At 42.2% G+C, this 60,948-nt stretch overlaps 1 long non-coding RNA gene across 1 annotated transcript; it reads left to right on the forward strand.

Annotated features, from left to right (window-relative positions):
• The first annotated feature begins 15,133 nt into the window (after positions 1-15,133).
• On the forward strand, positions 15,134-60,557 carry LOC133378330 (uncharacterized). Its single transcript, XR_009760958.1, has 4 exons — positions 15,134-15,263; positions 17,735-17,797; positions 21,885-21,971; positions 60,497-60,557. It is a non-coding gene; the product is annotated as an uncharacterized LOC133378330 (long non-coding RNA).
• Positions 60,558-60,948: the final 391 nt, after the last annotated feature.

The following is a 60,948-nucleotide window of genomic DNA, read 5'->3' on the forward strand; positions in this document are numbered from 1 at the left end:
CAGTAAAATGATAGGCAATACTGTTTCCCGTACACATTTTATTTGCTATAGGAGATGCCATGGAAATGCCCTGGCAAATTACAATTTATCACAGCTTTATAGTACTGTTTCCCCCAGGGTATCCTTGAGATTTTATAGCATTTCACTACACATCCTAGCCATTTACAGTATTCATCAACAAAAGTGATAGCAAAATAGCCTTCTAATGTATGATTCACATGATTATTGCTGTTAAGACAATGTATCTTTCCCTGTATTTCTGATTAGCTGATTTCTTGAACACACATGAGGGAAATGCAATGGTCATAATACTGAGCGGAGAATAAAAATGAACAGCACACATGAAAGTTACTGAGCAATCTTTGCGAGTGCTAGAAAAAAAAAGAATTTTCTACTCAAATACTGCATTTATTCTGGAAGGTTCCCATTTATGTTTATATATGCCTAAATTGTTCTCCCACAATTTCTCAAGAATGAAACAATTCAAATAATTGGGACATGCGATGAAGTTCAAGAACAATAGGGCCTGCTAAAGACTAAAAGAGCCTTAGGAGGATGTGGGGTTACTGTTAGACTTGTAACGTGGCAGCATTTGCACAGAGGTGCTGTGAGGATTGGGTCCTGTGCATTGCAAGCATTCATAAGGATGCTGCAATATCATGATTACAGTAGCTGGAAAAGAACAGCTGAGATCCTGCAAAATACGACAGCTATATAGATAGCGCCCACATTAATATGCTAGTTTATCACAAATGGTGGCTTAACATGGGTCAAGAGCCCAGCAGCAGCCTGACACTTGCATGGTGGCTGCCATTAATATGAACTGGGCACATATCTTAGAGGCCCTTTAGACAAATAGTCATCCTGATGCAGGGGTGGAAAGATCTGTTAAGTTCAGTTCGCTCAGTTTCTCATTTTTCTAATCTTAAACTCAGTTATCCACATTTCTGCACCAATTTGTGATTTTTTAAAAAAAGAAAATTCTTATGAAAATTCTCCAGCATTTTAGTGTGAATTTCTCTTAATAAATGTGTTTTTGTTAGGAGTTTTGACTCATGTACACATTTTTGCAAGCCATCTCTCATCATATAACACATTTTGCTTGTTATTTCCCCTCATATTCATTTTTATGCACATGTTCCCCTACTATATGCATTTTTTAAACATTGGTTGGTGAACTGCATCACAAAAAAAATTAAATAAGTGTTAATTTTGAAGAATGGCTGTGTATTGGTTCTCATATTGTTTTGGAAAGTGCGAATTTGATAAATTCGGCATGAAATGAGAACTGAATCGACCTTCTCACTATCATGATGTAAAACCTTCTCTGGGTTGTATTATAGCAGATTGTAGGTGTGATAATGCTTTCCTGATTGGAAAATTACCTGCATATAGAAAATTGGATACTGGGGCAAAGCTGTACTAGAAACTTCCTTGACTTTTGCCTTTCTAAGTATGGGGAGCTTTGTTTACATGGAGAACATGTAACAGTCATGCGGTTCCTCCAGCTGCAAGTGGTATGGTCTAGAAACCGTTCTGTGTCATGTCCTGAGAAGAAGACTCAGCCTTCAGATCTGATGAGACCTCCCCTTAAAGAGAAGGGGAAGCAGGATCCTTTGGTGGCCTCTAACACAAATGGGTTTCCAGAGGTCACAATCAGATGCCGTTTCCCCAGAAGACACCCCATGCAAGAAGGTCCTTTCAGGACTTCCATCCCAGTTTCATGCTCCTTGCCTGACTGGGGGGGGGGGAGGACATTTGTAGTGAATTTGGAATGGGTGGTGGTGTAGTGAAATTACGGCAGAAGTCCTTGTCCCTGATCAACATGCATTCAATTTAAGTTCAGAACACAGCCTACATATGCTATTATTATATAAATTATGTAGAACCTATGTATGTGCCTACTCTCTGTTCAGTCTTCAACTGAATGCATGCTGATGGTGTATGGGGCCTGTCACAATAGTTCTACTCCTCCATCTATATGCATTCAATCACCCTGGCCTGAACCTTAGGAACAGGTTCTTTAAAAGCCCTTAGGAACAATTAGGTGGAGAAATTAGGTGCCACCCTGGACTCCTTCTGGGAGGAAGGGTGGGATATAAATAAATAAATAAATAAATAAATAAATAAATAAATTCAACTCAGTTTGCATTTAAAGCTGAATTTATCAAATGTGCACTTTCCAAAATGCTGTAGGAATCAAAACTCAGCCACCCTTAGAAATTCATGCTGATCTGAATTTTGCAATGTAGTTCTCAACCAACCAAAATTTATAAAAATGCATATATTAGGGAGAAATGTGCATAAAATAAATATATTAGTGAAAATAATGTACAAAAATGCATTACTTATCTTTAAGGAATCAAAAAGAGTTGATGGAGAAGATAGATTTTAAAATAGAAGAAAAGGTGAAATATTTAGGTATTATTATTATTATTATGACAAATAAAAATTCCAAGTTGTTTCATAACAATTATGAAAAATTATGGTCAGAGATTAAGAAAGATCTGTTAAGATGGGACAAATTACAGTTGTCATTAATGGGCAGAATATCTGTAATAAAAATGAATGTATTGCCGAGAATGATGTTTCTATTTCAAACAATACCTGTCATATCCTCTGATTTACCTTTTAAACAATGGCAAAAAGATATTTCTAAATTTGTTTGGCAGGGGAAAAAACCAAGAATTAAATTTAAATTACTACAAGATGCCAAAGAAAGAGGAGGACTGGGATTACCAAATTTGAGACTCTACTTTGCTGCTTGTTGCTTAGTCTAGATAAAAGAATGGATTGTATTGAGGTACAAAAGATTATTGGATTTGGAGGGTCATAACTTGAAGTGGGGATGGCATGGATATCTATGGTATGATAAAGTAAAAGTTAATGTGGATTTTAACAATCATTTTATAAGACGTCCTTTGTTGAAAATATGGAATAAATACAACACAAGGGTTTTTTTTGAAAATACCACTATGTGTTTCAAGTCAAGAAGCATTTTATAGAAGAGAAATGGCTGGAAAAGAGAAATGGTTAACTTACCAAGAATTATTAGAAAATGTGCATGGAGAATATATAATGAAAGAGAGAGAACAATTAATAAAGGAAGGATATAGTTCACAATGGTTTGCCTATTTACAATTGTTAGAAAGATACAAAATGGATAAAAAAATGTATGGGTTTGAAATAAATAAATGCAAAAATGTATAAATTTTTATTGAAAATGGATATGGAGGAAGAACAAGTAAAAGAGTGTATGGTCAAGTGGGCAAAAAATTTTGGTTATAATATACAAATGGATCAATGGGAAAATATGTGGAAAAAAGGTTTGAAATTTACATTATGTTATAATCTTAAAGAAAATTTTTATAAAATGATGTATCGTTGGTATATGACACCAGAAAAGTTGTCAAAAATGTATAGTAATGTTTCTAATGTATGTTGGAAATGTAAACAACAAGAAGGATCTTTTTACCATATGTGGTGGTCGTGTAAACAGGCAAAATTATTCTGGGCACAGATAGGTAGGATGATGCAAAAAAATTTGAAGATAAATATTCAGTCAAAGCCAGAATTTTTTTTTATTGGGCTTTATGGGTAAACAAAAAGAAAAGAAATATGGAAGAATAATATTATATATGATTACGGCAGCAAGATTATTATATGCACAAAAGTGGAAAATGGAATCAGTACCAACAATGGAAGAATGGCTATTGAAATTAATGGACTTAGTCGAGATGGACAAATTGACATGCCTTCTCAGAGAAAAAACGATAGATACATTTCTTAAGGAATGGAAGCCTCTTTTGGACTTTTTGTTGAAAGAAAAAAATGAAATGATGATAATGGGATTTGACGATTAATCAAGATAGACTATGGAAAAAAGTGAACTTTGTATGTTTTAGGGGTCAAGTTTGATATATATTATGTACCTATAGCTGATCTGTAACAAATCGGAAGTCAAGTTTTTTTTTCTTTTTATTTTTGTTGTATTGTTTTTGTTGTTTGATTTTGTTGTGTTTGTTTTATAAAAATTTGAATAATAAAAATTATTACAAAAAAAACACGAAATTCATGCTGATCTGAATTTTGCAATGTAGTTCTCAACCAACCAAAATTTATAAAAATGCATATATTAGGGGGAAATGTGCATAAAATAAATATATTAGTGAAAATAATGTACAAAAATGCATTACCAGGAGAAACTGTTTGCAATAATGTGTACATTAGTCAAAACTGCATACAAAAGAAATTTGCAATCAAGTACTGATGAATTTTCATGAGGACTTTTAAAAAAATAAAATCACAAATTGCTTCAGAAATGTGGAGAACTAAATATTAGATTGGAAAAATGAGAAACTGAGAGAACCAAAATGGACAGCTCTTTCCATCCCTAGGAACAATAGATGATGGGATGTTTATTTAAAGTGCTTCTTCAGTTAGAATTCTAATAGCGCAGCTGTGCACAGGATTGCAGCCACACAGTATTTTATCTTTCACTTACTACTTAATGTTATGATGGGATGAGAACTATTCTACTGCTTAACATAAATTGCTTGTTGCTCAGTGATAAAAAGTGTAGAAAAACAAAACAAAGCCCAAAGTCATTGTTGGAAAGTAAATGAAGGAAAAAAGATGACAAGAAAAATGTTAGCAGACCTGATTCACCTTGAAAGACATGGATAGGCACGGTTGAGCTATTTAAAAAAATGGAGAAAGTTATGAGCCTGGCAGTTCCATTATTATTGCTATTTATCATTTATATAGATCTTTTTAGCTGTGCAAAGTGTGTTGCAATCTTTATCTAATTTAATTCTCTAACAACCTTGCAAAGATTATGATTATCATCATCACCATCAACAACATTTTACTGAACTGAAGCTGTGACCACTTCATTCATTACTTTTCCTGACATGCAAATTTTATTGCATTCTATTAAGAATGCCACAAGTATGTTTCCACTATGACAAATAAATGAATTCGGAACGTGTTGCATCTATCAACTGCTTTGGGTTGATGTTAAGAGTAGCTCTGCCATCTGGATGCCAGAAAAGGGGAGCAGCATTTCTGCTCTCAGGTCAACCCGTTAGGTCTTTATTTGAAAGAGAAATATTGAGAGAGAGAGATCTATGGGTGCATGGGATGCTCATGCATTGGTGAGATTACAATGAGGCTAGGTGAAAGTTGTTACTTAGATTTGAACTAGTGATATTCTTGTTCATGCTCTTAACTGCTAAAAATATATTAGTCCAGGGGTTGCCAATGTTTATTGAAATAAAGCCAATTAAGTGCTTGATTGCATAATAAATGATCTGCAGAGATAATTGTGGGACCTAACTCATACCCAATCGGGCGAGGACACCCTGTCATGGGAAAGGGGGTGGCCCAAGCCCAATCCCCTTCTCCGGGCCCCATCCCCACAGGGTGGTTAGGGAGGCCTTCCTGCACCACCCCTCCCTCAGGGCCACACAACTCTGAGTGGGTGTTACAGGTTAGCTCCAAAGGTGAGCCTTATCCTGCCAACAGGCTGCACAACCTGGAAGGCAGGTCTCAGAACCCACCGATCACCTTAAAGGGTACGTAAGGGTGCTCACGAAACCCTACCCTGTGAAATGCCCACACATATCCGCCACAGAAGAGGACAAGTTTCAGCTTAGTCCCTCTTCTCCCACCTGCAACAAATAATTTCATGTAGGGCACTCTGCAGATCAGACAGAAACAGATCATTACCCAAGTCAGACATATGAACACCGCCTGGCTGGTAAAGATCAGTCCTGCCATACTTCACCTCCAGGTGACGTATTACCTCACCCTGCCAATCAGCAAGAGTGAGCCAGACCTCCCTATTTACTTTCTTGCTAGCCTTGTTCAGGCCCCTGGGGTCAATCCCACCCCTCCAAATCCTCCTGGGGAGGATATCAGACCAGACAATCATGGTCCCAGGCAACCTTCTCTGTATGGCCTCAAAGTCCAGGCAACCCTGAATGATAAGGGCTTTTCCCTTCAACATTCCCAGGTCATTGCCACCCAAATGAATAACCAAAACCTGCAGAGGGTGCTGCACCAACGAAGCATCAAAAAGCGTTGGCAGGAGGTGTTCCCACAGCATGCCATGTCTACCCAGCCACTTGACCGAAGCACAATGGCTGAGCCCAAACTGGGTTCTGTGCCTGGTCTGTGACACCCTCCTCTTGGCCCAGAACGCCATGCTGTGGCCACAAATGAGTACCTTGACTCTCTCCTGCACCCTCCAACCTGTAAAAACAGAAACAACATTTAATGATACGCTCATTAGCGCAACAGTCAATGTGGGCCCTTGATTGGCCTAATGTAAGCCCAGAAAGTACCCAATCGCCAGCACCCCACCACCTGAATCGCTGTGCTTCCAAATCACAAAGTGGCTGCCGTGGAAGCGGCACCTATCCTGAAAGAGTGTGTACCAAACAGCCTGGGATCTAGACCCAAACATGACAAGGTCCGACTGGTGCTGGACCATAACTGAAACTTAGTCAAAGGCTGCCCATCTTGATGACAAAATAGGAAGCCCCCAGCCTTACCCCTAAGGTGCAAAAATGAACCCAAGGGCTGGACTGGGCAGAGCCCACCAAAAGGAGAAGAAGCCAAAGTAATAACAGCTCCTCGCCCTCTCTGGTCAGTCTTTGACCTGCTTAGCCTAATCTGCAAACCCCTGCCATCCACCATCACATCATGTACCTCCACAGCCAGACTGGACCTGTCATTTCTCAAAGAGGTAAGCAACTTTCCCATGTGAAAAGCCCCCCAAAAAACTCTATAACAGCAACTGCATGAAATAAAACTGGAACTATATAAAGACCCCCAAAGCCCATAGAAACCCAACAAAATCTCTGGCATGATAGGGCTGTGAGTGTCAGGTGCAGGAGGATGGGCCCTAGTCCACCCTTCGAGCATCTTCCTTATCCAAAAATCCCCAGACAAATCAGGCACACCCCTAAGTTTGGCCAAAAATCCAATTCCTGCTAACTTACCCCTGATGGTCTTCACTCACAGTCTCTGACTGTGAAGAGCCATGCAAAATTCCACCAATCAAAACACAGGTATAGGCCAAAGGAGAGAATACCCCCTGCTCAAACAAAAACTATCAAATTCCCTGCTTGCTCTCAAATTGGAGTTTCTTGTGCTGGTGGTAAGGGACAACGTTATGGCTTTCTCAGCTTCAAACTGCCAAGTTCCCACAGTGCCACTGGCATTGGCTCTGGTCGAAGCCTGGCCAAAGGGGCCAACTCCCAAAAATGTGACATCTGACAGCGAGACAGGGCATCAGCCACACTACTGTCCAGACCAGGAATATGGCAAGCAAGAAACAGAATATTAAATTTAAAGCACTGAGTTACAAAAGCACGTACCAAAACCATCACTCTAGCATTCCTAGAAGTAAGAGAGTTGATAACGTGCACCGTGGACTGGTTATCATACCAAAAATGCACCACGGAATTAGCCAACTCAGCTGCCCATAGATGCACGGCAACTACTATAGGAAAAGTCTCCAAAAAAGTCAGATCCCTTGTGATGCCAGCCTCTGCTCATGCCACTGGCCATGCCTCTGCACAGCAGCTGCCCAAAAAATAACCCCAAAATCTATAGCCCCAGAGGCATTGGCGTGAACTTGCAACTCTGCCTCCAATAGCAAATCCCTACGCCAAAAAGAAACCCCATTAAACTGGTCCAAAAACTGTGACCAAACTAACAAATCATCCCTCATATCTCTGGTAATTCAAACCCGATGATGAAGCCTGCTGAGACCCCTCATCAGATCACAAATCCTGCACAAAAATGCTCTGGCAGGTGCTATGACCCTGCACACAACATTTAAATGATCTACCAGTTCCTGAAGCTCCCTGAGGGTAACCTTCCTAGCCTCCTTCATGCTATCAACCCTGTGTTTCAAATCCCCTAATTTGACTGCCAGTAAATGACAAGCCTGTGCCACTGAGTCAAGCTCAATACCCCAAAAAGTTGAGCACAGGTGAAGGGCCCTCAGTTTTCTCCCTGGCCAAAGGCACACCTAACTCCTCTGCCAACTGCCCAAATGCCCCCATCAGCTGGCTACTCTGCTGTGAACCAGCAGGACCAGCAAAAAGAAAATCGTCCAAATAATGCACTATTGCATCACAGCCGGCTCGCCTCCTGAGAACCCACTCAAGAAATGTACTAAAGCATTCAAAAGCTGAACATGAAATAGAACACCCCATGGGCAAAGCTCGATCTACATAAAACAAACCCTTAAATGAAAACCCCAGAAGATCAAAGTCCAAAGGGTGGACTGGCAGAAGGTGGAAAGCTGACTTAATATCACACTTAACCATGAGAGCACCTGGGCCAAAACACCGAACCATAACAACTGCGCTGTCAAAGGAAGCATAAAGTACCGAACACAAATGCTCGGGAATAGCATCATTCGCCGACTGCCCCCTCGGATAAGACAGATGATGAATGAGGCAATTTTGTCCAGGATCTTTCTTTGGAACAATGCTCAAAGGAGATACCCTTAAAGTGGGCATAGGAAGATAATCAAACAGACCCAAGATCTGTCCCTCATCTACCTCCTTATCTATTTTTCCCTACACCACTGACTTCATGCCAACTACTGACTTCAAATTCTCTGACATATAAGGCCTATACTCCCCCACAACTGGACTCTGAAAACCACAACTGAAACATTCCCCCAAATAAACTGCATCCGCCCTGTTAGGATACTGCCTGATCAAATGCAAGAGCCGCCAAATATTAATTGGGGTTGGACAGCTTTCCTGAAGGCTGACCTCCAGATCCGGGCTTTTTCCCCTTCCGAAAACCCTTAAACCCCCGAGCTCTGAAGCAGCTGGTAAAAGGATGGGAACCAGCACAGATGGAACACTCATGCCTAAATTTACACAGGTTCCTACTGCGAAAGCCCTTAACGCTAAACTCCCAACAGAGCAGGCGGGTTGAACCCCCTGCCCCGTGAACCCACGGGAAGGTGCCACAATGGCAGACTTACCAAGTAAATGCCCACTGTCCGCCCTGTCACCTTGCACAGGTCGAACTGCAGTCATAAACTGCAACCACAACTCTGGGTCCTTCCTGTCCCGCTGCCGATGAACATCCACTGCTGTTCTCATCCTAAAAGATGTATCATAGGCCAGGCATGCTGACCCCATGAATTCTGTGTGCGCCCTAAAAATTATATCTAGGTACTTCATCAATGCTGCCACCCTCATAGGCTGGCACTGGATCACTTTGCTGTTGTTATGTGCCTCCAAGTCGACTACGACTTATGGTGACCCTATGAATCAGCGACCTCCAATAGCATCTGTCATGAACCACCCTGTTCAGATCTTGTAAGTTCAACTGGATCACTACCCCCATGTAAATTAAAAATCCTGCCATCCAATTGCCCCAGGTCCTATCCACCTTTTTCTTTTTAATTTCTCTTGATCCGTTTCCTCCTGCTTATCCTTTTCCTTCTGTTCGGGCTCTCTGTATAACAAGGAAAATACGTATTCCCCCTTCCAAATATGCTCTTTTGTTGCCAACAACAAATGAGCCCCCAGGGGAGCAGACGTCTCCCCAAATGGCAAGGCACCAGACTGAACAGAAGCCAAAGGATCAGCAGTGATCTGAGCCACCCCCACAGCAGGAGCGCCCATAGATGCCCAAATCTGCCTGCAGGCCTCACTCACGGGCAGCTGCTGGACCGGAGAAGACATCCCCTTTCCATACCCAATAGGCACAGCCTCTGCATAAGGAAGACAAGGCCACCCCTGAGCCGCTCCCCAAGGCATGACCATCCCAGGCCACCCAGGCATTCCCCACACATTACCTGAAGGAGTGGACTCATCAGAACCCGGATGAGCTGAAGCCGTCTCCACCGCAGGACTCCCTGGGACCACCAACTCCACCTCAGGCGCCAAATAAGCAGGTGCGAACTGACTCTCCAGCACAGCTAATCGGTCTAAAGCAGAACTCCAATCAGTGTCATACTGACCCTTCTTATCCTGCAGACCTCTAGCTGCCTTTGCCAATTTCCCACTAGCCTCCTGAGGCTGCTGGTTTCACCTCCTAGCAACGCAATATGTGCTAACACTGAGGCCATATCAGGCCTCTCATCCTTTGAGGATGAAGACTCCTGGGGTGGAAGAGCTGGCTGTTGAGCTGGCTGTTTGCCTTCCCCTTCCCCTTTGAGCCATCCGCACCCTTCATGGGAGGCATAGCGCCACAAACCAGGCCTACTCCTAATAACATTTTACAGACCTCCAGACCTTCCCAAGCTGGCTGCCTGCAGTTGACCAGCCCAAAATGGCCACCCTCAAGAGGGCCTCCAGTCCCTACCAAAATGGCTGCCCACAATTAAGATAACCTCCCCAAAAATGCCCCTCCAAAATGGCTGCCAGAGGCCCAAAATGGCCATCCCACCAAAAAGACCCAAAATAGCTGTCCCACCAAAAAGGCCACAAAATGGCCACCAGGCTAATGCAATGCCCAAGCACGCAGCCACAAGGCAGCAAAATGGCTGCCCTAAAAGGGCTGCCACCCAAACAACCACCCACAAGCCAGAACCCTGCAACCGTCTCCAAACCACACGGGCCTGAATAGCGTGCCAAGGACTCCTCCACCGCAGCTGCTGCTCCTCCAGATGCAAAGCCTGCATGGCCTCTCCTCCTCTGCCACTGCCTTACACCACCTCCCACAGGCTCTCAAGCTGCCTCGCCACAGGCTTTCCCGCTACCTTGCCGCTGTTGCAGCCTCGTGCTGCCTTGCCTCCACTGTCACCGTTCTGCCCCCCTCACCGCCGCCTCTCCACGCTGCCTCATCGCCTCTCTCTGCCACCCCACACTCAACAGAACAGGCTGCAGGTGACGCACGACCTGTCCTGTTGTGCAAGGCCCGAAAGAGGCCGAGGGGAGATGCCACCTTGCTCTGCCCCCTGCACGACATGGCATGCATGGCCACATTGCCACCAAAGGAGGGAGTTTTGAAGCCATGCCAGGTCTTCCCCAGCATGGCTGCAAAGGTCCGCCATCGCCAGAGCCCTTGGGTCTGATGCTGGCGGGAATACTGTATCTCTATCCTGTTAAATAATAAACAAAATATTCTGTCAATTCTTATACTTGACCCACTTCGTAAGAGGACTGTTTGAAATTATTCTTACTGAGAAACAGTCCACCCAAGCAGGACTGAGAATGCTGACCAGATAAGGGCATCATATCTACAATATATATTCTGTTTTTCTGTCTGAAACCTGGTAAGGCTTTCACAACAACAGCATCCAAACACAAAAGGTTTTTTGGGAATGCACACTTCCAAGGACCTTCCCTGCTCTATTGATTATAATTTGGTTTTATATTGTATTTTTAAACTGTTGTAAGCTGTCCTGGAACCTCACGGTGAAGGGTGGGAAAGAAACCTTCTTCTCCTTCTCCTTCATCGTCATATTTGTCTGACACATTTGCAGATAGCAGATATATAGGAATCTCTCCAGATATCCTGATGATGGTTTGTGGAATTAAATAAGGCATCACTTAAAATTCTGACACTATGTTTTTAAGTGGTGGCAAAATAATATGATAGATAAGTGTGACTTCCAGGGACAGACAGGATTAACAGGATTAAGCAGAAACCAGATAGATCCAGGTGGAACAAAGACCTGGTCTACGCATTCAGCAGAAGGACATGCTGCAGTCCAGAGGTGGTAGAAAATGGGTAACACTAATTCAGCCTGCTGGCGGGGACAGGAAGGGGTTACATTTTTAAACTGGTGGTATGCAACAAAGCATGAGTGTACTTAGTCTGCACTGCACAAAACACCTTGTCTCCATTCAGTAATTTCACTGCAGAATTTTACAACTCCCTAATTAGAAACATTTGATTTTGTTTAAACTGCACTATTTGGCTAAACAACATTTAAGAAACTGCAGATTGGACTATGTGTTATGTGTAGCACACAAGGCTGTTGCGAAAAATGGTAGCTTTCTTCCCCCCCCTCTCTCTCACACACACAGCACATTTCCTGATGTCTTTTTTCTGCCCTTCCTTCCTTCTTTCCCCAGCAGCCATAAGGAGAGAGTGAGAAACGCACAATGTGACACAATCACACAAGTAAATGTGCCAAAATGTTACAGAGAGAGATCTGAAAAGTAATCTGACTGCTCCCCTCCTCCTACACTGGCCATGTCTTTGTTTAAAGCCATCAACCATGACAGGGCTAAAGCCATGGATAGCATCACATATAGCAGGGGTGGGGAACCTCCAGGTATATCTATCTGGCCCTTTGGATTCTTCGCAGGCCACACCTCCTTCCCAACCACACATCCTTCTGGCCCTGCTTCAAACCCTTCTTGAGTGCTTTTGCCTGGCTGGGATGTGTCCTCAGCCTCTGATAATGCCTCTTGCTTCCTTGGATGGAGGATAGGGAGGGGTGTGTGAGTGTGTGCAAAAAGTACATTCATGTCTCTACCCAACTTTTTCCTCTGGCCCCTCCCACCGCTGGCATGTGGCCCCTGAGAGATGCCCAGAAGAGAAGGCGGCCCTCAGGCTAAACAGGGTTCCCCGCCCCTGACATATAGTTTGACCCCAACAGAAGAGACCAGGAGAAGAAATATGAATGAAACTGATGAATGGAGGTGAAAGGAAGGCTCTGTGGCCACAAATCTTCAGAAACATAAGAAAACAGACCTAACATAATAGAATGTACACAGCAGCGTTGAGATTGTTTATTCTCCTCCTTTAATTTAAAGTCAACCTATGAACACTTGGATGACACCGAGTGCAGCAACTGTAACTCTTTTCTGTAGATGCTTGAACAATTGATGTTCAATTTCTGCTAGGAATAAAGGTTATGGAGCTTGGCACCTGTGAACTCTAGCTTACACTGAGCATCTGAGCGCTCCCACAGAGGTGACTGCAGGTGCATCTTTGATGCAGCCAGAATCAAACAACACAATGGGCTTCGGTGTGTTGTGTTATTGTCATGCAGTGGGGAAAAATAAAATAATAAAAAACAAACCAAAACAACAAAAAACCCATGCAAACAGACAAAAAAATTTCAATTTTTCATACAGTTAAGTAAATCAGTCGAAGTGCCCAGTACCAAGAAATAAACCGTTAGGGAAAGCTCCTGTGCTACAAAACTGTTATAAACTGATATGCTGCAGTGTTTTTATATTACGTTCAATAGAAATAGAGGCAAAGGTGTATATCTTACATTTTTAAGCAATTTCCCATTTTATAGCCTCATTTTCTGAAGAGGCAGAGCGAAAGCTCTGGGAAGCTATCACTTCAGAAGCACCAAAATGACCTCTGGGACATTCTTTGATGTAATAAAAGTCATAACTAGTAAATATGTCATCCTTATTTGGTATTGATTGATATGTGGCAGTTAAACATATTTTTATATAGATGACAATCTTGATACCCTGTTAAACTGTAAATAGGAAAGGGGGAAAATGCTTTCTGCCCATCATCGATGTGATGTGTACAGGTGGATTCGGAGCCAGATTGCTCTCCTGGCCGGTACAAGCAGGGACTACTACAGCCCTGTTCAGATGAAATGGCAGCCCTCACACAAATGCCTCTGGAGCAGAGGTGGGGAACATGTGGCCAGCCTCAGGGTCACATTCCCTTCTTGGCAACCTTCTGGGGCTACATGCCGATGGTGGGTGGGGCCAGAGGCAAAAGTAGGCAGAACAATGAATGCAAAGTTTACCTTTGTACAGCAGGCTAATTTCTACACTCACACCCCCCTGTCTATATCCTCCATCCAGAGAAGCAGGAGGCATCATCAGAGTTCAAGCCAGGCAAAAAGACCCAAGAGCGGTGTGAAGCACAGCCTGTGAGGGTTGTGGCTTGGGAAGAGGGGATGTGGCCGGGAAGGGCTGTGACCTGGGGAGAGTCAAGTTTGCATACTGACAGTCCACAAAGGAAGGCACTGTTTGTCAGAAGTGACATTCTATGGGTGAACAGAGCCAGCTCCAGGTTTGGGGAGGCCCTTGGCAAATTGACCATTAGTGATCCCCTGTTAAATCAATGAAGTCCTTGGTGGTCTTAGCTGGCAGTGGCAGGAGGCAGAGCCATGCTTTGCCTGGAAGTTCAATTTAAATTTTCCACAATACATTACAGTACATTAAGTACACTACAATACCTCAATGTACATGCCACATTGGGGACATTGTGGGGAATCAAAATGCAGCTCCAAAGCTCAGTCGACTGGCACAAAAAATGGAAAGCTTAGGTCAGGCATCAGTGGTAGTCCCTATCAGGGCTCTGGGGCATTAGTCACAGCCCATAAATGCCATGTGCTAATGCTGGACCTGCATGTGAAGTCAAGCTGCAAAGCCAGCATATCTGGCACCATCATGACAGCTATGTTATGTGATTGTGCAAACACTGTGATTGGTTGAACAGCCCTATGCAATGGCAATGGTGATCACAAGCAGTATCTCTGCATTAATGTCGCCAGGCCTCAAGCTTGAGCACAGTGCTGTATGACAATATCTTCTGGTTGTATCAGAAACTAAGTAAATTCACACCGTTGTTCTCATCTAATCCACTTATGAGATTGATGTCTTACAAAATGAATCAGTATGGATTGGGTAAACCAGTATCTTTCAGGCTGAGGTCCTAAAATCTGGAATGTGGCACAACTTACATCAGGGACGGGGAACTTTTTTCAGGCTGAGGGCCACATTCCTTTCTGGGCACCCTTGCAAAGGCCACATGCCCGTGATGGGCAAAAGTGGGCAGAGCAACATGTTTTACCTTTGTAAAGTCAGCTAGTTTCTTTACACATTTGGATACCCTCTCTATCCTCCATCCAGGCAAGCAGTTACTGGAATCGATGGACGCATCCAGCCATGCAAAAACTCTGAAGGAGGGTGTAAAGCAGGGCCGGTAATGTTGACCATTGTACTGTACTGTCACTGAGTGTTTTTCCATCACGTCTGGAAAGTGACAAGAAGTCTTATCTGCTGTGCCTGGCCTGAGAGAGCAGACATCCAAGGCCAGTAGTCGTCATGGTAACTGTAGATAACAGCTTGGGGAAAGGCTCTAACTGTTGATGTTAGAGTGCTGTCTGTGTTCTTTCTTACTTGTGCTTTTGAAGAGGGAAGAAGGGGGGAACTATGCCTTTGGCCGTAATGTCTTAGTAAAGACTCTTAACACTTTTTCAAGCCTCTGTGAAGTTTCTTGCTCAACTTAACTCCAAAGTAACGTTGTTGTTTCATGCAACAACGCTCACACATCAACAGGTAAGTGGCATGGTCTGGGGAGAGGAGGTGTAGCCGGAGAGGGGCTAGGTCCTGGAGACAGTCCCAAGGGTCAGACAGAGAGGTCTGGAAGCTGCATTTGGCCTCCTGGCCTGAGGTTCCCCATTCCTGGCTTACACGGAAGTTGTAAGGGTGACTAAATTAATGTTGTTGATGCTCATTGAGCATTTAGAATATATTATTTTTACATAGTATGGGTTACTTGTATTATTTCCAAATTATCTTCTTTGTCTTAATGATAGTCATGACAAAAGATCCTGTGCTGCAGAAGTTCTATGCAATTGCAACTTTAGTCCAATCAACAGAATAGGCATGGCATAAAATTGTTGCAGCACAGTGTTATTTGCTCACTATATGAAACTGTTATGCAGTATTGCAATGGATAGTTGAACATCTGATTACTTTTCTTCTAGTTTAGACAGCAGTGCTAGTTTTATTGCCTTTTACCAACTCTGAAAGCCCTGATGTTTTCGTGGATGACACAGTAGCTGACAATTTAGAACACAGTGTTTATTTGAAAAAGGCATTATACTGTATATTAAGAGCATAGACAGAGGCCACATTGAATTAAAATACTCTGAAAGAGAATATAATACAAGTCCATACTTTTTGGGTTTCATCCAGAGAAACCATAGCACAAAGGGTGGACAGAAGGTTACTTTCTTTTCCCTTCTCTTCCAGCTCCCAGCTCCCCCAAAACACTCCAAAGGGTCAACGATCCTGCTGAATTTGGTTGATTTTGCCATATGAAACTGAATCATTAAAACTTGGGCAGAAGCAGCTTCTGTGAGTGGGAGCTTTGCTTCTTTCACAGCTGCTCTGTCTCTGTTTACACACAACACACACACACACACATTATTCATTTCTCATGAGATCTCAGCCAGCAATCCTTTTCTTTAGAACACAATGGGGAAGTTTACAAATGCACCACCACAGCAGTCTCCTTTTGTAGCAGTCATGACCCCTCAAAGTTGCACTTGCAATATAGATACATTGTTGGTGCTTTTTCATTATTATAATTCCCCTGCAGAAGCCTCACCACCACCAGGTGCATAAAATACACCATCCTGACTTGTTTTACCATCCAAGTAAGAGCCACAAATGTTCATTTTCACTCTCTACCTCCTTGAAGCCAAAGCCAGAATTCAGGTGCTCTACAATGCTGCACCAGTCTTTTCTAATGTTAGTTGGACTCCTTTCTCTCATTTTTGCACTTTTTCCTGTGCATCAGAAATCCCTTTTCCAGCTATGTGAAAGATTGCTTTTCTCTAGCCATACTGTCAAAGATTCTGAAGTTTTTGATTGACTGCATCATTTGAGTCCTGTCTCTGCTATTATGTTTGTATGGCATCTTAATTTTTGCACATTTAACTCCTAATGCATTATTTCATGTTTCTGCCTAGCGGTTGTCTGAATTTTTGAATGAAAATCAGTTTGATTCACAGTTTATTGACAAGGGATGAATAAGAGGGAATGGGTATAGCTTTGGATGTGGGATATCCCAGGATCAATTTTTATATCTCCAGTCAAAGGATTTTGAGAAGAATGACCAGGAAATATCCAGTGCTTGGAAAGTTCATTTTAAAAAAGGAACTACTTCTAGTTCACATTTATTCTTTTACAAAATAAATTAGTTCAGTTCAAGTTCCTCACATTTGTTTGTTTGTTTGCATTCAGAATGTTGCAAGCTGTTGTGCTGAAAGTATTGGGTCCAAAAGTAAATCAGAGGACACATACAAGTAATAAGGTGTCTGATAGACCAAATGTCAGCAGGTGAAGCTTTCCCCATAATTTAATTTCCATGCTAGAAAATGCTTATCCTGTTTAATTGGTGCCAGTCACACAGCTGTTAAAAGCATGAGGCATATTTTGGCTTGTTACTATACCTGTTGGAAAAGAGCAAATAGCTTCATTAGGCAATATACAGAAAATGCCTCACATTCCTTCCAATTGCTTAACGGCAGTGATTAAGTGACTAGCAATGCAATCCTAATTATGTCTACTCAGAAGTAAATCTTGTTAAATTCAGTGGGGTTTATCCCAGGCAAATGGGGTTAGGATTAGGACTGTAACCTGTGTCCTTACTATTCTTAATAAGCCTAATAGAACACTGCCACCACATTTTGCTTTCTAAGAGTTTTTATAGATGTCTGACGTTTTTTTAAGGAAAGCTAAGAGTGCAGGCCTTCTGCTGTGGAGGTAGAGGAAATTAGCATGAGGACAAACTAGAACTCATTCAAAGTTCTACCCCAAAATGATGTTAATTCACCTTTAGTTCACCACCAATTATGGGTACTGCTTTTAGGTGTAGTTCCAGGATTTGTGAATTAGGGCGGTGGCACACTAGTCATGTTAAAAGCAATGAGAATGTTTTTTTCTGGCTGAGTTTTGAAATGACTCTGCCTTCAGCTGGACACACTTCCCTTCCTCACTTCTGACTTCATATCTTTCAGGACTGCACACAGCAAAGTGTTGGGCCAATCACTGTTTCTATCTGAGCCTACAGCAAAGCAGAGGTGAGCTATGACAAATCAGATTATTCAATATTGGACTAGGTGGCTCAATGGTCTGATTTAGCATGAGGCAGATTCACACGCTCATGAAGTTTTGAAACATAGACATTGACTCTATTGTGAAGCTATGGCTAGAAACAGGCAATAGTTTTCACCTGCTTGACCTTGCCTTGTGCAGAGATCATGGTCGACTGAATCTAGCATAAGGGTCCTAGCACACCTGTGAGGTCACAACATGCTCCCTTGTGCCAGTACTAAGGGCATATTTGCAATATAAATTTACATTGGTTTATAACAGTTTACCTGCTTTCCCAACAAGATCCTCTGTGGCGCAGAGTGGTAAGCAGTGGTAACGCAGCCAAAGCTCTGCTCATGGCCGGAGTTCAATTCCAACGGAAGGAGGAAGTCGAATCTCCGGTAAAAGGGGTCGAGGTCCACTCAGCCTTCCATCCATCCGTGGTCGGTAAAATGAGCACCTGATATACACTGGGGGGTAAAGAAAGGCCAGGGAAGGAACTGGCAATCCCAACCCATACATACGGTCTGCCTAGTAAACGTCGCAAGACGTCACCCTAAGTCGGAAACGACTTGGACTACAAGTGCGGGGATACCTTTACCTTTACCTGCTTTCCCACAAAGAATCCTGGAATGGTAGCTTATTGTGCTGAAAATTTCATTGGAGTGCTAGACCTATAGTTTACATAGCAACAGTTTACAGGATTCTCAGCAAATTGGGAATCATTGTCAAACCAGTTTACATTTGTGTTATAGATATGCATCACATAGGCTTATTCTTATGTACACTTAGAAATGCAAATGATTAAGCAGTATATAAATGTTATAAATAAATAAATAAATTCTGATTGCAAAGTTGTTGGTTGTGGTCTCTTATCGCTTATTCAGCAGCTTTCGTTTATCCATGACTGGATCTCCCACAGGTGCTTTCAAGTCTAAATGCAGCTGCTTGGATCCCCATTTAGATTTTTCCAGTTAGAATGTTTCCACCAGAGTAGCTATTTGACATGTAGGGAGGTGATTTGGATTGGAAAAATGTGTGTGTGTGTGTGTGTGTGTGTGTACATTCTTGGGTGAGGGGGTGGGTTAGACATTTATTCTTCAGCTCCATGCCCCCAATGGCTCTCTGCAGTATTTTAAAATCCCATGGCAGATCACAGATATCCTATCACAGGTATCCCACTATCTTTTAAAGTTTGGCCCTCAGTACTTCTGTTACTATACAGTTGTTTCCAATGGGTGGATTGTATTCTGCTTCTCACTGGGCACTGTTATTCTTGGGGAATAACATTCCAAGGTAAGCACTTTGAAGTCCCATTCATTTCCATGAACTAAGCATGTACAAATCTCTTTCACTGAAATCCACGAGATTTTTAAAGTACGTAACTCTCAGGGGAAGGGTTACTGTGGAATTATCAAATAATGGCAGAACGCTTTCTGCAAAAACCTTCCATTGTTGAGGGGTGATATTTTCCCCAAGCGCAAGCTCACCCTTTTTCATTGTTTTAATTTAAAATCCTCCTTCTCCCTAATAATTCTTCCTTAAAGATTTTCTGTTCTTGTTAATTGGATTATGAACTGCCAAGAGTCTTTACTCGCTGAGTCTCAATATTGTTACAATTTATTATGTTGTATGCTAGACAGAATGGATTGAGCATGATCTGTTTTCTAAATTCCACTGCTGTGTTTGATCTTTGCATTTTGCTGCTATCATCTGTAGTAGAAAAAAGTGTCCATGTCATTTTCACCCAATTTTTTTGACCAAGCTTGGATTATTATTTTCACTGAACTACAACCTCTGATGGTTCAGAAAATGAAAATGAACAAAGCTTAAACTTCTCAGTTGTAGTGCAGGGACACAGCCTGTTCCTTCTAAGCCCATGATCCAGCTCATTATTCTCACTTTTCAAAACTAGAAAACTGGGTACCACTTGAGAGCTTGTCCATTCTAAGGTCAACCTTGCCAGTAGAATCAAGAGCCCAATTTACCATTATTCTTAAAATGGATTCTGTCCTTAGTCCCACCCCACCCCTTCCCTTCAAACTTTCAAGTATTGAGTATGAAGGTTGGCAAGGGGAACCATGTTCAATTGAAAGCAGTTAGACTCTCCTGGCAGACCATTCTGTTCATATGCAAATGACTGGGAGAAGAGGGGGTGGGGCCAGCACACATGGGGAAATTAGAGGCGGGATTGATGCATGCACTCCCCATGCCTTTATACAGTTTGAGCCCTCATGCATTCTTTTTGAATGCATGAACAGGGCTACTAGTCAATGATAAATTTTTCCCATCCCGATAAACATTCCCAGTTCCTAAACCCAAATGTACAAGTTTCCAAGCCAAACCTGAAACCAATATCTGCCCCTGTGCGCAGTCTGAGCCATGATTATCAGACAAATGACTGAAATCAGTACTAGAATGTGAAATCTATTTAAGTGTTATCTGAAATTGACACCCGTTTGTAGACCATAATGGTAAAGAGGCCATATGGGTTATTTTTATGCAATACTACAGCACAATGCTTTCAGGATAGAGATGGTGACCACAGATAGCGAAGAGGCCCCAAGAACCCACAGAATGTATGGCTTCCTCCCTTCCCTGAAATTAGTTTCTACTCTGAAAAGCAGAAGTGTGGAGGCAGTTCCTCCCTTTTTTGCCTCAACCTCCTCCCTCCTAATTTGGTCCAGATTTTCAGATATTCAAACATTTGGCCCAGCATTATCTTAAACTTGAACTCAGTCAAGAAGAATTTTGATTGGCTGAAGAGCTGATGTCACAGTAGGTCTAGTGCCTAGTTAGCTATGCAAAGCGAATGAATGGGGTGTTTTGCATGATTTCAGGTCAATTGTTTTGAATGTATTTCTACAGACCAAAGTTCTCTAGTAAGTGTGTTAGCAGTTAATCCACTGGTCTACAGCTGTGCTGTTTTACAAAGAGAATCAAATTCACAAGTGCATAAAGAATATTTAAGAATATCTTTAATGCTGCTCTGAACTAAAAAGCTTAATGGATTTCTTTTGCCCAAAGCTAAAAATCTTACATTTGGCTGTGTGAAGAGAGCGACATCAAATTATAACCACAGCTAGCTGATTATAGAACAGATCGTTACATCCCAGCAGATTTGGCACTTAGTTCAGCAATTGTTTATAAATCATATTTAGAAACATTCAGAAGTATACTATATCCATGTTTTTACATATGTCTTTCTGGTAGATTAAATGGAAGGGGGAAATACCAAGTTCTACAAACCAGTTCTAACAAAGCTTTTCTAGAGTTCAGTATTGATTGTCCTTTGCATTGTATTTAACTGTGTGCACAAAACTAATAGGATACTGTAGAGCTGCAATCCTACACCAGTCAAGGTTTCAGGATGTATTTGAACTGCTGCTATTGCTTGTTGATGGCTTTATAATGGCTTTATATTTTTCAGCACATTTTATTGCTGTGTTTTTGTATAATGTGCTGTTTGATATTACTTTGGAAACTGCTGTGTGATTATTTTGCAAAGAAGGATGGTCTAAAGGTTTGGTTAATTAATAAATAACATATATTCAGAAGTAAGGCCCATTGTCTCAAGATTCAGTCTGAAGGCACATGAAGTCACCATCCTGCTGAAGCTAAGCAGGCCTGGGTCTGATCAGTGCCTGCATGAGTGACAGCCTGAGAACCACATGTACACTGCCTTGGGTGCCTTGATGGAAGAAAGGTGGGATATAAATGTAAAGAAATAACATAAATGAATGGGGCTTGCTCTCAGGCAAAAGGTTATAGGATTGCAGTCTTACTTTCCTAGAAAAAATGTGGTTTCTTCCAGTGAAGTTAACATGCAGGAAGCATCAAACAAACAAATGGGAGAGCATGTCCAAGCTGCCAGTAACTGAACCATGAGAATTTATTAACGTGTGGTACTCTCAACGGGGGAAAAAACGCTAAAGATGTTTTCCAGTACAGATTAAAAACATGAATGGAGGCTACTAACCAGAATAATCAGGATATAACTGTCCTACTTTGTTTATTTCCTGTTTTTCAACATTCTCCAATGGGTAAACCTACATTTCCTCCTCTTTTTGACAGCAAGGAGATCTGAGGCTCTGCGTTAATCCTGTTGTGTCCCCTGAAGAACTGTAGCTGAATTACAAGCCCTCCTATCTGCACTATAAGGTAGAAAGGGGGGGAGGGCAGTGTCTGAATTCTCTTCTTGACATGAAACCCATTTTATCTTTCTGAAGCTTGTCCCTATCAACAGGTTTACACAGGAGTGTTGCCAGATACCTCTTTTAGGAATCAATTTGTCTTATAGCTTAATCGATGCCTCAGGATGCCAACCATGCCTCTGTAAAGTTCTTAAGGCAGGCTGTTCTCCAGTAGATGTGTGCTATCATGACTAGCACCAGATGGCAGCCAGGTTGGGCCTTGGCTGAGGGCCCCTGCAGCCCAGAGGAGCCCCTGAAGGGCCCCTCCTGAAAGTGGGTGGCACTCCTGCCCTGTCATCTGCGGTAGCGTCAGGTTCTGCAACCTGACCCTGCTGCAGATCATGGAGAGGGAGCTCCCAGGCACCCCCTCCAATTCAGACAGTGTGGGCTTCAATAAGCCTGCATGCATGCCCCACCTACCTCTCCCATCAGTGTGAATGCTATGAGCGCATGCCTGCCATCACCCAAGATGGCAGAGGGGGCTTCCTTAAGGGGCTGCCGCCCTTACCGCCATCTTGGGTGATGGCAGGCATGTGCACTACACACACACATCATTCACATGACAGGAGACATAGGTTGGGTGTGCAGGCAGGCTTATTAGTCCCATGCTGCCTGCATTAGGGGGTGTTGGGCTGCAGCACCGCAGGCCCAGGGTGTTCCTGGCGCCAGCCCTGTGTGCTATTTCAAGAGGAAGGACAAGGAAAAGAGGAAGAGTGTGAGATATTGCTTGCTGCAGCTTGTGTGTATGTGGAGAGTGTGTGTTTAGGAATCATAGAATAGTAGAGTTGGAAGGGGCCTACAAGGCCATCGAGTCCAACCCCCTGCCCAATGCAGGAATCCAAATCAAAGCATTCCCGACAGATGGGTGTCCAGCTGCCTCTTGGATGCCTCCAGTGTCGGAGAGCCCACTACCTCTCTAGGTAATTGGTTCCATTCTCGTATGGCTCTAACAGTTAGGAAGTATTTCCTGATGTCCAGTCAAAATCTGGCTTCCTGCAACTTGAGCCCATTATTCTGTGTCCTGCACTCTGGGACAATCGAGAAGAGATCCCGGCCCTCCTCTATGTGACAACCTTTCATGTACTTGAAGAGTGCTGTCATATCTCCCCTCAGTCTTCTCTTCTCCAGGCTAAACATACCCAGTTATTTCAGTCTCTCCTCATAGGGCTTTGTTTCCAGTCCCCTGATCATCTTTGTTGCCCTCCTCTGAACCCGTTCCAGTTTGTCTGCATCCTTCCAGTGCGGAGACCAGAACTGGACACAGTATTCAAGATGAGGCCTAACCAGTGCTGAATAGAGGGGAACTAGTACTCACGCGATTTGGAAATTATACTTCTGTTAATGCAGCCTAATATAGCATTTGCCTTTTCTGCAGCCACATCACACTGTTGGCTCATATTCAACTTGTGATCAGCGACAATTCCAAGATCCTTCTCACATGTCGTATTGCTGAGCCAAGTATCCCCCATCTTATAACTGTGCATTTGGTTTCTTTTTCCTAAGTGTAGAACTTTGCATTTATCCCTGTTGAATTTCATTCTGTTGTTTTCAGCCCAATGCTGAAATACAAAGGAGAGCTTTGTATATGCACACATGTGAGGGAATGGGTACAGAGAAAACCCATGTTGAAAACAACTTTTAGGTAGAGGCTCCCCAAATTTGGCAAGTCATGGTTTTGTGGAATTGCCCAGCAAACCCTAGAACAGGGATGGAGAACCTAATGTCGAGTGACCAAATGTGGCCTGCAGGCCTATCTGGCTCTTGGAACTCTCCCCAAGCCACACCCCTCCCATGCTCTGCTTTGCACCCCAAATATTTTTGCCTAAGTGTGTCCAAACCCTGATAATGCTTCTTGTTTGCTTGGATGGAGAAAGAGATAGAATAAGAACAAAAGAACAGCCTGCTAGATCAGGCCGGTGGCCCATCTTGTCCAACATCCTCACAGTGACAAACCAGATCCCCATGGGAAGCCCACAAGAAGAACATGATCCGCAAGAGCACTCTACTCCTGCAGTTTCCAGGAACTGGTACTCAGAAACATACTGCTTCCAACAGTTGGGGCAGAACATAGCCATCATGGCTCGTAGTCATTTATAACCTTATCCTCCATGTATTTGTTTAATCCTCTTTTAAAGCCATCCAAGTTGATGGTCATCACTGCCTCCTGTAGGAGCAAATACCATAGTTTTAACTACTAGCAGACTGCCATGTGTGTATAAAATAATCGACAGTACAAAAGTAAAATTTACATTTCTTCCTCCACCCTCTTTTGCCTCTGATGCCACCCACCACTGCCATGTGATCATTGGAAGGTTACTCAGAAGGGAATGTGGCCTTCAGGCTAAAGATGTTTCCCACCCCTGCACTAGCATATGGTAGTCACATTCTCAGACAATTTTTTTCTCTTTCCTCCCATGTGGCTGCATATTTTGAGCTGCAATCTTATATACCAGCATTCCTTGATGTCCTCCAGAGGTTTTGGACTACAACTCTTATCATCTTTGACCATGCTCATTAGGGCTGATAAAAGTTGTAGCACTAAACCTCTAGAGGGTGCCAGGCTGGGGAAGCTGATCTACACACTTATCAAAGGGTACAGATGCATTTACTGTCCTGCCGGTTCCAGTGTGTCTCCACCTCTCTTTTCTGAAAATGGAGGCATATGACACTAGTCAAACCCCACCCCTTTTTACTGTAAAACCTGGTGAGATCAGCTCGAGTGCATTTTTTTTTTAAAGAATCAGCTTCAAATAGATTTTGCAACTGATCGGCAGATCAACTTGTTGCCCCTCCAGGTGTGGTCAATGGAAACACTTAGCTGTATGGAAGTAGTGTCCCCACTTACTTTTGAGTAGTTATGCATAGGGATTGTACTATTAATCCTTCTTTGAATGGAGACAGCTTTTAATGCCAGGACAGAATAGGCACACTGATTCCTAACTGTCTGAGGTGTAGGTACCACCAGTGAAATGTGTGATAAATGCATTTTTTTAAAAAAAACAAAAATCAGTATAAGCATGGCCAACAAATCAGTATGACAGTTAACTTGTGTCTCGAAGAAAAAAGAAATAATCATTGCCAATTCAGAAGCTATGCACACAGCATCCTTTTAATCCCCTTGGACAAGCTTAAATATTTGAAGAACCTGATAGCAGAGCAAAATGTTCCTTGAATATCTTCATCAAGATTTGTTGTTGTTGTTCACTGCTATTGAAAAATCCTTCTAATTATACATTCAACTGACAGCTGGTCTTCTGTGCTTGGAGCAATGTTCTTACTCCCCTCCCTTCAAAAATCACTATTATCAGTCTTTTTTATTATTATTTCAAAGCAATTTCTTTGCCCTTCATGCCCTAACCTATACATTAAACTTGACAAAGTTTTTGTTTGGGGGGGGGATGTACATGTGCATGTAATAATTTAAGTAACAGCTTCACAATGGGGAAGAAGGACACAAATGGATGCATGAAATGCTAGATTAGCGAACACGATGGAAGTACATTTTGTAACAAACGTAACTGACTTTGTGTGGATGCCTCACTTCAGGGAACTCTGAAGGGACCAGCCGGTTTTGGAAAAAGAAAAAGAAAGGAGAACAAGGTGTGCAAACCCTCCATTGTTTGATGGGCAGACTGATTCCAGTTTCAGTTTTCAGGAGCATAAACTAGGGTGAAGCAATAGGGCATCTTCCACTAATATTGCCGACATAGATTAATACAAATTGTCACTGCTCATAATATTGAGTTATACTACAAGTCAGGTAGTTTTACCATGAAACTTTCACTCTATTTGCACATACTAAAGAGATGTCAACATGCCAAAGGCTTTTGCCCCTTTACAGTCGGCATTCATCAGACCAAGATGGCGAGGGCTGTCATTTTCCTGGATCAAGCTTCTCTGCCACATAAAAGGAGAGTTTTGGAAGGGAGATGAGTGGGACTGCAGCTTGGCACTCTTATTTTACTTCCCTACAGTAGGTTGAAGGCAGGAAGCATTGCCCCTACTCTGATTTGTGTTTGTGATGTTATCAAGAAACCAGTTATCTAATTGGCTATATTGCATTGCCTTGAAGCCAAATCAGACTGAGGACAATGCCTCAACCTGTCAAAGGAGGAGGAAAGAATTTCACCAATCAGTGAGAGCGAATGTAATCACCACCACTAGGGCCACCATGACCTCTGACACCAAGTGAACACATCACTCTTATTCACAAGGTCCACCCCAAAAAAAACTATCAAAAGGAAGTCTTTTTTTCAGCCTGTGAATATAGAGAACATAACATATGTTTCACACAGTTAATATCAAAGAAGATTAGTATTGTACTTTTGAATATCTCCAGAGGTGGGGAACGGATGAAGAACTGGGAGCTTGCACCTGGAATAGATAATAGAATACAATAAATTTTTGTCAATGTTTGTTGCACTAACTTGATCTGACCAACTAATCCAGTCTTTAGCAAGCAGAGTCACTTGACTCTGATAATTGCCAGAATAGCTGTTAAACTGTGCTATGTGGGAATGTCTTACATGCAAAATGAGAATGCATGCATAGATATTGGGGGGGAAAGTGGTGCAGTGTGGGTTTCTGCAGACTCTCATGTATGCACTAGAGCTTCAACAGCTTTCAGTAACTGGTCTAATCTAAAATAATTTCAGCCTTCCTGCACTCTGGGAGCTGATAGTTACATGCAACATGCTACTCATGCTCTTAAATAGTTTTTTTTTTTTTTTTCAATAATTTTTATTCAAATTTTCATAAAACATACAAGACAAAATCATGAAACATTCAAAGACAAAAAACAAAATCAAAAATAGTTAAACAAAAAGAAAAAAAGAAAAAAAAAACAAAAATAAAAAATAAAGAGTAAAATATTGACTTCCCATTTGTCAAAGATCAAATCAGTTATAAGTCTATAATATATAACAATCCTGTCTCTTAAGTCATATTATAAAATCACTTTCCTCCAGTAGTTATCTTACTTAATCATCAAATCTCATAAACATTACTTTATTCTTTCCACAAAAAGTCAAAGAGAGGTTTCAATTCTTTAAGAAATATATCTATCAATTTTTTTTTCCAGATAAGCATATCGATTAATCCATCTCATTACTAATTATGATAATCTTATTGTCATAACCATAGTCAAAATAAACATTTCAATTAATCCATCACATCAGAATCTGTTAGGTTCAGTAATTTCAGTAGCCATTGTTCTATTATCCCTATTAGTTCCATTTTCCATCTTCCATCTTCAGTAGTCTTGTTAAGTCCAGTAATTTCAGTATCCAATCTTCCATTATCAGTATTCCATAATAATCTTGCTGTCAAAGCCATAGTCATATAGTAAGAGTCTAATGGGAATTACCTCTATCCCAAATATTTTCTTGCCATCCATTCTGAATAGGTTGCTGAAATACAGCTGTAAAATCATATCTCTGTTCTTTTTTTCAAAATACACTGGGTCATCTCTTGAAAGTTTTTCCATTGTCACATGGCTGCAGTTAATTCCATAGATTTTCTCTATATTGGGCTCCATCACATCATTCCAGTCCAGGAGATTATCCATGCCATTAATAACTTTATCTCTAGAATCTTCATTAATTTCTTCAGAGATAACATTGAGTTCCAAACAATAGATTTTATTTCTAAAGTCCATAGACTCCAAATCTTGTTCCTGTTCCACGTTTGTTCCAATCTCCGGGATCTCCTCTCTCACAGGGACCCCTGTTCCAGTCTCCAGGGTCTCCTCTCTCACAGGGACCCCTGTTCCAGTCTCCAGGGTCTCCTCTCTCACAAGGACCCCTATGTCTTTAATCTCCTGTGTCTCCAAACAATAGATTTTGTTTCTAAAGTCCATAGACTCCAAATCTTTTTCCTGTTCCACGTTTGTTCCAATCTCCGGGGTCTCCTCTCTCACAGGGACCCCTTCCAGGGTCACCTCTCTCACAGGGACCCCTATATCTTTAATCTCCTGCTTCATTTTACTCAATTCAACTTTCAGCTCCTTACAACCCTGTCGCAGGTTTTGTTTCGTTATCTCAATCTCATCCATTATTTTCTGAAACATAGTTATTTCCAGCTTCTCAGCCACTTTCTTAATTGCCATTTTAAAAGAAAAATATAGGAAAACCACTTCTTATTTCAGCAACAATTGGGTTAATACTCCAAACTTGGTGACATCACAGTATAAACAAAGCAGACAGCCTTATCTCTCCATAGTTAAGTAAACAAAATGCAGTTCCCAGGATCGAAACAATTAATGGCAGTCGTCAAGAAACAGATTCGTCAAAATAAAATAGACCAAAAAGAGAGTAGTCTCAGACAGTATAATATTCTTCAAAATAAAAATCTGGAATAGAAATCCCTCTTCTGTGTATATCTTTAGAATGCAAATCCAGGACAGCTTTTTGCAACAAAAACAGAGATAAGCTATTAATTAGTGCGTAGCAGAGAGAAGTTATGGCTCCCCAGTGAGATGTCAAAAACCGATCAATCTGGCAAATCTCTTTTAAACAGCAACAATTTAAGTCAAGTAAAAGAAAAATATAGAAAGAAGGGTGCTTGCCTGTTAGTGCGTTCTCTCTTAGAAGATAAGATGAACGTTCGCTTTAACAGATAGAGCTTGCTGTTGAAAATCCGTCCCACCTTCGTCGGCTGGACCTCGTCCCATAAATTAATGAGATCTGGTCGTCCCAACAAAAATAGGCTTTGAGGTTAATCTCTTCGTTTCTCCCTACCCGGGAGAAGTTTAATCAGTCAAAAAAAAAAGAAAAAACTGACTGATATATCTGAATAAGCTTCTTTTGAGGCAGGAGCCCGTCTCAAAAGCAGGCACAGGCTAAGTCACCCTTCCCGGAAGTCGCTCTTAAATAGTTTTGATGATATCATCATAAGTTGCTATTTCCAGTTTCCAGTAGTCCATCATGTAAAGAGGCTTATCAGATTACACCTCTAAGCAAAACAAGAACGGGTTAAATCTCAGTTCCCATTCTCATTACCATCATTGCCACACAATGGGATTAATGTTGTGCAATATTTTTTCTGTTCCCCCTAAACCTGTCATTATAAGAATGAAGCTGATAATGCAGTGCTGCATGCAAGCTGTTGGGGGTAGGCTGCTACATGTTGGCCTCCTTAATTCTTGGTAAGTACTGGTGATTGGTTGGTTGTTCACTGACCTATCACACCCATCTCTGCTGCCACACACCTACCCTCTTGAAACAGCATCAGGCCTGGAAGAGATGGCTTGATATTCTTGTTGATCAGAATATTGAAAACTGAAATGGCAGTGAAGTCATACCAATTGCTGTATTTTTCCCTATGAAGAAAGCATTTAAATGCCAACATCCCATTTTAAGACAATTATAAAATAGAGCACAGAAGGTAAAACATTCCCAATTCCTAGTAGTGGCAAGACTGTATTTATTTAAGACATTTATATACTGCTTAATCTTTTGCATTTCTAAGCAATTTCAGGGACAGCACTACAGTATAGCACTTGGAAGACGTCACTGTATTAACTGCTTTATTTACAGTTATTTACAAATACACATGTGGAAGCAAACACTCACTCCCAGAGTAAGCAGCAAACCCACTGTTTCTTGCATTATATTCCCATAGAACACCTGTTGTAGCTCTCCTAAAGTTGAGTTTCAGTTTAGCTAACTCCAGGTTAACTTTCAGCTACCTCTATATCTTTTGTTCTCCACCTCTCCTATTGTAAACTGTTCTTCTCTCTCTCTCTCTCTCTCTCTCTCTCTCACACACACACACACACACACAAATACATCAGCTCCCACTGAGGGAATTTCATTTTATCATCTCTAACTATTAGTGAGCCATTGACCTAACAATGGCTGTTCTCCCACCACCCATAACAATAAAACACTGATAGCACTCATCCATTACTACATCCTTGGGATAAGATATTTTAATAAGGAAGGTTTAATATATTACTCAAAGAACTCACTAAGGTTTCTTGGGTCTTTGTTCTAATGCCTAAATTGCTATCTCACTCCCTGAAGCAATACTGATCTTTGCCATTACATCTTTGTGCCTGTGTTAGGTTCCATTGATGATGGCCAGCAATCTGGTGACCAATTAATAAAGACATATTGGATGGTGCTGCTCACATAATCAGGTCCATTATCACTGGACTTGGAAACATCCTGTTCTATTCATAAATCCAGATGTGCTTCCTTCTGCTTCTGAGTAGCCCAATCCATATAAGTTATTCTAATTGGATTGGTGGTGAGCTATTCAAAATGTATTTTATTTATTATCTATGAATAAGGATGGACTAAACAGACTAATTCCTTTCATATTTTTTTGCTAGAAACTGGGCTTTGTGCAGATTTCTTAAAATGAAAGCAGGAAACATCCACATTTAAATGGTACACATTTTGTATGAATTTGCATACTTTTTGCACACACTATCTGTAAAATGTGCATTTTCCAAAGCCTTTCAATGTAAAATAATGGATTTTTTTACATAAAATACACATATTTGTGTGCACCTTTTGCACAATGAAAATGCATAATAAATCTGGAGAAGACATAATCCAGCTGCGAGTTGTGTTCCTATCTGCAAGCAAGTTCAGGAGCATTGGAATGTGTTCGTCTGCTGTGAAAAATGAAACAAACAAATTGTTCTTCCTATCTGTGAAACATGCCGCTCTCTTCTCTATTCAAATATTCAATAAATATATGATAAATATTTTAATAAACATCAGAACTTATATTTATTAAAAGCAAAATTGACAACATGGAAAACCAGTAGTAACAAATTCCAGTTTAAACCAAGCTCAGACTATTTAGTATTTTCCTTTTTTAAAACTCCTCTGACTTTTTTTGTAAACACAACCTGGCAGCAAAAACATGGAATGGGTATACAAACCAACCCATACTCCAGATATGATCTGGAGTCAATCCTCATAAGAATAATCAGAACATTGTACTAGCGAACTTTGTAAAATTTAGTTTGGTAAGAGCTTTTACCTTAACTGTCTGCATTAATACAGTCCTTTATCACTAGATACTTAAAACATATGGTTTTTAAACTTTTTAACTGATTAACTGTTTCCCATATGCTGATGATATTCCTCCCTTGTATGTTCTTGCCAATTATTCCTAATTATGAGGAATGTGTTTAATAACAGTTATACCAGAACAATGCAAAAGAACTGGGGTTGTTGAGATGGGAAGAAATGATGGATAAAAATGTTTTAAAGATTGACTAGCTCCTTGTGGAATCAGTGAGAGGGGAAGTGGAAACATTATAGGAATGAATGGGAAATGAAGTCACAGAGGACGGCAAATGAGCTGAAGCATTAAATAAATGCTTTACAGCAAAAGAATACTAAAAATGTGCAATCTGAAGCCGCCTGTTGTATCTGCTCTCACGGATGACTTCCAGGCTAGTGAGGCAGAGATATTGAATAAGTTAAGGAAAGTTGAAGCCAACAAATCATTCACACTGCATGAAACTGGTCCTACAGCTCTAAAGGAGCTCAAAACAGACAATGGCACAGGTTGGCATTTTCCTATCCATCATCTTCTAAGTTCCAGATTTATACTGGGTGGTTCTGAAGGAGAAATGAGACTGCAAACAAATGCTTGACAGTGAAGGTAAATTCTTTAGGTCAGGCTCAAAGGGGTTGACTGAAGCTTGTGTATTTGTGCATCAATAGAATTGTTTTCAGAATTCCGTCACTCTTTTAACATCACAATTGTTTGGCATACTCTGGAACGAAAAGTCATAATCATTATACACCATTCCTGTCCAGTACAATGTAACTATGCTTAACAAAGGAGGACACAGGCTGGCTATGTATGCTTGGATGTGACTGAGGCCACATCTGCACCATACATTTAAAGCACTATTGGACCACTTTAACAGTCATGGCTTTTCCCAAAGAATCCTGGGAACTGTAGTTTGTGAAGGGTGCAGAGAGCTGTCAGGAGACCCCTATTCCACTTACAGAGCTACAATTCCCAGAATAGTTTAACAATCCGTCCTTCTTCCCAGGAAACTCTGATAGCCTGACACTACAGTCACACCATACAAACTGGGGTCTCCTTTGTAGAATACCATCCAATGTAACACAGTATCCCTGATACCCATCCCAAGGACCTCTTCATGAGGATACCATGGTCAACAGTATCAAAAGTGGGAATAACCACCTTCCCGTACCAACTGAAGAGCTTTCCTTATCAACCAAAGGGGAGCTCTTCCTATGGATAATGAATGTAGGGGACTAAATAATTGCTTGGCATGGGGAGTATCCCATATGGGAGAGGAGAGTAAAAAATGTTAAGAAAGTAACGAAGGTCTAAGTTACATGGTATGTTGGAATGTCATATTTGAGCCCTAAATGCATTTTTCTTGTTGTAAAAGGAGCCATGAGAAGCCTCAGTGTTCTCCCCCCACTATTAGATACAAAGGGGGATTTAAACCTGCAAGTTTTCCCCTCCATGCCATAGTCCTAATCCAACTTGGGCACCTTGGTGGGTGCTTTACAAAACAATAAGAATAACATGCACTGAGAGCTCAAAACAGAGAGCTCCAACATTTGGTTTCACCGTACAGTTTCCTACAGGTCAACTGCTAACGGACGAAGCTCTTATGCCTTGCTCTGCCCTGGTCATTTTATTATCCTCTCTCTTTTATGAGGAACCAGCCCACCGTCTTTGCAATGAATGTCATTCATTGTCCAACAAGCACAAAAACCATGGCTGTTCTAGGACAGTTCAGCCAGGACATGTCTTTTTCTTTCCCATTTAATCTGCATTCATGTCATCATAAAATATGCTATCATTCATCTAAATGCCTATGGTATAAATGTCACCTGAGGAGTTTATGTCTTAATAAATCTGAAAGATCATTTACCTTGTTGATGTTAACTGCAGTAAGGGGAGAGAGAGAGACAAGTAAATGCAGAGCTATATACCTGCAGGAGCTGCTGAGTGAAATATATGTACCATGGGAATTAGGATCTTACAGAATGCAGAAGAGGACAGTACATAGTGTCACTGCCCATAATAGAATCTAATTTAAACCTTGACTATGAGAAATGAATTGCACAGACCATCTTAGAAAATGAGTAACTGGAAACATTAGTTTCTGCTGTATGGGTGCTGATTGTATAGCTCATCACTTGGATTAGTTTGGAGTTCATCTTCAGCTCCATTTTTATGGCACGCTCCTGGCTGTTCCCAATCCATGTACATTATGGAGTATAAAAAGGAATCTCAAGAAAACTAAGTTCTATGTCACATATATTTATATTGTAAGCATTTCAACTTCCCAAGTGGGTCAAATTGTTGCAGAAATGTGGAGAACCGAATTGAAGATTAGAAAATAAAGTGAGAGAACCAAAATGGACAGATCATTCCATCCCTAGTCCTGAGTTGGAGTTGCCCTAACTGTTTGTGATCGAAAAATCTTGCACACAGGGGCAAATTATGGGATTATTGTAATGCCTAATTTGCCCTGTGTCTGTGATAGCAAAAGCGATCAAAGAGGCTATGCAGGGGATTGTGGACAGATGGGGCTTGGATAATCTCAGTGATGTAACTTCAGAGCCTTAACAGGATGGTGTGTGCTGATGTATAGTTAACTACAGCATTCTGCAATGCAGACGTAGTAGGTCCAACCCATTATATACTGTGTTGTGATGCCTTCAGACAGGTTAGAACCATGTCTTGGTTGTGTTGGCCTATGCTGATAGAACTGGAAAGATGGTGGTTAAAATGGCATACAATTTATTCTCAGTCCAGCTCCAAACTTTTATTCACCACTTCTCATCTCCCCATAACGTCTTGCCTGGTGATGCCATAAATCCTCATATTCTTGGATACACATGATGTTAGATTTCTCTGGCAGAGGATAATGAGACTATTCTGTCAGTTGTTGGTTCCTAAAATATCACATCACCCTGTGCTGTTTTTGCTGTAAGAGACCGACAAATGTCAACCCTTTTGGAACTTCATGTGCAAGACTGGGTCACCCTTACCAGAAGGCAAAGTGAGGCAGCCACCTCAGGTAGCTGGTTTTGGGTGTCATGAAAGGGCAGCAAATGGTGTTTAATGTATTATTATTGTACTGGGGAGGGGAAAAGGGATTTAGGGAGTTTTCTGCCTCTGATGTCAAAATAACTTGGATGGCATTGGGCACTTCATGCCTCGAAGGGAAGGGAAATGCCATTTGATGCTCCTCCTCAGGCAGTGAGATGTCTTGGACCAGCGCTGCGACTACAGGCTTTGCTCATTATATGTACTGAATCTACTTCTGTGTTTGTATTCTCACAATGAGTCTGTTTTAGATTTGTTTTTAGGGTTTTAGGGGTTATAGTGCCCATCTTGTTATGTATAAGGGTTGTTGTTTAAATTCCCAGTTCTTCTTCTACAGTAAACTGAGTATTAACTACCTCACTTCTGTAGCATTCACAGAAAACTACACAAGTTGCAAAGCAGTGATGTCAGATTAATAATAATAATAATAATAATAATTCCAGTGTGCATGTTTCTTCCAGGGATGGGGAATCTGCTGCTCTCCAGATGCTGCTGGGTAAAACTCCCATCATCTTTCACCACTGGCCATGCTGGCTGGGGCTGATAGAACCCAACAACATTTCATAGGTTTCCCATCCCTGACGTTAATCAGATTGCATGCTACTTCAGTCCCAAAGGACAGGAATAATCTTTACTCTGGACCCTAGAATTTGTCACAAAGTCCCTTTGGGTCCTCTGAAACACTCAGAACAATGTGATGTGATCCTTGTGAAGTGCAAACTCTACAACGGCATGGGCCTGCTTCAAAGATTAGCCCCAGTATTAAACTACTATTGAATTGAATTGAATTGAATTTATTTAATTCGGTCCAAGACCAGCAGTTTTGACACAAATATAAATACAGACATATAAAATACATTTTACCCAAGCCTGATACCAGGTGATAAAATAATTGAAATAAAAGTTAAGATGATTGGACCAAGTTCTTTCTGCGAGTCATGGCCGCAACACAGAATTTCGCAACCATATCCATGATGAATGGATCTCGATCTTCAAGTAAAACATGGACTTCATTTTCTTTGGAAGTTCTGATCCTTTTAAGAAGGCAGGGATAGATGAACAGAGTGCGAAGATCAGAGTAAAAGTGACAATGTAACATAACGTGCTCCACCCCTTCCACCGCTCCGGAATCACAGATACAGTGCCTGTCTGCATAGGACACTTTCTTATGCCTCCCATCAAGTACAGCCGAGGGAAGAGTGTTAAATCTGGCCCAGGAAAATGCCTTTCTGTACTTGGGAAGACTCAAAGTAGTTAGGTAAGTCGCAAGTGCGGGCACCTTTGCGCTTGGCCTAATATAGGGAAATGCTGGCAACTGACTCATTAAACTGAAGTTCTATGTCCCTAATACGTTGCATGTTGAGTTCTTTGGCTTTGAAATATCCCAGTTGTAATATAGCTGACTGGGAGAAGCCTAACGACAACAACTTAGAGGTCACCATATGTTTCCATCTAGATTGAAAAAGGTCGGTAAGGATTAATGGGGCAAGACCCAGGGGGGCAAAAATCAGCTTAAGCCACAAATTTATCCTATAAACCCACGCCCTGGTCTCGACCAACAGGGTGTCTACCTCTCGGCGTAAGGCAACGTTTGGTATGCAGCTCGGCAGGCCTAAAATGCTCCTAATGAATTTTGATTGAACATGTTCCAGAGGGGCATAGTTGCCTTGAGGGCATAACTGTGTTCCATATAAGAGTTGGGGAATTACTCTGGCGTTAAAAACCAGCATTGCCGAAGGGGTATATTGATCCCCTTTGGAGAAAAAGAACGAGAGAAGCGCCCTAGTAGTAAAATGTTGTTAATACAAATAAATACAAACCACCTGTTGGGTATGCTTTAACTTGGATTCCTGCATTGAGCAGAGGGTTGGACGTGATGACATTACAGGCTCCTTCCAACTCTACTATGTTATGATTCTATGAGCGCTATACCACGCTGCACCTCACCCCAAAGAGCTGAAAACAAAACAAACATGCAGTGGATAAATCTCACTGCATCTTTATACAGTATGTTTTAAAACGTTTATTGAAGAGCTTCTAAATGGTAACTTGGCTGAATGCTTTTTACAGGAATATTTCATGATCAAAATCCATCACTTCCAAAATGCTGATTCCTCAAGAATGAACCATAACATTATTAATCTGATTTGTTCTTTGGATTTAAAGGAATTTCACATGTAAAATTCGCCTTTATAATACTTTCATATAGGAGAAGCTTCCCTCCTACTCTTTGTTATGCATTTGCTTTCTTCTAATACAGCAAAAACAAGCCACGAATCCTTTAATAGGATTAAACACACCTCCTATTTCTTCTTCTTCCTCCTCTTTTCAGGGGAGACTTTCCATTGATTTCAATTAACAATTATTGAAAAAATAAGGAGCTATTGCTGAAGGTTTTCTGATATTTTTAGGTAATATATAATTGCACAAGGCGTTATCCTTCCAAAATGGCCTGGATCCAATCTAGTTGCTGTTAGAAAAATGTTATGAACTTTTAATGATTACTTATATTTCTTATTTTCTATTAGCTCATATCCACCGTACTTCCTGTGTTACAGAGAGGTTTAGTTCAGCTGGAACTCTGCACATGTCCTGGAACTGTGTGTTTAGTTTTGCTTTGCTCTGAGCAGTGAGTATAATGCCATTTTAAAGGAAGCAAAGAAAACTGTGATAGTTCTAGCTAAGTATACTCCCATCAGAGAAAGCTCTAAAGGTTCCCATAATATGTCACTTCCATAGTACCTCCTGTACAGATAATTTCCTAAACAAACTAATGTGTATAATGGCATGTGCAAGCTTTATTATACCCCAGAACCTCTACCATATCTAATGAAGGTAAATACCCTTATTCTGATATTGATTAAGGCAGTAACAGTAAGGCATCCTCCAGCAAGCATTGCCAGCAAGATTCCAATGGGGCTTACTTTTGAGTAGCATACAGTTATTGTGGCATGAACTTGCATTGGAAATTGCAACGGCAGGGAATCCTTCTGAACCAAGGTAATGCACTTAGGTGCTACATACAGTAGGGCCCCACTCATAGGGCGGGTTACATTCCAGACCCCCACCGAAAAGTGAAAATGTACTAATAAAACTGAATGCTTAAGTGTTGACTGTTTCTTTGTAAAGAAGGAGGATAGGGAGAGAATCAGAACAGGTGGAGGCCACACAATTTTTCTTCCAGTAGAGAAGCAACAGTGACAGCAGGGACCTCCTCCGAATCAAAGTAAGACACTTTCATTTTAGTTAGTTGCCAAGTAATATGACTTCCATTAAGCATTGCAATGTGGATATTATGGATTTACAGCTTCATTCTCCCAAGGCTTGATTGCTGTGTTTGCCTATTGATCTCACTCTCTAGAGCTTTAAAAACCCTTCTCGGGTTTTAAGGTACAAACCTGTAGTACTGGGCTTCTCAGGGGCCACAAAATAAACTGAATCTACCCCTCGGACAGTGGTTACAGAGCCCTGACCTCAGAGGGAGATCCAGTGTCAAAGCCTCCATACCTCTCTGCTGCTTCAAAAGCCCTGACCAAACTGATGCCAGTGTGCCAACATTAGAAGGTCCAAAAGGGGGGGTGTCTGGGGGCATACCAAGAAACAGGCAGGATCTGAAGGTTCCCAACCCATATTAGTCATCTGACACATGCATCAACCAAGATATATATTTAGTCATGCTAAACTTATACTCAGTCATTCACTATGCTCTGCAGGTGAGGGCCTCCTGCAGATACTATTTTATCTGGAGGTTCATTCCACACAACATAGGAAGCAGACCTTTAGGGTTGTGGCACTGATACTTTGGAATTCCCTCCCCTTAAATATTAGACAGGCACCATCTCTGTTATCTTTCCAGTGCCTACTGAAGACCTTCCTCTTTCAACAAGCCTTTTAAGTAGATACCTTATTCCAGTCTGCATCTGTGTTGGAATTGCTTTTTAAGGTGTTTTTAAAGCTTTTTTAAAAAGAAGTTTTTAAAGATGTTTTGTTTTAATAAATTTTGAAGTCTGTTTTTAAGATGTTTTAGGATGTTTCTAGTGCTTTTGTTTGCTGCCCTGGGTTCCTAACTGGGAGGAAGAGCAGGAGATAAATTTAATAAATAATAAATAACTAAATAAGAGAAATGGTAAAATCCCTCAAGTCAGCCCTGCCACTTTGAGCCCAGCAGGGCACTGAATACGATGGTAGAACCGCCTTTGTATTTCAGCTCCCTTAGGATTGCAGCTTATATTTCTTCCGTACAAATAGCTATTGATGTCTGGTATTGGAACTAAAAATAAACCACATTTTAGAAACTATTTAGGCTGGATGACAATTCTCTGTAAAACTGGAATCCTTTCTTCTATCTGACAAAAATTTCCTGGGTCTGATCCCTCGGAAGGGTAGTGGAATATTTATGTATTTATGTATTTATTGTATTTATATACCGCCCCATAGCCGAAGCTCATGTCACACAGTTTAGACAGAAAATACAGAAGTTAGAATGGAAAGGAACATGAATAGGAATAATGGGAACAAATAAGAAAATGAATGAAGTTTTTAATTATGAAAAGGAATGGAAAAGCAAACGTTCCTAGTTCCTACCACTATGTTCTGCGAAAGATGAAAGCACTGGAATCACAACCTTGTAGAAATGGTAAAACATAGAATAGATTTTGTGATATGAACTGTTAGAAAGGAGTCAGTCATAAATAAAATCATGGAAAAAAATGACGAGACCAAGGTAGCTAAGAGCAATTTGGAATTTACTTCATGAATGTTGCTTTTTCGTGCACCTTACAAATATGCACAAAGAGAAATATGGTATGTTACTATATCAACAGCATATTAATCATGACAGAACACAGAAGCTGACTTGTACTTAATGTCTTTATGAGGAAGAAGCCAATAACTTCTGATTGCTTATAACTGGGCTGTAGTTAAATTATATTCGGCTCATCTCTCTGACATAGGGGTAGCCAACTTGGTGGCCTCCAGATATTGTTGGATTCCATCAGCCCCAGCCAGCAGTCTGGGATGATAGAAAATGTAACCCAGAGACATCTGGGTGGCATCACATTGACTACCCCTGCTCTAAGGACATGGTCTTTATTGAAATACTTGCCTATTTCTCCCCATCCAATCTTGTCAAAACTGTTTTGGCATCATTGCTAGTGATAGACAAGCCCCACCCCCTCCATACCACTCCATACTAAAAAGCTGGATTAAATTCCCAGACATGCTCAGTTTTGAGTTTCATTATTCTTTAGCAGAAAAATCACAAACTACAATTCCAGTCATAGTCTTGTTATTCCATTTTTCTGGGTTTTCATGGTGAACTCTCAAGGCTATCTTTTGGATTGTTTTGGTGTTCACTCCAAATTCCCATCATGCTCTTAAATTTAAAAATTTAATGTTGGCTGAAGGATTAACATATTAACTAACATTCCTTCTGAAATTCTCTTCCCCATTCCTAGTCCATTTGCAGAGATTGAATAGTTTAGGGGTTAGGAACCTCCAGCCTCTTTGCCAATCATGGCCCACCAAGGGGTATAATTTGCCATGTGAGGCCTGGATCCCTCCATAATGGGAAATTATCGGCCAGTCTCCAACATTCCATTTTTGGGCAAGGTAATAGAGCGTGTGGTGGCCGCCCAGCTCCAGAGATTCTTGGATGAAATGGATTATCTGGATCCATTTCAGTCTGGTTTCAGGCCTGGTTACGGGACAGAGACAGCTTTGGTCGCCTTGGTGGATGACCTTCGCAGAGAGCTGGGACAGGGGGAGTGTGTCCCTGTTAGTTCTACTGGACCTCTCAGTGGCTTTCGATACCATCGACCATGGTATCCTTCTGGACCGCCTTGCTGGGACGGGACTTGGGGGCACCGTGTTACGATGGCTCCATTCCTTTCTGGAGGGACGAACTCAGAAGGTGGTGCTGGGGGACTCCTGTTCGACTCCTTGGCCATTGACCTATGGGGTCCCTCAGGGTTCAGTTTTGTCCCCCATGTTATTTAACATCTATATGAAACAGCTGGGAGAGGTTGTCCGGGGGTTTGGGGTTCGGTGCCATCAGTATGCGGATGACACCCAACTCTATTTCTCCTTTCCACCTAAAGCCAAGGAAGCTGTCCTGGTCCTGAACCAGTGCCTGGCATCAGTGATGGACTGGATGAGGGCGAACAAATTGAAACTAAATCCAGACAAGATGGAGGTGCTCCTGGTCAGTCAAAGGGCAGATCAGGGAATAGGGATTCAGCCTGTGCTCGATGGGGTTACACTCCCACTGAAGACACAGGTTCGCAGTTTGGGTGTGCTCCTGGACTCAGCTCTGAACTTGGAGGCCCAGGTCTTGGTTGTGGCCAGGAGTGCCTTTGCCCATTTAAGACTAGTGCGCCAGCTGCGCCCGTTCCTGGAAATGCCTGATTTGACTAGGGTGATGCATGCCTTAGTTACATCCCGTTTAGACTACTGAAACGCGCTCTACGTGGGACTGCCTTTGAAGACTGTTCGGAAACTTAAACTGGTACAAAGAGCTGCAGCCAGAGTATTAACAGGGTCTGGTTACAGGGAACATACAACACCCTTGTTACAACAGCTCCACTGGCTGCCAGTTTGTTTCTGGTCACAATTCAAAGTGCTGGTTTTGACCTTTAAAGCCCTATATGGCCCAGGTCCAGGCTATCTGTCAGACCATATCTCCCTATACGAGCCTGCCCGGGCCCTGAGATCTTCAGGAGAGGCTCTTCTCTCAGTCCCAACACCCTCACAAGTGCGATTGGTCGGGACACAAGATAGGGCCTTCTCGGTGGCTGCTCCTAAGTTCTGGAACTCCCTTCCTAGGGAGGCATGAATGGCCCCCTCCTTGCCATCCTTCCGTTGGCAAGTAAAGACTTTTTTATCCCGACAGGCTTTTGGGATAGAAGGTGTTTAGGATTGGGCATTACAAGGCTTGTTTTAATGTTTTATATTATTATCTGTATTATTTTAAATTGTTTTTAGATTTTTAAGTGCCTTTTATGGTTTTAAATTTGTGCATAGTTTAATTGCATTTTAATTGTATGTTTTTCTATGTTTTTATTTATTTATTTTATTTATTTATTTTCATTTCTAGACCGCCCATAGCTAATAGCTCTCTGGGCGGTGTACAAAACAAGATTAAAATACAATATAGAATAAAATCAGTAACAAAGGAACACATTAAACTAAAAACATAAACATAAAGCATTAAACATTAAAATGCCTGGGAGTATAGCCAGGTCTTAACCTGGCGCCTAAAAGAAAGAACCGTAGGCGCCAGGCGTATTTCCTCCGGTAAGCTGTTCCATAATTCGGGGGCCACCACAGAAAAGGCCCTAGATCTAGTAACAGTCCTCCGGGCATCCTGGTGAGTTGGTACCCGGAGGAGGGCCTTAGATACTGAATGAAGTGAACGGGTAGGTTCATAGCGGGAGAGGCGTTCCACAAGGTATTGCGGTCCCACACCGTGTTTTTAACTACACGTAGTTTTATTTGTAAGCCGCCCTGAGTTCCAGTTTAGAAAAAGGGCGGTGTAAAAATAAAGTTTCAATTCAATTCAATTTTCCCCAAACCACACTAACCTGCAGACATCACTAGAGAAGATAATGGAGAATTTTTATTTATCTATATAAACATAGATATTAGAAGGTATATGCTTAACACTATAAGACAATCACAAGGAATAAAACAACAGGCCCACAGGTCTGTGAGACCCTTAAGATTCAATGTTCACCATCTTCAGAGGGGCAAGTGAAGTTCAGTATGAACTCCTGAACTCCTGAAGTGAAGCGAACAGGCCTGTGTGTGATTAAATTTTGATTAATGAGTATATTGTTTGTGAGCAAGTAAGCATGTAAGTGAAGATTTACCAGAGCTAGATGTGCTGGCTAGGCTTGTTAAAGCAGTGATCATATATATTCCTATTCTCAAATGTTTCTCATATATATATATATATATATAAAGTTAGAAGAGATATTATAAAAAATATAGGAATTAGGAAAATCATAAAGAAGCAACAGGTACATTCTGCCTTGAAATCCCAACAACCCTGACTTGAGCAGTCACAGGTTCTTGTATGATTAACATATGATGAATGGTCATCTTGCTTAAGGGAATAGCTATGTAGAAGTTGTTTCTATAACAACAATGCATTCTACGTGGGGCTGCCTTTGAAGACGGTTTGGAAACTGCAGCTTGTGCAAAATGCAGCAGCCAGATTGGTAACAAGGACCAGACAGTCTGAACATATAAAACTGATTCTGGCCTGTTTGCATTGGCTGCCTGTATGTTTCCGAGCTCGATTCAAGGTGCTGTTTTTGACCTATAAAGCCTTACACGTCTTGGGACCACAATACCTGATGGAACGCCTCTCCCGATATGAACCCACCCATACACTACGTTCAAGATCAAAGGCCCTCCTCCGTGTGCCTACTTGGAGGGAAGCTGGGAGTCTGGCAACAAGCGAGAGGGCCTTCTCAGTGGTGGCCTCCAAATTATGGAATGATACCTCTGACAAGGTGCGCCTGGTGCCAACACTGTTATCTTTTCAGCGCCAGGTCAAGACTTTCCTCTTCTCCCAGGCATTTTAGCATGCGTTCTAAATTGTTTTAATTTTTTAAATTGTTTTTAAATTGTTTTTAAAAGATGTGTTTTTAAATTTGTTTTAATGTTTTTAGTTACTGTAAACCACCCAGAGAGCTTCGGCTATAAGTACAATCAATCAATCAATCAATCCAAAATTCCCCATCAAAGACAGGTATTTGAAGGTGCAGTCTAATCTACCATCAGCTGATGGACCAATCAGAGCATGCCTTCAGTCCCCTCCATGCTTCTCTGCAAACTTCCACTTATTAGCTGGGAGGATACATGGTTGTTTAAATTTTTTAAAAGACATTCATAATGGTATTAAATGTTTTATATGTTTGAATTTATTTCATTTCATTGTATTGCTTTTCTGCTTTGCCATTTACCATTCTGGGTTCTTTTGGGAGGAAAGATGGAACAGAAATGTAATTAAAAATAATAATAAATAATAATGATGACAATAGTGTCCTGAGAACAGTGTGTGTGTGTTGACCTAGAAATGCTGTTTCTCCACCTATATGGAAGAACTAAGAAGTTTCTTAGATACATATGGTCAGTATGCATGTTTGATCTGCATGTAATTGCTCAGGTCAAAGCATTATTGCATATAAACAAGTGACACCAAGTGTGTATCATTCTTTCTTAAATGCAGTCTTCAAAATGTGTCTTGTCTTTCTGGGTCATGTAAATGTATTGGGAGTAGAAATGGGAGTGAATTTCAGCATTTTCGGATTTGTTACCAAATTCTGTCAGAATCCGTAAATCTTGTATGTCTTTGGATCGGGTTTGACTAATGCTTGTGATTGTTAGCGACACTGGCTTTAAAAACAAAAAACAAATCTACAGCTAATTTGACATAATTATTAACATAAACAGCTTTGCTCTGAAGAGCTGCAATGTGTATTCCTTTGAAGTTCTGTCTCAATGAGGTGATAACAATTGCCATTAACATATTTGGTAAGCACCTCAGTAACCTGAGGCAAGAGGCAGAATTGACAGGTGATGGTCTGCCTAATTTAAATTTAAATAGAAAACCCAGGAGACCATCGGTAGAAAGATCGCCAACAGCATCAGCAATATTGTTAGCTATTACAAGCAGATTGGAAATAGCAAAAAAAAAAAAAAAAAATCAGAGGGGAAAATGTTGCGGATTGGCACCACAAGCTAGTTGCAAAAACCAAAACATGGACCAGAACCAAAAAAGCGAGTCCCATTCCTAATTGGGAGCAATTGCTCGCTTGCATACGACCCCTTTCTCTCTGTATGTAAAACTTTTAGTCCCATTCTGCTGAGGAGTCATGTGGTATTTTTTGCCAAGGCCTTGCCCTTTTAGCAAGACCAAGAATATTTATTTAATTGCATTTTTAAATCCCATTCTTCCTCCAAGGAGCTCAGGAAGATAAACAGGGATCCTGCCTATCATCCTTACAACAACTTAGTGGACTTCACGACTGAGTGGGGATATTTAATTCTCTGGACTAGTCTGGTAGTTAAACCACCACAGACTAGTATAGAATATGGGGTTCTTAGGCACAAATGGATTTCAAAGTGGGTTCCTTCAGATCAACTCCTAACACCACTGCCAGCAAAGAATAGTGCTGGGAGGTGATAGGTGATTAGTCTCTGCAAAGATCTAGAAGAAAGATACAAGACGTCATTCTTCAGAGCTTTGTCTCTCTAAAATTACCTTCTGAGAAAAATACCCAAGCAAACATTAAACCAAAATATGTTGGTGTTTAATGAATTCTCAATAATATAGTTTGCTAGATAAACTGTAGGTGGAGATCTAATATTTTCTTGTGATATTTCATTACGACTTCTTGAGAATCTGTGTTTGGTTTGCTTAAGCACTTCATTAACTATAATAGAAAATAGAATTTCTGTCTTACTCTGTTTTTCTGTATGAGATTTCCTTAAAAGATATGGAATGAAAAGGTAGAAACATGAACCAGAAAGGATTTTAAATAAAAGCATAGTACTACTAGCAGTTTAGCACAACTACACTTATTGGCAGAATTTTCAGGACCTCATTAAGGTACAGGAAGCTCATTGAAATCCTGCAGAGCATAATTGCTGTTCTTCTTTTCAATCACTCCATTACATCTTTTGTCTAACTGGTTTAGGGCAGCACTCTGCTATGAAATCCTAGGCATATTTGTTCTATTGATTTCAATACGGCTTACTCTGAAGTAAGTGTACAGGCTTAACGTTATCTGAAAGTTTTGTTCTGTCAATCAGGTTGTAAGCCCACAATCTCTGAACAAAAAAATTGAATACACAGAGATGCATGCTATGCTGTACACTCAGTGAAGGGGCACATCAAACGAGGAGAGTTCCATGTCTTACATGGGCCCTTGCCTGACTATGGAGTCAAAGAAAGCACTGATTCATATTTGGTCTGCTCCAAGTATGGCTTTATTTTAGGTCTGTTGCTTCACAGGATGCTCTCAACAGTAAGTACAGTCCTTATGTAGGCCTCCTGTCCTGGGATGTCTGGTTCAATGCTATTGGCCTTGGTAGGCTTATGTCCAGGATTCCTATGTCTTCTTATAAAGGAAGGGAGCAGCTGGATTGTAGCTATTCCTTCTTTGGTCCCACCCAAAGTGGCTTAGGGGGAGAGCCTGAAGCTCACTTTTGGCAGGGGAGCCAAGTCTCCCTTCTGGTTTAGAGATCTAGTCATTCTAGCCTGTTCTCTTTCACTGTTCTTCTTCCCCCTCTTTGAGCATTCTTATAACCTCTAGGTTTCCCCACCCTTCATTCTGGCTGAGGCCCTACAGCTGTTCCCCTTCCATCAGCCAAATAATTGAGAGTGCCCCACCTTGCGCTTCTCCCCCAGGTGGAGCCTTCAGGCAATATCCAAATATGGTCTCCTCAGGAGCCATTGCCTGGTTGGTGCCTGGTGCAGAGCTTGGAAAAGTTACTTTTATGAACTACAACTCCCATCAGCCCAATCCAGTGGCCGTGATGTCTGGGGCTGATGGGAGTTGTAGTTCAAAAAAGTAACTTTTCCAAGCTCTGGCCTGGTGGCATGGATTGAGGCCTATTTAAAGGGCAAGGTGGCAAGAAAGGACCAACAAGCCCCATGGCCCTCACACATACACATTCCAAAATAAATAGTTTTCATGTAATGCATGCGCAAGCCTGTTTTACCCCTCCAACAAGCCGATTTTCATTGTCTTGTCCTGATGTTAGGCCACTGTAAAATAGAATAATACTGAAAAGTCATGAGATGAAATACTCTACATTCCAATCTTCTTCCCAAAAGCTAAATTATCCCAGCTTCTAATCAGAGCTATATTATACTTGCAGAGCACACTGATGCACATGTCAGATTCACACTAATGCCACAAAATGAAGGCTTTGGCTAAGGTAACCGATGGAAGGGTTGCTCATTTTTTGTTCAGAGCAGTAATTACTGTTAAAACAAATGTCCATGAAGAAATTCTCTCTAAATGCTGCTTTGTTCAGCCTTAAGTCAAAGATCCATAATCTGGATTTAAAGAAATTGTGCCTGTAGAGAGCAATTCTTTTATAAGATTTATTTAGGATAAGAGGATACTACGGTCATAGTTTTCATCACACAAAATGAACATTCCTGGATAATCCAAAAACATTCTACATAGACGACAGTATTCGTCATGGCACTAACAATAACTGTGGTAACAAAGTATGAACATTTTCCTACAGTCACGTGGAAAGCAATCTGCTAAACGCTGGAATTTGTTTCCAGGTGACAAACAGAAAAAACAGGAGATCCACAAATTCTGGGTAAAACTCTAATAAATTGCAAGTCCATGGAAATTTCAAAGTGTTGTGTGTGATGGATGTGTGATCGTGCTATACTTCAGCTTCAAGTCTAAATTAAAACATTATTGATCACTTGGCAGCGAGCCACAGGAGAGATGCACAATGCTTACTAATCATATTAAACTTTAAAATTGATGGCATATTGTTATGAAACCCAGTGGGATGGTTTGTGAAAATCAGGCCCTTTTTGCATACACTTGTATGCATAGACTTTGCGGTCAAAAGAATGATATATCAATGTTATACTTTCCTCCTTTTCCAATGGGATTAATAAGAACATCACACATTTGCGCCATCATCTCTATAGCTACCCTTCATATGGGGAAGTCAGGGTGTGTGCTTAATACAGTCAGTACACAATCCTTTTCTGGCAGAATGTGCAGGCAGAATGTAGATAGGCCCTGATGGCTTCCCGTGTTCCCCCCCTCCCAAAAAAACCCCCACAGCACAGCTGCTTTCAGACATTAGCCCTTGCTCCAGAGGGGCATATATTATTTATTTATACATTTGTATCCCCTTTCCTTCAAAGAGCTGAGTAAAACACATGGCTCACCCCTCAATTTTATTGTCACAACAAGGTCCCCCCCCCCAGCTAAGTTAAATTGCAGTGTAGAAACTGGCCCAATGTCACTCAGTAACCTTCCTGGCTGGGCAGGAATTTGTAGTTGGGTCTTTCCAGTCTATGCTTCACAGGATCTCCTATATTACAGTGGTAGTAACATCTAGAGGTGTGCACAGCCCTAAAGAGCCACCTTATACAGGCATGCCCCGCTTTAACATATGCAATGGGACCGGAGCGTGTATGTAAAGTGAAAATGTACTTAAAGTGAAGCACTACTTTTTTTTCACTTATCAATGCATGTACTGGACTGCAATCGTCATATATGGGCATAACTGATGTAAATAACACATTTATAACTAAAATAAACATAAAATAAAGTAAGCTTACCTTTAATGTCAGCTGGCAGATGCAAAATGGATGAACGAAAATTTACATGTATTGCAGGAAGGATGAAGGAGAGGGCATATCTTCTACTTCATAAGTCGAGTCATCAAGGGCTAGATGCTTTCTTGCTGGCAATTTGGATGGACTACCTGAAGTAGGAGTAGGGCTTGGGGCTGATGTCGATGCTAGAGATGGACTTTCAGTGGATGTTGATGGTCTGGGAGATTGACTGGGTGCTGCTGCTGGCCTTTTGAGAAAGTAGATGTCTATGGAGGTTTGAACTGTAGCTCTTTTCTTTTCCCTGTAGATTTCTTTGTAACAGGCATAAGCCTCCGAAATGTTTGCATTGACTTTGGAACTTCGTTCAAAGTCCCTATCATGCTTTTCAAAAAGAGCCATGGTGCTATCAAGATAACGGAAAGCTTCCAAGAGAACTTTTGAAGTTAGGCCTTCAGGCTGTTCCATGGTCTCATCCTCATCTGGCACATTTTCTTCCTCTCTCTCCTCTTCAAGTTCAAGAAGATCTTCATTGCTGAGGGGTTCAGTATGGGACGCCATAAGTTCAGCAACATCTTCTGCCTCCACTTCCAGCTCTAACTGCCTTGCCATCTCTACAATATTTTCAGTAACATCAGCTACAGGATCTTCAAAGGCTTCGACATCATCAAATAACTGTGGGCATAATTTTTTCCAGGCCCCTTTCATTGTTGTTTCCTTGATGTCATTCCAAGCATCTCTTATAGTTTTGATGCAATCCAAGATGTTGTAGCTTTTCCAGAATTTCTTTAGGACTTCTTGCCCTGTCCCCTCTTCATTTTCTATTGCTGCAATATACTTGCTGAAGGTTCTTTTCAAGTAGTTCAACTTGAAGGAGGCTATGACACATTGATCCATGGGCTGCATGAGTGAGGTGGTATTCGGTGGTAGGAATTCCACTCGAATGTTAGGGTTCAGTTCAGCTAATGTTTGAGGGTGGCCAGGAGCATTGTCTACAAGGAGCAAAATTTTAAAAGGGATATTGTTGTCCCTACAATAGGCTTTCACCTCTGGTACAAAGCAGGTGTCAAACCAATCTTCAAAAACGGCTGCAGTCATCCATGCTTTTCTATTAGACCTCCAACGCACTGGAAGTCTAGTTTTAACGTAGTTCTTTAAAGCTCTAGGGTTTTCCCAACGATAAATTAGCATAGGCTTTAGTTTCAAGGTACCAGAGGCATTGCCACCTAACAGAAGGGTTATTCTTTCTTTAGCTGGCTTGTAGACTGGCATTGTTTTCTCCTCTCTGGCGATGAAGGTTCTTGCAGGCATCTTTTTCCAGAACAGCCCAGTCTCATCCACATTAAAAATTTGTTCTTTGGAGTAGCCTCCCTCTTCAATAATTTTGGCAAGCTTGCGTGGATAGCTTTCTGCAGCCTCAGTATCTGCAGCAGCTGCCTCTCCTTGCACTCTGATGTTATGTAGGTTAGACCTCTTCTTGAACCTGTCAAACCATCCACGGCTTGCAACAAATTCGGCATCCTTCGCTGCTAGGGTTGCCAGGTCGGGACCATTCAAATACCTGAGAAAATGGGGGCGTGCCCTAGTGACATCACGGGGCAGGCCCTAGTGACATCATTAAACATGATACATTGTATCAACCACAGTTGCTTGGAGCATACCATTCAAAAGAAATTCTCTGGAGATTAAAATAGAAATCTTACCTAAAATAGGGTGTTCCTAGGTCCATCTGAAATGACAAGGTCATTCTTTCTCACAAGCTTATGGTGATGCAAAATGGAAATGGACTGCCTTCCAGTTGATCCCAGATAGGGTCTTCATGGTAAGCAGTATTCAGACAGAGGTGGTTTACTATTGCCTTCCTCTGAGTCTGAGAGGCAGTGACTGGCCCAAGGTCACTCAGTGAGCTTCATGGCTGTGTGGGGATTCAAACCCTGGTCTCCCAGGTCACAGTTCAACGCCTTTAGGGAACATTTAATCTAGCTTACTTGCTTCTGGCAAGAAGGGTTTACGTGCCCTCAGGCCAGGCCATTATTGGAAAAAAGGAGCTTAGTGTTGCAGAGATGTTAGATGGGAGCACAGATGGATGCCCCAGAAGGCAGCAACTGTAAACATGCTTATTAAGGAACTAAGCCCCATAGAACTCAATAGGACTTACTTTTGAGTAGATATGGTTGCAGCCATGTTAAGGACAAGGGAGGGCATTCTAGGCAAAACAGACAAATAATTGGGTCTCAGAACAAATTAAACCAAAACTATCACTAGAAGCTAAAATGATGGTACTGAAGTTATCACACTTTGGACACATAATGAGAAGACATGATTCACTAGAAAAGGCAATAATGCTGGGAAAAACAGAAGGAAGTAGAAAAACAGGAAGGCCAAACAAGAGATGGATTGATTCCATAAAGGAAGCCACAGACCTGAACTTACAAGATCTGAACTGAGAACTGAGTCTCTGCTGCCACTCACAACTGAGAGACAGCAGGATCAAACACTACGTGCCATTTGAGGGAAAATCAAGCACACAGAGAGAAAACAGCAGTGAACCACTGTGAACTTCCCACTCAAAACTTTCTCTGCATGGCCACCTTGGACCCTTTTGGGGGAGGGAGCACTCTGCACATGCCTGAAGGAACACTGTGGGACCTTTTATTCCTATAGGAAAGGCACTCTGCTCTTGCTCAGAAGCATGTAACTGAGGCACCCCTTTCCCTTCACAGCTCCTCTCTGACCATCTCTTCTTGGCTTTTCCATTCCAGGCAGGGCCCCCTCTTTTCCTTCACAAATCCCCTCAGTCTCATCTCCTCAAATGTTTCCTCTGGGACAAAAATGGATTCCCATACAAGGAAACACTGTATGTGTTTGAGGTTGAGCACCCACGACATCTTACAGGATTACTTAGTGTTTAAGAAACAAAATGTATTTAATAAAAGGAGGGAAGGATAAAAGGTTGAAGGATCAATCTGAATATTTGGGTTTTCTATGGATGATGCCACTGACAGAGCAATGCTTCAGACTCAGTCATAAACAAAAGTATTTAGGCCTGTGAATGTTCAAAGGGCTTCATGTTTCAGCTTAACTACTAAGCCATTGCAGCGGTTGCTAGTTGACGGGGCCCATGCGGCCTGGCAGTCTCAGCAGGAGTGGAGGACAGGCCAGGCCGGCTCCTTCTTAGCCCCAGAGCTCCTGCTCCGGAAAGGACGGATGGCGGCTTCACCCCTCCTGCTGTGGGTGCCGCTGGGTGGCAGCGGCTGCAATGGGCCCCCCCAGCCAGAGACTGCTGAGCCCCATCGTGGCTGCTGTCGCCCAGCGGCGCCCACAGCAGGAGGAGTGAAGTGGCCAGCCATCCTTTCCAGAGCAGGAGCTCCGGGGCTAAGAAGGAGCCAGCCCGGCCTGCGCTCCACGGCTCCTGCTGAGGCTGCCAGGCCCCGTGGGCCCCGTCTCGGCAGCAGTTGCTAGGAGATGGGGCCCACGCAGCCTGGCAGCCTCAGCAGGAGTGGAGCCCGGCCAGGGCTGGCTCCTTCTTAGCCCCAGAGCCAGTTCCCCTGCTCAGGAAAGGATGGCCTGTGGCTTCACCCCTCCTGCTGTGGGCGCTGCTGGGCGGCAGCGGCCGCGATGGGCCCCCCAGCCAGAGACTGCTGACTGAGCCCCATCACGGCCGCTGCCACCCAGCGGCACCCACAGCAGGAGGGGTGAAGCGGCCGGCCGTCCTTTCCCCCAGCCAGAGACTGCTGAGCCCCAGGGGAACTGGCTCCATCCAGACCGGGGCTAAGAAGGAGCTGGCCCAGCCTGGCCTCCACTGCCACCACTCGCCTCCACCCATCACCCTCACCTGTACTTCTGTGGGTGGCAGGAGCGGGCAGGGGCTGCTGCTGGAGGGGTCCCTGCAGGGGCGGCGCTGCTCAAGTCCTCGTCTCTAGTCCCTGCCTGTGGCTGCCTGCCTGAGAAAGGGCGGGAAGGCAGCCAGCCACAGCCCAACATATGCATGTGTCAATCACGCATGCGTGGCTGAGGGGGCCAATGAAAAGCCGGAGATCCACCTTTTTAAATAAAGTATAGCCGGAGGCCGGAGATGGCCCCCTTTTGCCGGAGACTCCGGCAGAAAACCGGAGACCTGGCAACCCTATTCGCTGCCTCACCTTTCTTAGCCTTCAGGTCATTGAATAGGCTCAAGGCCTTACTTTGAATCATTGCCTGGCTTACAGGAACCTGGCGTGCAGTCTGATTTTCTATCCAAAGTATTAAGTCTCTCCATGTCTGCAACAAGGCTATCCCTTTTTCTAATTTTTGTTGTGTTCACTGGCGTAGCACTCTTAACTTCTGCAAGAATTTTTTCTTTGTTCCTCATGACTGTGCTAAGTGTCGTTCAAGTGAAGCCTAGCCTTCGGCCTATCTCAGCTTGAGAAACACCTTCATCAGACAGTTTAATCATTTTAAGCTTCATATCTAAGGTGATAGATTTACGACTTTTCTTTGTATCTGCCATTATGTACTGTACTGTAATACTGTACAGTACTGTACTGTACAATACTGAAGGCAAGGGAAAACAATACCAATACACACACACACCCCCCACACACACGCTAATGGGAGTCACAAGCCAGCAGTGGCAAAAGCCAGAACTAATGATGGACAGAGACAGAGAGAAAAAGCAGGAAAGGAAGATGGGACAATGGAGAGGTATAAAATGGGACACTAAAATGAAATCAGGTGGATCTAAAGATTTAAAAAAAAATTTTTTTTATCACAAACAATTACATTAAAGCAGATGGGACAATGGAGAGGTATAAAGTGGGACAGTAAAATGAAATCAGGGGGATCTAAAGAGCACGAGGTGCCCCCCACACACACACACTGCCGCCACCGACCTAGGCTGGGGCAGGCAGAGCTCCAATCGCTCTTTACAGTACTGTAAAGTAAAGTACTTAAATGTAAAATAAAATACAGTATCTTTAAATGATTATGTACCATACTGTAAAAGTCTCCAAGGCAGTAGCCGCTCAGATCGCTAGATTGCTCCACTCAGAATCGTTCCACTCAGATCACTAGATCGCTCCACTCAGAATTGCTCCGCTCAGATCGCTAGATCGCTCCACTCAGATCGCTCCGACGCTTCGCAACGCACGTGGCACATGGAACACAAGTTCCCTCAGTGTCCGTTATTGCGAAGCACATAGGTTAAAGTGGGGTATGGTGGAGTATGGAGCATGTACGTTATAGCGAGGCGACGTTAAGTGAAGCGACGTTAAGCGGGGTATGCCTGTATCTGTTTCTGTATGTGGATTTTTTTTTTTAAAAAAAGATCCAATCTGTTTTTGAGTCAGTCAGTGCTCTCTCCACTTTGTTCCATGTTCCACACTGCTCTGTGAAAATGAAGCACTGTGTTCTCCGTCTACTATATATTCACTAATAAGCAAAAAAACGTGCATTTAAGAACGTACCTATAGCCCACAGATATTTTTTATCAAACTTTAAAAAGCAGGGAAATTGGGCAGCTATAGTGAATGCACCAGGGGAGCAGGAGACCTGACCTCCTCTCTAAGATATTGTACTGCCCTACAAATTTATCAAAATGTAAACACAATTTGCGTTGGTCTTTCACAGTCCCATTCACTTCCTGTGTAGCTTGGAAGAAGTTGGTAACATGTGCCTCTGAGCATCTTAAGATCCCCTTTAGTGGATCATTTTATTAGTTGTCACCATTCCACTGCTGATTTCAAGTTTTGGGTTTTAGAAAAAGTAAATGGGGAGAGTAATCATGTCTTACTAAGGAGAGAGATGTCATGGATTTAAAAACGATGACCCCTAGTGGTCTTAATGAGGAGCTAGAATTTCTTCCTCTCTGATGAAGCTTAGAAGATATCCAGGATCCCTTGCAGGTTCTCTTCATTCAGGTATTTGTCATCATATAATTTTTGAGTGGTTTTACTGGCATCATGATCTGTGGTTATATATATGTACAAGCCTAACAAACTCTTTTCTGAGGTGTTTGTATTGGTGAAAGCAGTTTTGCTCATTGGAAGATATTGTACATCAGCCTTTACTGTAAGTGAAAAGATGTTTTATAGATAGATTTTATATGTATGATGTTGTTTTATATGTTCACTGAGTGAAATTTGTCGCTGCCTTTTTATCTGCAGCCCCTGATGAAAGCCTAAATATACAAGGCTGAAATGCATCGGGTTTGGATTACAAATAAAACATATTTTTCTAGCATCCTGGTTTCTCCCCTTCATATTTCCGAAATCTAAACATGGCCATAATTTTTCCCCCTTTTGGTCAAAGAACTTTATAGGCGTAGAAGCCCCTTATAGGTGCAGGAGTGGATTAAGCCTGCCAAATTTGAGACAGGTACATCCAGGAATTTTCATGCAGGGCACTTTTAAAGACTGAATTTTAAACAAATGAAATTACATCTAGAATGTGGATGCAATCTGCAGAAATGGTCGTCTCTTCTGACAGGATGAAGCCTGCCAAATTTCAGAACAATAGCTACGGTGGGGCAGATTTCAGAATGGTAGCAGCATGGGGGGTGGGGGTGGACAAAAGATCACTGAACCCCAGGAAAGGCTGGGGTAGGGAAAATGAGGGTCCCAGCAAGGACCCTATTGTTCCCATGGTCATTAGTGTGGAGTAGGCTTCTGTCCCCCTCTCAAATAGATTTTTGGGAATATATCCTCTTCTCCCTGAGAGACCGATCTTTCTCTTTTGACTTGCGTAAGTGAAGGGTATGTGTGTGTCTCTGTGTGAAAAAAACACAAATCCCCAGCAAAACTGGGGAGGGATAAATGCCATTCCCAACAGAGTCTTTTTATCACAGTTGTTGCTGTAGGATGGGCTTCTGTCTCCCACAGATTTATAGGGATACAACAAAGATCTCTTATTCTACTTGCCTAGGGGAAGGCATAGATCCATATGAAAATCTAACCATTTTTAATCCTTCCCCCAAACCCCTGTGATTGGAGTACCCTGAGAGAATAATGCACTCTTATTAAAAGCTAGAACTGTCTGTCAAAACAAAAGACTACCCTTCACCTTTTCTGGAAGGCAGGAAAAAAGGTAGAACCCCCACCTTACCCCCTGCCTGCACAAGCCTGGAAGGGCTTTGTATTTAGGGGTTCATCTGCCTTTGATTCTCTTTCCCCTAACCAGGTAAGATTGCTAAGCCTGTTTCCTTTCTTTCCTTGACTGAATGAAATTATAACTTGGATATAAGCTTCTGTGAATCCTGCACCGCAGCCTTTGCATAAATATAAATGAATATTGAGTTGACAAATATCAGCAATGTTTAAAGGAATTAAGGCTTGCGGATGGGTGTGCAGGGAAGGGAGTATTTTGACAGCAGTGTCCTTTTCTCGTTGACAAAATCACTTCATCAGCATGGTGATGAAAGGAAAATATAAATTAAAGCAGCTAAATTGGGCAGGCTGTAATTATTGAAATGATATGGATTAGACCAGGGGATATTTTGAAGTGTTGAAGTTGCTTTTATTCAAAATTTAGACATGGAAGTATTTCTCTTTAGGTTTGTGCCATGCTAAAATAGTGAGAAAGGACATTGTTCTGATCTATTGATGCAACATAGTAATTTGTATGATGTCCCACTATATTTGGGAACTTTTTTTTCTTAGAAGTTCCTTTCAGCCTGATAGCTTACTGCTAAATACATTTTCATTCACATAAGAATATCCATGCAGTATCTCCAAATGGTCGTAGTAGTGACTAATTAGAGTTGGAATTTACTGTGTCACAGTTGCCACAAGCATCAGTGGTCTTCCCTCTGACCCTGTTGGAAGTGGGGCAAGAGCAACTCCTATTTGGGTTCTTTTTGTTTGTATTCCAGAAGGAAGATAGAGGTAGGGTCCTCCAGCTGGCTAGGCTTGCCTACCTTTACTTGTGCTCTTCTCTACCTCACTTCCTTCTGTTGTAAACTGAAATGCTCAGCAAGCTGACCTGCCCCTCCTTCATCTTCTTCTTTGACTGTCCGAGGAGAGAGGAGACATCTTTGTCTTTGCTTTCTTTCCTGAGCCATGAGGGCAATACCCAAGTCTGGGCATTGCGCCTCCAACTTAGTTAGTTACACCTAGATATGCCTTTCCTATCTACTATGTATTTCTATAAATAAAGTAGTTTTTCTTGTTTTACTAAGTCTTAAGTCTCAGTGATCTAAATGCAAGGTAAAAGCCTGCTCGGCTGCCGGAATGAAGCTGATCCTTGCCCTAGTGCCATGCCAACCCCACTTTACTTGCTCTTACCAATAAAGTTGTGGCCTTACTTCAACCATAAACCTATGTCTGGCTGTGTTATTCTTGTTGCTAAAGGGGGCGCAACATGCTCCTACCACACAAGACAAGCCTTGAGCCTCTGCACGGGGTGCTAATTGTGGGGTGGAGTGCACCCCAGGCAGTGATGGGAGGGAGGAGTTAGAATCCTCCTATCTATGACCTGGCTCTCTTGAGATCACCCACAATCCTGGGCAGTCTCGCGAGAGCAGCCAAGGGGTGGAGCCAGACCTGAGCCTTTAAAGGCCCCAGTCTCCTGTGAGCCGGCCTCTTTCTTCGTGTGCCGGCTTTCCCAGCCACCCTCCCTCGGTCTTAGGGCGTCACTGAGCTGTGCTTAACTGGGTTGCTGGTTGACAGGGCCATATAGGAATTTTTCCTCTCAATGAATCTGGCCCCATGGTTTTTTCGCCTATCCCTCAGTGGTTTGCTGTGCAATTGTTAGGCATTCACTCACTTCTGTCACAACTTTAAGCGGAAATGGCATTGGGCAGGATCAATAATAAGGGGGACTCCCATAAGGAATCCAGTGGGGGTACACAATGGCCATGCCCCTAGCTCGAGAGGGGCACCTCTTCATCCAGCTCACAACCCCTCCCACTGGTTGGTCAATGGGATCACAGGTGCCTTGGGTTCACACCCCACTTGGGTCTAAAGCAGACCAACTCCCAAGGGTAGTTCCCAAATGCTTGTTGGTTGATTCAGCATTCCTCCAGCATGGGCTGCCGGAATGCAGCGGATCCTTGCCCTACTGCCATGCCAAACCTGCTTTACTTGCTCTTACCAATAAAGTTGTGGCCTTATTTCACCCATAAACCTGTGTCTGGTTGTGTTATTCCCGTTGCTGAAGGGGGTGCAACATGCTCCTACCACACAAATACACACACTGGCATACATGCAGCTCAGACTGCTGAGGATTTCTGCATATATATATATATATATATATATATACACATACATATTTCCATAACAGACCCCAGCTAAACAATTTTTGGACAGTTCTTCAATATTTGGCACCCACCCATCTCTTGCTGCAGTGTGGGCTTTGCTGGCTGACAGGTTATTGGGCTGTGGGCCATTGTTTCCCCTCCTGTTTTAAGTCAAGATTTGGATTTCCCCCACAACTGCATGTCCCCCAACTGCTCTACACTGAAAAAGGGGGAATAACTAATTCTGGTGAGCACAAGGAAGTATCATTAAAAGGTGGAAGGAGGCTTTTTCACACCTTGACCTCAAAGTTGTGAGGCTCTAGGGATTAGGCACAAGATGAGGCCCTGATGGAAATGCCATAAACATGAGGAGGCATGGGTAGTGAGACAATCACTTGTGGGGCCCAAGCCAGGGAACTTAATCCAGAAGAAAGTTTGATGAGAAAGCAAAATTATCCACCACCTCAAGCCAAATGGTACCTGAACTAGCGGGATGGAGGAACCCATTGCAGATCCTTTCAAGTTAAAGCTGTTGCCAATTTAAACCAAAGCTTTGGTGTCTTATCTCTTCATTGCAAGGCTATGTATGGTAACAACAATGACAACATGGGAGCATGAGATTCACCATGGGGATTCCAATCCAGCTCAAAGTTTGAGATACTGTGTCCAGTTTATTATTGTACTTATAAACCATTTTCAGTCGGAATCAAACATAGTTTTCCTCCTCCTCTTCTTCCTTTTCTTTTTTGGAAAAGGTTGTGGAACTGCTGATTGTTCATTTCAGCATGTTTGGTTTAGGCATAGAACTGACTGCATGTTCACAAGTTTATGTATTTTTATTCATTTATTAAATTTCTACCCTGCCCTTCCTCCCAGAAGAAGCCCAGAGCAGCATAATCCCCACACAGTCCCAAATTTATTTTTGCTTCTAAGTCAGGCTGACATGAAGATGTTATTTCTATGAATTTGTACTGCCACTTGGATGGTGTACATATGATCACTCCAAATATTACTTTAGAACAGCGGTGTCACTAGGCAGGTGCGGCGGGTGTGGACCGCACCAGGTGACACCATGAGAGGGGAGTGACACCCAGAGCCGCACCTAGGCACCAGGAAGTGGGGCAGGCGGACATTTTAAGAAAGAGAAAAGAGCGAGGAAGAGTTTGGTGGGTTTTTAAAAAAATGAAACGGAGCCTCTCCACCTCTCTTGCAGACCTGCTGTCCCCCACTTCACTGCAGGAGTGCAAGAAGTGGTGAGATCCTGTGGTTGGGCTGACTCGGCCGGAGGAGGTTTCTCAAAAGGGAAGCGGCCGCCCCGACTGCCTGTTGCATTGGGCAAGCGAGGCGGGCATCTGTATGTGTGGGGGTGGTGGTTTGGGGAGCTCTGGGGACGAGCTTCTCCTAGGCCAGTGCCCTTGTGTGGCTTATGCCCTATGACTGCCTGAGACCAGAGCACCTGCTCCGGCTGCTTTGTAGTCGCTGCTCCCTTACAGAGAGAGTGTGACTCTGGGGGCTTAAAACATGGGCGGCTCACACGGCGGTGGTGGGGGGATGGGGCAGAGGCTGGATGAGATTGTTTACTTTTTGTCTCCTTCGCTCTTGGTGACAAAACCCTAGAAACTGAAGCTTTGCTCACTGGAAGTTTGCTCAGGATCTGACCCTTCCCCTCCCTCTCTGGCTCACCTGCTAAATGCCGCTGATGTTTCTTCAGTGCCTTTTGGAATCCCAAACTACTCCTTTGCAGTGATTGCAGGTCTTGCTTGCTTGTTTGCTTGCTTTTAAAGAGATGAGTTCTTTATTTCTTGCTTAACAAGATATCTTACAATATCTATTATAAAACTTCTAAGCACAGCGGCCAAGGAGACAAACCAAAGTAATAATAAGAACCTAAAGTCACAATCTAAACGTTGAATTTTATATACTTATTAGAGAGTTTTGATGGCATTGCGATAGTCTATAATAGTAAGTAGAATCAGTTAAGTATAGAGCAAACCTAGATTTCTTTTTTATTAAAAAATAACCCTGTATATCCTACATGTGGTCTTTTCAAGACTCAGTGCTTGTGGCTGTGTGCTGTCCAGGAATAAAACTGTATACAAGAACACACAGTTTGCTTGCTTTTTCTCTCTGCCCATTCTCAATTCATAATTTTAAATAGCATGGACTAACTAAACCATTGAAAATTAGCTGCTGAATTAAAACTGTTGCAGAATTGTGTCTTAAGAGCTCCCATGCAACTTTGATTTGCTTAAATTGCATTTTCTTTCCAATGAAAATTCAGAGTTCCAGTGAATAGTTGCTTAGAAATGTTGTGAATTACTACCCCATTAAGGTTCCAGTCCGCCATTTATTAATGGGACTTACTTCTCAGTGGCTGACTCATCTCATTTCACTCTGCTTGGCTCCAATCAGCAGGAAAAGACAAGGAAGCATGTTAGGAGACACTTCTCAGTAATTTACACTCCTTTCAGGCTGATTGGCTTGTAGGGTGCTGGAGACATAGGGACCCTGCGGGGACCCTGCTTCCAAAAATCAACGGGTCTAATCCCCCCAGACCAATGGATGACTACATCCCTTGGTTTAGGGGTACAGAGCTAGCAAGCGCCTGTGAGCTTTGGCACTTTTTTTTTTTTTTTAGAAATTTACCATTGCTGTTAGACTTGGTGCAATATGATCCCCAGTGCTTAATTTCTCAAAAAAAGATAGGTTTCAGTTCAATTCTGTGTGGAAATGACATTGCCTCTTCTGTCCCTGTAATCCTTGATTTGGAGATCCTCTGAAGCCAAAACAAAACTGTGCAGACTTGGGAAGGGGAACTATTGAATCAGGATTTCTGCACCCCCTGGCCTGCTTCACTTGTGGCTGCTCATTAGAATGCGGGGGGGGGAGTATAGCTCAGGCCCAGAGACCAAATGTGGCCTTCCAAGCCTCTCTAACTGGCCCTCAGAATTATCCCCAGGCCAGCAGAACAGTGAGTGCTTTTCTACCCTATATCTCAGTGGTAGGCTGAGCATGTGCTTTGCATGCAGAAGGTCCTGGGTTCAATCTTTTGCATGTCCTTGTGAAAGGGAAAAAATGTTCTAGGTTGTTTGTATGACGATCCCAAAGCTGGTTCTGTGTGTGTGTGCTATTACATTCAGTGATATATGGGAATTACAATTTACGAGTAACATTAGTACAAAAAACATTACTAAGGATTCTGTATGGTCTGGTACGGGAGGAGGTCCATGGGGGTGACACCATGAGTTACCACACTGGGTGACACCAACCCTAGTGATGCCACTGCTTTAGAACAAGGTGAGTCAACAAAATATTACTTTTGTGGGAAAAGAGCCCAACCCTGTTAATTCTCCTTGACCATCCAGCAGCTTTTGATACCACTGATAGTGGCTCAGTCAGTTGTGAACTGGGGGCACCAGATTGCAGTTTTTTGGCTTCTACCTCCAGGGCTGTTTTCACAGCGTAGCAGTGAGGGATTTCTGCTTGACCCCAAGGGAATTATTGATCTGTATTTTATTACTGTGAGATTTTATAGTGTTTGTTTTTATGGTATGTATGTGATCTCTTGGTGAAGGGTGGCCCATAAATAAATAAATAAATAAATAAATAAATAAATGCAACTATTTTGGTGGTTCAAAACTGTCCTCATGGAAATTAAAGCAAACATGGAAAAAACCCTATTCATTTTGAAGCCCCAGTTTTCACATATCTCCATAAAAGCACATGCCTGTAGCAGTGCTATGCTCTCACAAGGCAACCATGTGAGGGGCTGAGGTGGGGGAAGCACTTCATGTATGAACTGTTCCTCTGATTCTGAATGTAACTGATAACCTGTACTTGGAGATCTCTAACAAAATGCATTTTATATTGATTTCAGGTTTTCCCATGGTTTGATACCATCTTGTGTTGGCGCTACATGTGTGAACGTTCATAGGATTATTATTGTTGAGAACTTTCAGAGAACTCAGCTACACTTTTGACATTACAATGGTATTTTAGGCTTTGACGCAGGTTCTACCAAAACTATCCTTGCAGGAGAATGTGTGCGAACATATGTAACAGCTGCTCTGACTTACACAGAGTAAAATCAGGGCATAAATGTAACAAACAAACATGCATATGAAGAAAAATGATGTGATATTAGCTACAAACTGATCCATTCTAAAGTACTGTTCTGCTTTTAGGGGCCTTTTTTATGCCAATTCCCACTCTCCTAGACTTCAGGTTCAGTTATCCAAAATTCTATGGCCTCTACAGGAATTTACCAGATCATACACCTTAAACAGTGATACTCATCATGCTTTCCCCCCTTCTTATTCTGCTGGATGT

Source organism: Rhineura floridana, chromosome 2 (genome assembly GCF_030035675.1).
Source record: "Rhineura floridana isolate rRhiFlo1 chromosome 2, rRhiFlo1.hap2, whole genome shotgun sequence".
In the NCBI taxonomy this organism is placed as follows: domain Eukaryota; kingdom Metazoa; phylum Chordata; class Lepidosauria; order Squamata; family Rhineuridae; genus Rhineura; species Rhineura floridana.